The 72,089-nt window shown below is 38.0% G+C and overlaps 1 long non-coding RNA gene across 1 annotated transcript; it reads left to right on the top strand.

Annotated features, from left to right (window-relative positions):
- The first annotated feature begins 25,113 nt into the window (after nt 1-25,113).
- On the top strand, nt 25,114-58,479 carry LOC121671746. Its single transcript, XR_006018590.1, has 3 exons — nt 25,114-25,295; nt 57,326-57,592; nt 58,200-58,479. It is a non-coding gene; the product is annotated as an uncharacterized LOC121671746 (long non-coding RNA).
- Nucleotides 58,480-72,089: the final 13,610 nt, after the last annotated feature.

Genomic DNA, 72,089 nt, shown 5'->3' with positions numbered 1-72,089 from the left:
TGTGATTTCTGTGGTGGGGGTGTATGATAGAGGGCTGAGCAGTGATAAACAGCCTGTGAATGCAGCCTGTAGGGGATGTTCAGACTTAAGCCAACAAGAGCTCCCTGGTGAAGAAAAGCATAGCTGGAAAGCAAGTGAGAAACACAAAGCATTTGCAACCTCTCACTCTTTTGGGAATGGTGTTTGTGTATCTGAAACTACAGCTTGGTCTGCTGTTTTAAAAGGTTGCTCGGGGTTAAGTTCTGCCATATGATTTTGGCATCTGGCTGTGATTGGAGTCAATGGGGGTCCTCTGTATGCATCTGAGGGCACAGTATGACCCTTCCTGCTTGCTTTCACTTCCTATATTTTTGTGCTATGGCACCTCTGAGCAGGGACAATCTCAACTGCTCATTCGCTTTGAATGCCCTCTGTAAGGAAAGTTATTCTTGTTTCCTTTCATTCTCTGAGCAGTCCTTAGCCTTCTTTCCTGTCTTCCTTTCTTGTTGATTTATTAAGCTACTAATGTTCAGATCCCAGTCTATAAAAATTAAAACTTTGATCTGAAAGAAAAAAATAACCAAGTAGATAATGTAAGTACAAGATAATAGCACAAACAGCTACGAGTAGACATAGCATATTTCATTTTCAGACATCTTCTAAAAGATAAAGAGCAGTTCAATCAAATTAAAAATGTGGAGAGATTTTCCTTCAAGCCACATTGAGCAATCAAGTCAAAAAACAAGCCATACTGTGCTCCTGAAGCAGGTAATAGTATCAGTGATGAGGTATTACTATTAGGAGTAAATGGCTCCTGTAAAATAATAAACTGATTTAATGAGCCAAATAATGATAAGGTACTTTTCATGGATATACCAGAGGCAGAAATTTTTTCATCAGGATTGGTGTCCTAACTTGATATTCTGACTTCAAAGCTCTAGCAGGCTTGAGACTTATGGTACTGTTGCCATTACCATGATGAAAACTGAAGGGGGACACCAGAATTTGTTGCCTGTAGAGGAAGCATTAGGCACCTTGGAAAAGTTATCTATAGGAAGCATGTTTTTGCCTGCAGATAGCCTACAGGGAATCATAAACAGAAAAGGAGTATCTGTCCACCTCTGTCATTGGAGCATGCATGAAGAGTTAAGGAGCCAGGGAAGGACCTCCATATAAGAGGACAGAGAGAAAGAATGAAGACCCTTGAATGGAGAAAGGCTTTCTCTATTCAAGAGTCTCTGCTGCCTTGTGGACAAATGAGGCTGGTCTTGGTGAGCTGTGTACTCTTCCTTAACCTTATACTGCTTGTTCCTATATACAGTGGAGTGGATTCCTGATTTCCAGGAGGCAGGAGGCTATCTGCTCTGAAGAATCAGAACCCCTTGTTGTCTCCAAAATTCTGTTATTTCGCCATAGTTAGAACTGCCACAGGAGTTTGTTGTCCTTTTTCCCAAATGGAAAATGCTCTAAATGAAGTTACCTTCACACTTTGATGATCTGCTGGAGTGAGACACAGGAGGAAGTCACAGTTTGTAGAGGGAATTGCTGAACAGCCTGGTCGGACCTTGTAGCTGATCCTGTTCTGAAGAGGAGCTTGGACTAGAGACCTTCAGACATCCCTTCCAGCTTGAACTATTCCATGATTTTAGGAGAATAGGATTCCAAGTACCTTTTCACCTAACTAAGCTCTCAGGCAGATTCAGGAAAAGTCATCCTGTGACTGTTAAGGCAGCCATTTTTTTTTTCCAAAGAGAGCTCAAATTATCTTATAATTGATTTTTTTTTTTTGTTAAATTTTAGTAAATAGATAAAAAGATGCCATGTTTACAGTGAGCCTTTATATTATTGTATTATACTATTATCTGTATCACACTACTGAACAAAATTGAGTTCTATTTCCTCTGTCTCCTTGAAAACGTTCATGTCTGACAGGTAGAAGTTCATATCAAGAACATGAAAGAAATTTAGGAGTTTTCTAATTATCTGGGGCCACTTTATGTTGGCTTTGGTTTGTTGTTTTTTTTTTTCTCAATACAAGTTAAAGAAGGAAATAGTCCCAGTAGAAAACTTCCCTAGTAATATTTCAAAGGAAACTTGCCTCTCAGGATACAATGCTCAGATTCTAGATGACACCGATAGCAGTTTCTATTTGTTGAGCCCCCAGTGTACATGAAACATGAAGCAGACTTTGGTTCAAAAATTAAATGGTCCTTGTGAGTTTTTACTTTGCCTGGAATTCTCCAGTAGCTGATGATTTGAATGTAACATTGATTTTAAGTAAAAATGTCATGTCAAAACAACTCTGATCCTAGTGTAAGGAAAAGAAATAAAGCACTAAATAAGTGTAAATACAGATTTTTCCTGTAGAGCCTATTCTGCAAACGAGTTTTGGACCTTTTTTTGTTTTGTTTTTATTACTTTTCAGCTGTAGGAACACTTTAGAACAGTTTCTAGAGCCTTGATGAATAGAGCAGAAGAGTTATGAATATTTTTCTTCTGGGGAAATGCAAATATTTTAGTTGCAAAGTGTTTATGCAGAGATATCCCTGAGTTCAGCAATAATTCAAATAAAATGTTTTAATGTCCTAGGAATTTTTACTGAAGATTCTTCTGAAACTTTTAAAAATGTCCTTATATGTCTTACTATAAGAGTAATGAATTTGTGGAAGAAAAGGAAGAGGTGAAAAAATACTGTTGAAGGGATTTGGAGAGTTCAAAATAGGTATAAAGGACAAATATGCCTTCCATGTATTAATGAGAGAGAGAAAGAAAAAATAATTTACTCCCAGTTTCCAAAATATTAGATCAAAAGCATAAAACTACAAAGAACTTAAAGAAATATCACCTCACCTTTTATTCTTCAACTTTATTTTCTCAGTATGCATTTTTCAAAGAAAAAATTGCCCATAAGATAGGTAAGAAGCAGTTCCTGACACCCTAGCAATTTAGTCTCATGGGGGATGTACTCTGCATTTGTTATTAAGTTCTCTTTATAAGGTGTCGTGGTTTTATTTGTTGTTGTTTAGGTCTATATATTTGAACTGATTTCCTTGGTTTTCTGTTTAATACTAAAAAAATTGGTCTGTTGTTTCTGGCTTTTTGTTTAGAGAAATGTGTAACAAAGATATGTATTCTCCCACAAGAATATGAAAAGTGTTGGCTGGAAAAAAGCTTCATTATCGATAAAATTCAGAGTGTTATGTCATCTGAGAATACCTGATCTTTGCCTTTTTGGGTTCACATTTCTGGTATGTTTCTGTTAACAATTTCCTGAATGTTTATGCAGGGTTGTGCATTTTCTCTGAAACTGGCCATGCATAATGTATTTTCCTTGCAAGTCACCTTCGAAAAACTTATCACTGCTTAGGGGTTTTGTGATGGGCTCAATTATATCTCACTGTCAGTGTTAAGTGTGTGTATAACATAATGTTATCAGTAAAAGCTATCTCTTTAGGCAAAGGCACAAGGGAACCATCAAATGCTGTACTCTGACAAACAGATGTCAGTCAAAACAGCTCATATCCCAACAGCTGTTGGGAGTATTACATGTAGGACTAAGGTGCAGGAGAAAGATACACCCTTTGCTTGGTTAATTATTGCTTGGAGAGACTCCTTTTCTTTGGAGATTGCAGTGTCTGAAGGTTATGTTAACTGTTTAATCTGTTTTGACAAAAACCTTATTCAATAATGGAACAAGAGAGAAAACGTACGTTTGGTGAATATTTATTAAGCTGAGTATACGGTCTAGTGGATCTCTAGTTTAGTAAAACCTCTCCGTCTGCTTTTCTCTGCATAGCTCTAATTCTTGATCAATGATTGTGATGAACTTTCAGTTCAGAGGTCTAGAGGGCTTCTAGGAGAGAGTAGAAATATAGCATGTCTCCTTGGTACAGAGAAATATATTCTACCTTCGAAGTTAATACTACAGAAGCATCCTTGGATTCAGTGTGTTCAAGTGTGGTAGTTGGTCATTTTTTTCTCCCTATATGTCTGAGGTCTTCTGGATGGCTGATGAACACAGATGATCTGTTATGTGCTTTTGCCAGGTAATTTTTGGATATCTATATCTGGTTCCCCTGCCCAGATTATCTGAAAAAAGCCCTCAACAAAACAACATCCTAGTAACCTTTTTTTTGTAGACCCATTGCCAACATTGCCAAAAGAGCAAGTGTATCTTTTAATGCTATAAATGCTTTTCCAGTGATCGCTACGTCTGACAGCATAGCAATATGATTTCCTTTTCATGCTTGCAATTTTTGTTGTTCCATTAGCACTGATAATAGTTATCTCTGCATAGATAAATGGAATTCCCTGCCCCTAATTAACATATTATTCTAGCAAATGATATGTATGTTTCTACCTTTTAAAATTACTTGAATTAAAAGAAGACATTTATTGCTCAAATATCTAGTCAGACATCTTTCTGTCTTTTTTTCCCCCATTGATTCATCTCCACTATGTATCTTGAATGATACAACTTGGAAGTTTGTATTTGAAAGGCATATGTTAAGGAAACTTCCCAGTCTGACCATTCACAAGACTCTCTGGCAGTATTGTGATGTCTGTAGCAAACTGCTACAATTCATGAATGGAAATAACATTATTTTTAGATGATGATGCAATGCAGTCAGTTTGGATTCTTGACACAGTCAGTGGGTTTGTTTTTACACTTCCCCACCATGATTCTACAGTTAGAAATTGCAATTAGAACGTGTAATTGAAATTGCAGTTAGAAATTGCAATTATTCCATTAAGAAATGCAGAAAATAAAACATCTGGTTTTTCTGAACACTAGTTCTTCAGTCTTAGTATCTATTTGTTGATTTGAATAAGAAAGTTTGCAGTCTTTTACAAGAGTTTCATCCCAGCACATTTAATGGGAACTCTTTCATGAAAAGAAGTGGTAGAAGCAGCAAGGTTGTGCAACACTCCTTGCATACAACTTGCCTAAAATATTTTTGAAAAAGATGAGGACAAGAAATTTTTAGAATCAAAAGTGGCACTAAGGAACAAAAATTTTACTATTAATAGAAATTCTTTCCATTTTCCTGCCTTGGATTTGGCTGTGGGGATGAAAGTTTCCTTGCACTCTGATGTATTTATGGCAGAGATGGGAGTTCTGCTTTAACTGACATGGTCCAATTCTGTTTTATGAGACAGTTAACAAGTGCTTAGAAATTTTGCCAAAACATTACTCAATTAGGTTGCTATATTCCATGTCAGATATCTGCAAGAGCCAGAACACCTCTGTGTCAAGCAGGGGGGCTGAGAAAGTACATTGTTTTGCCACATTGCCTGTGAAGTGCTCTAGCTGGATATTCAAAAATGAACAGGAATTTAAATATATTCCTTGTCATTACCTCCATACCTTCATAAGGAGAAGAGGACTAAATTTCTGTTACAGCTTGCCCACTTTCCCTCCACACCCCCAATATAATGCAGAGTAGATTGATTTTGATTTTATTGATATAAATACTAGATTTCTGTACTTCAGTCAGTAACCTGATAATATGGTCCTGCACTTTGCAGAAATATGAATTCCTTTAGAACAGGAAGAAGATTTTTCTTTCCTAAGCTTTTCTTTATTCTCCTCAATAATTTGTCATTTCTTAAACGTAAAGAAATTAAAATAAACCACAAAGTTTAGTGAAAAGCAATCCTGGGCCTATAAAAATTACTGCAGTAGCTTTAGGAAAATATTAAATGGACCACCTATTGAAGGGATCCTGCATTTGAAAGGTGGATATGTTTTTTGTCCAGTGATTGAAACTGATTTTGTCACCAAGTTATCTTCGTGAGGCTGGCTGTGCAGGGAGGTTTCATCTCTGGGGCTGACAATAGAAAGAAGGGGCAGAATGTCAGGACCACCATTTCCACAGTTCAGGGACTTTGGCTCAGTGGGCCTTCAGCGAGCTAAGATTGTGGGCTGGTAGGAAGTTAAACATGTTTACAACAACCCTATGAAAAATCTGTCCAAACTGATTTTTTTCCCCCAAATGGTATTCTGTTTTCGACAAATTCTAAAGCAGAATATTTTGTTGGATTTTTTTCCCCAACTAGAATACGAAATTACCATATGAAGGCTGGATAGAAGATAATGTAGTCATGAGGAGTACCAATTTAGTTTTTAGGGGATAGAATTAACCTTAAATATTGAAAATTATTTAAGATGCTGTGAGTGCTCTTCTGGTATGCAGAACCTAGTTAGCACTGACCAGAAAGTTATTTACTGGTTCAGACCCTTTAGATCCACAAACATGAATGAATTGGTGCTGCTTTTGCTGAATGGGTTTCGCAAAATTAATATTAAGAAAATGTATTGCCTTCAGTATGATCGATGTTGTGGCACTAAGAAAGGATGAGAAATATATGGAGTAATTTGCTTTCACTTGCGGAAAAAACAGCTGCATTGAAAATCTATCAGGAGAAAATTAAAGTAAGGCTGAAATAAGCAGCCACGTTAGCCTTCAGTAACAATGCTGAAACAGAAAAAGTGAAGGCTTTGAAAATTTGAAATGCTAATGAGCACTAGAAAAGAATAGCCAATTTAATTCAATTTTGATACCGTATACAAAATGATGTTCTATCTTAATAGAATAGACCATGTGACAAAATTTCTCTTTCTATTTGTATCACAAGATTGCTTCCTTTCACTTTACAGAAGAGTGCTGTTTTGTTACACCTTAGTAACCATCCTTACTGAGATGCAAACATTGATCTCTGTGCTGTTTCATGTATATTTGAATGAATTTCGTAGGTTTTGTATTCGGATCTTAATTACTTTCATATAGAATATTCTGTATGCAAGAAGGGGTGAAATCTGAGTGCACTGCCTCAGTAATTCTACTGCATAAATCTGCTACACTGGAAGATCTAAATAGATTGCATTTTTAATTTGCCATGAAGCAAAGATGAAAACTAAATAAGAAAATGATTTTTATTTATTTGGAGACTAATATTAAAAAAATTAGAGGCTTTAATTTCTCATGAAAAGGCAGTGATGGCTGTTTTTGATATGAAAATGAGTAGCAAATTCTTCATCTCTAAGTTTAATTATTTTTATTTAAAATTATATATAAATTAACAGGCTTTATCAAGCACATGGAAGTCTGCCTGCTTCCATGCTAAAGAAAATGGATATTTAAATATAAGAGCACAGTGCTGAATTTCTGAAAGAAACAGGGACTAGATCCAGTAAAGCTGATGAACTGGATCTGCAGAGACTGGGGTGTGAGAAGACTGAGGCTGCTTAATCCCCTCTTTAGGCAACAGCTCTGCAAATGAAAACTGCATACTGTTCCAAGGTTCCCTGCTACAACACTTAGGAGAGCACATGTACCTCAGAAGAAGATGCAAACTCATCATCCTATTTGGATGGGAAGCTGCTGGAATCTGTGCAGAGGTGCTTCAAGCTGCACAAAATGGAAACGCTGCTCTTAGGCATGTTTCTGCAATGCTGTCATCTTCCGCAATATGGATGCCTCTGGTCCCTTCAAATCCAAATGCCAGATGTCCACTTGAAGACAGGTATCTGTAATCTCTCTTTCCAAAGGAGGAAATTCTCCTTACAGGACGGTAAGTTAGTTATTTCTACAGCTGCATATTTCTTCTGGCCATGCATCTTAGTTAGAGCAGTCGCTCCATTGGTGCTTCAGGCCATGGAGATTCAAACTTACATCTCTTCTAGACTCTTTTGGCAGGTGAGGACACTTCAAGATGCCTTAGGAGAGGGAAAGAGAGAAGGAGAAAGTAACTGCAGACCTGTGTACTAATGTGTATCATTCTCATCTCAGACAACAATGTTCTTAGGCTGTTTTCTGACATGAATCCCTCATTGTAAAGTTCTGGGCACAAGTGCTGTCAATTGTGAGGATACTTGCAGGAGAGAATCTTCATAGCCAAACCAAGGAACCATCCAGTTCCTCCATGAGTGCCATAATGACTGATTAGCTGCACAAAAGAAGCTTGTAAGCTGTAGGGAACTGCCTCCAATGGAATAGCAAACATGGGTAGTTTGAGTTCAGAAGATAACATTTTGTTAATTTTTTATTAAAAAAATTTTGTCAAAATAATTTTTTTTTAAAAAGTTCCTGTTTTTCATACTTTTTTTTCATTACAGAAAGACCGGTAAGCTTTGGGATTGAGTCATGGGGGTTCTGATATAAATTCTAGATAACACTATAGCAATTTCATCAATAAAATGTTGTTACACAAAATGTGATTACAAAAAAAATTTGGAAAAGGCAGGAAAAATTCTTAGAAAAAAGTTAAATAATATGATTCTTGGTAACCGAATAATAGAAATTATTGTCCTCTGCAAATCATATTAAGGTATCTGCATAAAACAGATCAGACTTTACAGCAAAACTTGCCTGGACCTGAGAGGACACTACGAAGCTTTATTGGGGAGGTTTAGGTTGGATATTAGGAAAATGTTCTTCACCCAGAGGGTGATTGGGCACTGGAAAAGGCTCCCCATGGAGGTGGTCACAGCCCCAAGCCTTTGAGAATACACAAACTGTAAAATGCTTGCAGGCACATGGTGTGATGCTTTGGGCTGTCCTGTGCAGGGCCAGGAGTTGGACTTTGATGATCCTTGTACGTCTCTTCCAGTTCAAGATATTCTATGATTCTATGAATGAGCTCTTTTTTCTAATTTTCCTGTGGGCATTGACTGCTCAGTCTTTGAAGTTGCTGATCTAAACCTCTAGTGCCAATTGGCAAAGACCTCAGCTGTACCAATTTGTAATTAGACAGAAAAGAAACCATCCTACCACTTGCAGGGGACTTGAAAAACTTTCTCAAAGATACCATATTTCAGAATAAATTTAAGTGTGTCTTGAACTTGAGGCATCTGGTGGAGAGGTGAGATGATTTTCAATACTTCTTGTATCCGTAGTATTTGGTGAGTTGAGTCAGGGAGATTTCATCAGTGATTTAGTGTGAATCAAATGATATTTGGGCAGTCATCAACATGACAGAGACTATTAAAATGCCCTAAGGTATATTAACGTGTCCCGCAGCCGTAGGGAGGAGGAGAGAAGATCCAGCAGGCAGGAATTGTGCAGCAAGACTGACTTATTTAATTATTTTACAAGCTCTTTTATAGACTTTTTTCTCCATAGTCTAATTGGACAAAGGATCAGCCACCCCTTGGGGGTGATTGGCTAGAATTCTAAAACATCCATTGTCAAAATATTTTTCTACTGTACTATAAACAAGACTTTTCAAGGTTACAGGTGTTTCATTGTTTGCAGAACTCTGCTACTATCTATGAAAGAGAACAGTCTCTCATGGACTTAGAAAATAGCAAGAAAATCCTTTCTAGCAGCATTTTTGTATCCACAGAGACCATTTGATCCCAAAGGCTAACTGATATGGTGCAGCTCACAGCAATAGAGTTAGATTATTTTACCCTTAACTTGCCTATTTTTGGTATTAACTTGTAGTTTTTGTCTAGGAGCTTTTTTGAGACAGTGCTAATTGGTAGGAGTTGAAAGTACAACAGGGACTCTGGTGAGGATGATGATAAGATAGTGGTTATATGTTTCCTTTGGTACAGTTTTTTTACTACAGAACACAAAAGGTATTGAAGAGAAACCCAAAACTTCAGTTGAACACTACTGCACAGGCAAGTTTTTTTGTTCTCTTGTCTAAGTTCTAATCTGATCCATGCTACACAACAGAACAGGAGGTAGACATTCTGTGAGTCAGGCTGATTTATATAATTCTTAACCGCTCCTTTTCTGCTCAGCAAGACAGTTTCTAAACAGCTCATGTAGTGAATTCTCTTGTAGTTGAGCAGATCCTGTGTCAGTGTAGTTGACTGGCATTTAATGGTTTGGAGGAGTGCCCCTAAATGCTGAATTCCTGAAATAGCTGTTCTTTAATGCCTGGAGCTCTGAATTTTCACCCTCACTCAAACTCAAATACTATATCTACCTCTGACCATTTCCAGTCTCATCCTCCAATAAACATGATACATTTGCTGCAAACACAATCCTATTAACTCTCTGCATGTTGCAGAATTTAGCAATATACTGAAATCCACAGCCACTTCTGTCCATAGCATTACCCTAATCCTAGCCATATATTTTCTCTGATTAGTATTCTTACTGTTGTGTAAATTTCCCAATTTGAATCAGTTAATCTACCTCTCTGAGAACTCATTATGAAGCCCTGTAGACCTTGCTGTCTGAAGTAGTATAAACAGATTTCTATCCAGATTCTAGGAGCATGTTACGCCAGAGGTGAAATTCATATATTAAGTTATGCAGAGGTCATAGTGATGGTGTAATGCTTAAGTTTAGCGTTAGCTTAATCTTGCAGTGTGGGGAAAAGTAACTACAACTTGGCTTGATAGTGTGTCTTTAATGCTTGTTTAATCTAGGAAGACTGGTGATCAGTCAGGATAGCTGTGTAAAAGATGAGAGGTAGAGGAGGGATTTGGAGGAGAAGGACTGTAGAACTTCATTAGTTCCTAAATTCTTCAACTCTGATGACCTCAGGAAAAGGGCTTCTGCAGCCAGAAGCTTAAGAACTCATTGTACTGATGAGATTGGAAAATCCTACTAAACTGCAATGCTTACAGAAATTCATGATCAGAAATATTCTGTTTAACTTCCGATAATGGCGTTTTTTTAATGATTAAGACCAGCTTTAGCGTTAGCAATAGAGTCAAGATTCAGAAAAAACAGCATCTGAAAAACTGGCTTGTTGCTCTTTTCTGCCGAGGTCCCAAAGCTGAGGTAAGTGTGGTAGAGACAGAGGCCAGTGTTGTCCAATGAAGAAGGTGGTGTTTTGTCATCATACTCAAACTGCAGGCTGATCATGAAAATATAAGAATGGAGAATCTTTTCTTTACAGTTCAAGGACTTCACCCCTTCTGAAGTTGACTGGCTTTGTCCTGATTGCATTTTAGCAGAGGAGTTCTATCATTTCAAGAGGGAATACTTCCGCGCAAAGATTTGCTGTTTCAAAGTTAGCTGTACCTTAACATGCATTAATTTATCACAAAATTTATGCCTAAGGTGGAAAGAGGCAAATAATGGCAGTGTAAGTTGTTCTGCTGTAAGGTTGTATTCCATTTCAGTGGGAACTGAAGTGCGCCGGTTTGAACAAATTTGGAGGAAAAGATCCTCTGATAGAAGGCAGGTTACCACCATCCCTCCCCCACCAGGTTCAGGAAAAGGAAATTTTCCTTGGAGGAAAGTGAAAGAGGTAAAAACTATTTATTTAACAAACACTCAGGAAAAGGATAATAATGCTAAATAATAAAACCTCTCACTGTGGAGAGAAACCTGGGAAAATTCCAGAGTCCTTCTGTAGGTGTGGTCTCTCTCCTCCTCCTCGGAGCTGGGTCGGTGCGGGCCCACCTCCGGGGCCTTGGTGGAAAATTCTCCCGATGTGTTCTGATGTTGAAACAGTCCAGAAGAGAAGAAGGGAAAAAACCAAAGTCCCAGGAAAACAAAGTTCAACTCTCCATCTCCCTCTGGAGAAAAGGAGCCGAAAGCTGGCTGGAAAGCAAGCAGGGCGCTTCCTCCACTCTTGCTGCTGCAGAAACAGAGGAGTCTGTGTATATCTGTGTCCTTAAACAACTGCTTTGAAAAGTTTGCTCGGTTTTTTCCTCTCCCCCCTCTCAGGCTCAGTTTAAAGGCACAGAAAGGCACAAAATTAATTTCTGGGCATAGAGCAGCTATAGGGGATACATCATAAAGTCACCCAAAGACATGGAGGCACTGAATATCTTGCAGGATCAGTAGTTTAATATCTGCAAATGGGTTAGAAGTGAGCCAAGTAAAGTGCATTCTGTTTGTCAGGGGAATTTCAGCCACACTGAGTGATCCTAGGATGAGAACTGTGTTTTTACAGAAGGAGGTCAGTCCCATTGTTGGACCATTTTACACAAGGCTGAGCAAGACCTTCCTGAGAGCAAGAATCCTGCAACAAAGGAAATGGAAAATGTTTCTTACCTTTTACCTGCCTCCCAAGGAATGAAATATTCTGCTGGGTAAATGACATCTCAGTTACATTAGTGTATGAAAACTGTATAAGTAGGAAAATAACAGAAAAGAAACTTCATGAAGTTCTTTGGCCTGATCCTGCTGTTTGCATAAAAGAAAGATTCCAAGAGTAGTATGAGCTCATGTCTTTTGACTGAAAGCTACAGAGATCCATAAATTGCTCGCACAGATTTATTATTAAACTGCTTATTTATATGGTTTTATTTATAAGCAAATAGTTGATAATGCATTCATAAAGAGATTAATCGTTTAATTTTTTATACATGGTTTGGTATGTTTTTATTTTTGTGAGAACCTGTTTCACATGAGGTACTGAATGTATGAAATGGGAGTTACACTGTCACTAAGTTTGTGCTCTTCCAAACTCCATAATTCTGAAGTGTGAAAAGGCTAATCTGATATGCACTCCAGTTATTTTTAATGTGAGCATTACAAATCTCTCAGAGGGAAGCCATTATACAATATTTATGCAAAGTGATGTGAATACTCTGTTATCCCCCTGCAAGCTTTGCTTCCTCTTGCTGGCCATTATGTGGTGACAATAACCAGGCAGCACTCACTTGAGGAATTTACAGAGAGATTATGTAGTCCCTAAATTGAGTGGACCACAGGCAAGGCTTGGATGCTGCTAGGGAAATAAAGCGAAAAAATGCTTTCTCTTTTGTTCCCTCAGTAGTTGTTTAATATAAAATGCATTACTTTTGGTATTTAAATAAATTAACTGACAGCTGTAAGAGATCAGTTGTGTAACATTCAGCAAGGTATTTGATATTTGCAAACATAAAGGTCTTAGTAAAATATCCATTAAAAACCTGAAAAAAATGAATGTGGTACTTTGCAATCTGGGTTAAACAAGGTTCATGGGGAGATGTAAAACCTTTTACTAGACCTGCTGATATAATTAGTAAAAACCAGGCAACTTTAAAGTCATGAAAACCTTTCAGCCTTTGAAATAAGAGGCATCAACCTTCAAAACTCAGCACTAGTTAAGAATAATTGCTCGGAACTCAACCAGAGACTGAGACAAAAGCTGATTAGTATCAACAGAGTAAGATGCTCCAAGGGAATATAACAAGGGAAGAGTGCAGGTGGAGACAAGAGGGGAAGAAGAAGGAAATAATTTTTGATGATAAATTTGATTAGTTAGAAGTTTAAAGGGCAGAGGGAGGGGGGAAAGTAAATCACAGACTGACAGAAAAGCAGAATCTTTTTGGTGTTTTTTATTTTTAATGTTCAGGGCAGGTACAAATCTGAGTTTCTGTAGGGTACAACTGCACTGTAATACAGTTACCCTTTTTCTGTACAACAATATATGTGATGCATGTATAGCTAAAGAGGCGTTTTTAAAGATCAGAAAAAGATGTCGTCCTTGATATAATTAAGGAAACAAGCTAAACACGTCACATTATGTACTCCTGGAGGCTATGGCCTTTTGGCATAGGCATTTCTACAGCCTAGGGCAATCAATGACACAGAGGGATCACCAGGTTAGAAAAGTATTTGTCCATCAATTTTATTAAAAAGCTGTGTATGGGATCCATGTCAGATAGAGTGCAGCTTTCCCTACAGTCACTGCAGAAAAGTTTTTGCAAAGTGTGGATACTGTCTAAAGGAGTTAGGGGCTCATGAAAAGATCTTTTTTTTCCTCTGGGTAACTCATCAATGACCATCAGTGCATGAGAAAAATAATTATCCTATAAGTATTAAATTCGAAAGTGGCCTCTTTATCCACCCAGAAGAATTTTGACCTGAACTGAACTTTTGAACTGTTCTTTGTGACATGAGGTAAAGAAACCAATAGCTCAGAACGCTAGGTCAAAAACCTACAATGACTAGATGGGGGTTATTTTTTATTTTGTGTATTGACATTTGTGTAGACAGTAAAAGAGAGTTTTGTTGCCCACCCCCTCCCCAGTTTATTTTTCCAAGTCTACAAATAAAAGAAATGTTAGCTTGTGTGTATACGTCATTGTCTATTGTACTACCACAACATTGTTTGGTATTTTTATGTGTATGCAAGAAAACAGTGCAGATGTTATTTCATGTGGGCATGGAAGAGGGTTCAGCAGAAAGCTGTGTGTTGAAAGGAAGAAAGGATCAGTCCTGAGGGACTGGCTCAGGAAGAAAGGGTTTAAGCCTTAATCATGTCCACATTCTCCTCCTACAGAGCTAATATTTATTTCTGATGTATTGAAGTTAGAGTTTTCAGGGGAAAGGAGCAATAGCTGAGAACTGTCTGGATTTTAAGCTCAGCTGAATAATTCCCTCTAACTCTCTAGCAATGGAATTCTAAGCACAGATGGAGTGGTGATGTACTGGGCTGGGGGAGTTGCCCAGACTGTTTGTTGTTCCAAGTATTTGATTTTGTGAATAGCAATAATGCCTTTTTCATTGACCTCTGAAGGATTAATTTCTTAATTTAGGACTCAGAGGCAAAGAAGCCTAGAGAAAAAAAAATATTGGACATGCATATAATGAATTGCAGTGTTTATAGTTTGTACAAGGCACAAACTCCATAATCTCCTGATTGCAGTTGAATTTGAGAAGTGCTAATTCATGAGCTTTGACATTCCAATTATTTTGTTATTAATGCATTCTGCATCCACCCTGTGCTGCTGTTTTAGCATCACTTCAATAGCTCTGCTAAACAACACTAAAGACAGACAATGGGAAAAACCATATAACTGCATTTTCCTAAAGGAGTGTGGGAAATTTAATGAGACTTTTATTTGATTTAAGGTGGCTTCTTTTCGAAGCAGAAATACAGAGTGTTGTTAAATTATGCTGACAAAGGAAGGTAGAAAGTGAGCAAAAATTCAATTCATTTGAAACTTTAGACTTGTTAAAAAAATAATTTTTGTGCTTGGCGTGTTTATCGGTGGTCTGATGCAAACAGCTTATTATTTCTTATAAGCGTTGCATTCATTTTTAGTTATAAATTGTTCTTTTACTTATTCTCTCTGTTGGATGGATTAAGCTGCAATGATAATTATCCAAGTCACATTGCCCTATAATTAAAGCATGTAAGAAAGGAAACAAATATAAAGGAATACAGGAGATGGCTTGAAAGTGCTTTGCAAGGAGTAAATTATTCCTGGTTACAATGGAATTAGTACAGAAATAAAACAGTGATACAACTTTAATGTTGTGACATACAGACTGTGTAATATGATAATTCCAGACCCCCTTTCTTAGAGACACTAAAAAAGCCAAGGCATTTAAAACCAGATAGGAGTTAAGACCACACAATTGCCCCACACAATTGCCTGGATTTGCATATGGTAGGGCAGTCAAAGAGAATACCTAATTCTCTTATGTGACACTAAAAGGCCTTCTAGTGATGTGATTCAGCCAATCTGCCTGTGTCATGCTGGAGACCTGATGCTCCCAGGCCCTGGAATGCTGCTCTGTGGCATTGGAGTGTACCAGGAGCAGGACTGCAACACATGACCCTCCTCTAATAGGTCTGCAACTGCCCTTGGCAAGATTTTTTCAATCCTGACTATGACCTTATTGAATCTAGGTATTGTTTTCTTGGCTAGACAAACCTAGGAAGAGATGATTTTTAAACCACCCCTAGCTTGCCCTATATCACTGTCTGTCACATGAAGGATGGGGAAAGCCACTTTACACACCTAAGGGCAACATTGGAGGCCCTGGAGATCCAAATTTTCCCCTCTGACCAAAATAATGGAAGATATGAAACTTCAACCACAAATGATATAATTTTTACTATTGCTGATAATTCCCCTTGGTAGCATTAAAGATGCACTATTTGTGGAAATTTCTATTCTGAACACCTTGGAGTTCAAGCTATATACATGAACTAGCCAAGTGGTAATAAGCCAGAGTCCCTACTTTTGTTCCCTTAATAACATTCTTAAGCAATTTAGTGGCATATTTTAAGTTGTTATAAGTAATGAGTTAGGTGATTTATTCCAAAGATGTTTTCTTAGTGCATATAATGGTTACACAATTTTTCTGGGGTTAGTTCTCAAGCAAGTGATTTGATTTTTCTTCCGTATTTAATGCAACATTAAAATAGGTTATTTTTAGTGGTGAAAGAATGTTCATATGGCCAAATATTTTCATTAACAGGGGCTAAACCCCAGACTTTTTAAAAAGACCACTGTAATGCGTTTAGTGAACACCTCAATGATTGCTTGGGTTTTACTTTTGTTTTCCCAAATATAAAACCTCCTTCTTGGAGAACTTTGCTAAGTTTTTATTGCAAAGACAGATGATCCCCTTTAGTTGAAGGAAAGAGCTTTTTGTCTCTGGACATAATGTAGTAGGAATCGAATCATTAATATCAACATTCATGCATTTGTTACTGGCCTATTCTGCCTGTGAGTGACTGCAATAACCTCTTTTATGGCATTTATGTGCATATTATATCAGAAGCACATTTTAGAATTCATTTGACTTCTTCAGGAGCTGGAGATGGGGAAAGTCATTTTCACAGCTTTGTGAAAAACAGCCTTTTTCTGCAGCTGCTCAGCCCAGGAATACCTCTCAAGTTGACAGCAATTTTAGCCCTAGTCTGAAAAAACCCTGGAGCCTTACAATTAGCCATAATTAATGCTAAATAGAAAACAGAGTGAAAGAGTGCCAATTACGGATATTTTCTAGTCACCAAATCATACAATTCTCTTGAAATACTTGTAATTATTAGTTGTGAGCTTCTGTGGCATTTTAAAATAAGTAGAATGATGAATACTTTCTGAGTGTATGGAAATTAGCTATTATTAAATGCAAGAAATTAATATTTTTCTGATCTCAATTTTGAAAACTAGAGGACAAGGTATTATAAGTTGTACCAATTTTGATAAGTACCATACAAACTGAAAAAAAAAAAAAAAATATGGAACCACTCATGTAGCACAGAACTTCCAATCAATAGCAGAAGATAATGGGTCAATAGTTAAATGCTTCTGTACAAATGATACAGTTTAAAAAATTATTGACCACCTTGTGGTTTACCCAGTTCAGTGAGAGCACACTCTCTCTTAGCCAACTGAAGTATCCCATGTTCCCCATCAACTGCAAAGCCCTCAGGAGGAGACTTCTTGCTGCGCAGCCCAGGCAGCCCATGCTGCGCCGGGGGCTGGTGCGCTCACAGGTGGGAGAGGACAGGTGTGAATTGGCACCAGTGCTTCCCCAACACATGGAACTGGAGGGCTTAACATTGCCTGCTGTTTCTTGGTGGGGATGTGGCTTCCTCCCTGCTCTTCTTCTCCCCTTCCCTCAGCACTTGAGAAAGGTAAACCTTTTCTAACATGGCAGGTTTTCTTTCAGGGTTCCGGTGAACTGCATCCTGGTTAAGTTTAGCATATTTTTGACATAGGAGTGCAATCATTTTGAACTCTTGCTATAGATAATTACAAGAAATAACTATGTCTCTGACGGCAATTTTCCCCTGTGGGTACTGAATTGTCTTCTCCACTGAATAGAAGAGCTTGACTTTAGAAAGTCAAGATAAATTGAGTTGGGTTTTATTCTGACTTTCCAGCTCTCTTAAGAGGTATACCTGGAGATAGAGTAGGTGAGTTTCAAACCTCCACTTACGGTTGAATAAGAAACTTAGTTAAAGAAAAGCACTGGAGGAAAAATGCTTTAACTGAGGAGAAATTAAGGAAAAACTTTTAATTAGTTTTATTAGTTATCAAGCCTGTTAAATGCAGTTTAGAAGATGAAATAAAATACTGTCTATGTTCAAATGAAAGCATGGAATCTGTTAGAAGGAAGACTTGCAAAGCATTAGTCACAGTGGAAACGATAATGTTTTGTACATTTAAAAAAAAAAAAAAATGCTACACAGACTCCTTTCAAACTAATTCTTAGCCAGACCAAGATGTACTTTTTCCTCATTAAAATGAAGGAATATAGTTTTATGGAAATGAATTTTTAAAAGAAATTGAATATACATTTGTACAAAATAAATTTCCTCTGTGGATTATGTTGTTAATTATGAGTTTCAAAGCAGCTAGATAGAAAAGCTCCTTTACAAACTAAGGATTAACTATACACTTGGTAAATAGCAGGCCTGTAATCATCCAAAGAAAAAGACATTTTCTGGGAAAAAATTGCATTTTTTGGGTAGCTAGAGCTCATGAGCTTGCCTGATGTTCCCTGGATCCCAGTTCTTCAAACAGGTTTGTACTGTAGGAAATTTCCCTGAAGTCTCATATAAAAGCTGTACTTCAGTCTAGAAATATTGAGGATAAAGTGCTAGTTTTCTGAAAGTCAGTGGCAAAGCTTCTACTGGCTGTCAAGTGGCCTGGATTTTAACTAAGTTTCATAAATAATTCCCATTTTCTTCATAAAGAATCACCACAAAATATGTATGAAGAGTGGGAATTTCAGTAGGAAACTAAGAATGCAAAGTTGTTGTGTCTCCAGGAGAAAGACAAAGTCACTTAAAACTTTAATATGATTAGTCAGAAAACCACAATATACTTGAAGCCACAGTAAAACTGCAATTATCTATGTATCTTCTTCTTAGGGAATGGGGTGGAGTGGTTGGTGGATGGGCAGTTGCATTTTTACTTCTTGTTTAATGGAATTAAAGTCTTCAGAACGTTTGTGCATATTCTGTTCTTTGCTAGAGAGCCAATTAGAGTAACACAGCCAGACTCCTGTTGAGCTATGTACAGTAGAAAAACCACCTCCTCATTTGTTAACTTATTGAAAAAGAAGGTCTCTAGTATGTAAAGCGTAGGCAGAAACAAGCCCTGAAGCACAAAGAAATTAAGAAACGACTAACAGCATGCCAGTTGCACCTAGTTCCCTGAACTGACAGGTTTTTGTCCAGTAAGCTGCAGTTATCTTCAAATGGGAATTTTTTCATTTTGGAAAAATAGTTCAGCAATGGCTACTGCGAATATGCTGGTAACAATGGGAGTTTGAGGTACTGAGTTTTTCCATGTCTTGAGATCTATCTGGGGAGAACTCTTGCACAAAAAGCCTTTCATTGTGTACCATGCTTTCATTTACCGAGACTCACTGACTGAGATAAATAAGGAAATCGAGATTGACAGCATTTGCTACCAGCAGACTTGAGACAACTTCTAGTGTCTGGAATACAAAATCAATCTCAGGATTGGGAAGAGAAAATGAAGCAATTAATGGGTAAATTGATTCCAACTGATCTACTTGGAAAAGTAGCTATCTCTTCTCAGACTTGGGAAGAGCTATGTTGTTGCAGTTCACAATTTACATTGTCTGAAGTATTTATTTACTATATTAATAGGCAAAGAAAGTATGTAAATCTGATATGAAAGAAGAAGAAAGTAATTCTATTTTATTTTTCTTATTTGTTATTTTTTGCACTTTTTTACATGGTAAGTGAAAGAAATTTCAACTGTCAGTGGTGCAAAAATATCTATGTACTTGCCCTAAAAAGAAGGTTGCTGTGATCTCATTCTGCATTGATATGGAAACTCACAGAAACACCATATAATCAGCTGGATAAGGGACAATTCAAATTCCAATTATTTTTAGAAATACATATTTTTGACAATTTGGGATCTAATCTGATGTATTTAATTTTGGTGCCCCTCTAATACTAAGTGTTTATTTTCTGTATTAAACTGTTGTCTCACTAAAATAAATGAGCCTGAGGATTTCCTGTGGCTTCTCTTCTGTAGAATTAAAAATGCTTTTATGGTAACTCACAATGGGTCCCAACTAAAAATTCCTCTGGGAAAAAAAAGGGAATTTCTTGATGAGTTATGTTGATTTGTGAATGTAAATCTTGAGATCCAAATCAAGTCCAAACTGTCTAGAGTCTGTAATTAAGTCTATCAGAATCTGATGAAGATTCAATAATGCTAATTGTCCCGAATGGCTCGTATGAGTTATGGCACTGCTGAATCTACATGTTCACAAAAAGATGCCACTTCATCTGTAGAAAAAGGTTAATAAGAACACTTTATGGTTGAAGGTCAATTCTTTAATCTTCCCTGCCATAATCTTCCCTGCTATGTATAAAAATCTGCTGCATTTGGCAGTGATAGTTTTGGAAGGGAACGGGTAGAAATGATGGCTATAATAATCATATATATATGCCATATCATGGTTAGTTATGAGTTTGCAGTGAGGGAAAGGGATATCTCCACTGAGCCTGCTTACAGCAGAAAAGCCTGTCAAATATGTGGCAAAGGGTGTGTTGATTTTGTATTTTTAAAAAAAAATGGTGATGTGGAAGATCATCGTCATTACATCTTTAATGCTCTGAGAATGACTGCTCTTTATGTTTTATAACAATCCTGCAGTAACTGCTGGACCCATTGAGAAAGGTTTTTATGTAAATACATACATCTTTTTTTCCTCGCTTTTTATTTTCTTATGGATCAGGAATTGTGGTGGTCATTCCAGCTGTTGTTTTCCTTGTTATTATAGGACTGCATTCACCATGAGGGCATAGGAATACTGTTCTCACCATTCCAGCGAGATTATGGGTTTAGTTTGGTGCAGATAAGAAGTGTAAATTACAGGAGTGCTCAATTATGAGAAGGAAAGAGCACGTCATGCCCATGGGTGTCCTGTTCATGTGAGAAATTGATGTCCATAGTTGGCTGTGCAGCATCCTAAGCATGTGCAGTATGGGTAGAGATGGTGCTCCAGGCTGGGGTGTCCACACTGGCACCCAAGAAAGCAATGCATATGTGTGGACCTTTTGAGTAAATGCCCTAGATGAAAATAAAAGGATCTGGGACACGAAACAGCCTGGAGATGGGAGAAATCACATTGTATACATTGAAGATATATCTGATGAGAAAATTGTTCTTTTGTGAAGGGTTGTGTTTTTATGTGCCTTTTCAAGCCTGGAAAAGAGGAAATGAGAACTTGTAAGTGATGCCTTTTTTTTTTTTTTTTTTCCCCTCTGGATTATTTTTAACCCAGATCATTTAGTGAGCTTCTTTACTGTGTGCTCTCTGCAAACCATTCTGTTTGTCCATCTGTGGCGGTGTGATAAATGTCATCAGAGAAGCAAAGTAAGTGAAGAAAAGCAGGAAAGCGAAAATCCCTTAGAGGTTCCTTAAGCCAGATTTCCTACCAAAGTCAATACATTATGAAAATAGTCTTGTATTTGGTAAATTTCTGCAAGTTAAAAACTAAAAGAGTTCTGATGACATATAAATTCTGTTTGTAAACTGGAACCGATCAATGAATGGAATTATTTTCTTCTATTGTTGATGAGTCCAGAGTAGAGTGTTCCTTGCTGAAACAAGTCAAATATGTGCATGAAAGTTTATTATACGCAGAGATGCATAACGTCATCCTAGTGTGCACCTTTGCTGAGAGACGGCTATCAGAAGTTGTTTTAATGAATTTTCTCATTTGCATTCCCACATTGTCTTTCATCCAGCAAAAGGGACCTGTTCCAGTTTCAAGCAGGTGGTGGAGAGTGCAGGATCGGAATGTCTCAATTCAGTTAACATGCTTTTCACCTGGTTTAGGGAATATCTAAGGCTGATAGTTGTCTGAAGTTCAAATTGTAACAAAGACATTTTCATAAGGGAAAATATATCCAGATTTAATTTTGAAAGGGCAACAGTTGTGGCAGAGCAAGAAAATGAGCTGACACTACATGTGCTGATGACTACTCTTTTCAAAACCTGTCTGTCAGAACAGGCCAGGTAATTTGTGATGGTGAACTCAAGCCCATCTGCCTTGAGGATTAAGATGGGAAGAAGTGAAACAAACCTGTAGCGATCCACACACCCACCATTTTGTGGATGACAAATGGGTTTAGATGCCTGGCTCCCATCAGCCCTGTTTCATACACTCTGCAGAGGGTGATGATGACCTTTGCTTCAGCATGTGCATGGCAAGTCTGAGACATCACACAATAATGAACTCACTGTCTAGCCACTGTACAGCTCTTGTGCATATATTTCAGTCTCAGAAATCCCAGACAGAAATATGAGCCCCCAGGGATGTAAATCACCATTTTCTCATTGAATCCTAGGGCTGATGAAGCTCACGTTGGCTTCAAGCCTGTACAATATCTTCAGGTTGTGGAGATTTCAGGTGTGGAAAAAGGCATGACCAAAAGAGATGAACAGATAATAGATTTTTATATTTATAATTATTTTTTGTATTCCTATTTCTTGAAGCCATTTGCCAGATCTTAGCATGGAGTTCATCTTAAATGTTGAACTACTAGTATTTCTAGGTAGGCAATCCTTTTCCTATCTCATTTTAGCTTGGTAAATCAGGACATATCTTTTTATTTCATCTCCAAATCACAAGTCTTCTTGATTAAGTTCTTTCTCAAGCAGAAAAATACCCATCTCCACACTTTCATGTTTCCAAATGCAATGCCTTTCAGCCTACAAAAAAGAATAAGCCAACAGTTCCTTTCCATCTCAGAGCACTTTACTCAACATGCTCAATGCATTCTTATACTGACTAAAGATGGATTAAAGTGAGGCAGCTGTACTGCCAGCAACTTGTTGTTCTAAACATCATCTTTCTTTTTTTCCCCTGTGACTGTGTATTTTTCATTTTAAGGAAATATTTTTTGCTCACTATTCAGAAGAACTGAATATAAAACTATGGTCTACTTCCAAGAAAGTCATGAAAATATATGCTGTAATAAATTTTATCTTTCATGCTTGTCAAAGAAATAGTTCAAACGGTTTAAGGGAGACCAAAGGAAAGAACCGTTAGTGGAATTTCACTAGGAGCTTTGTTCCACATAGAAGCGATGTGGGAAAAAAATGAAGTTCAATACCCAGGATGCTCTCCCTTCCACCACAGCATCACTCACCACCTCTGCCTGTGGGTGATGTTTGCCTAATGATTATTACTATCATATGAGTTCTGCTTCAAAACTGCTGTGCATGAGCTAGAGCTGAGTGCTATCATAGAAATGAATTATAGTGAGAAAAGTATTAACAAGCTTCAAAGTTATGGATCCAAAAACTGTGCTTCAGTGCAGTCTTCTGCTCTACCCAAGTAGGGACTACTGCTCTGCAGCTGAGGAAACCTGCATGGGAATTCTCTCCACCCGAAAATTGTCATTAGGAAAAAGTAAGAAAATATAAAGTTTTTCATCTCAGTGCATTTGAGTGTTACCCATGATGATTGTATCCAGCTACTATAGCTCTTTGCCTTCTTTCTGCTATCAGCTTTAGAAACGTACATGAAACACCTTAGCAGTTGCAAATCAAAGATGAATTTTTCTTGCAATACTTTTTTTTTCTCATGAAAGTTGTCATGTACTCTCTTTAAGAGGGGATTTTTCCTGGTGCTGGGGAAACTCAGGTTGATGCAGATAAGCTACATGCTTAACTGCCTGTGGTCAGGACTTGGATGCTTTCCCACAGAACATATATTGTAGAGTCCAGTTTGCATTATAGCTTGAAAAATTAATCAAAACCAACCCAATCATTTTAGAAAACAAACAAAAAAAGATGGGCAGAAAATACCATTTGTTTACAGTAAAGGTGTTTAAATGAGAGGCATTTATTTGTGTCCAAGGTAGAAACTGGAGGAGTGGTTCGTGATTTTCTTTTGTTGCCAGGTGAAACTGCTTAAATGGGCAAAATCTAAGTATTTACATTTAAAAGCTTCAGTAGAAACGTTTGCAGCATGTGAGAAAAGAAGATCAGCGTCTCTCAACCAGAAAGCTAGTCAGGAAGTGACTGCAACTCTTCTTTAACAATGTGAATTCATTCACCCAGATGGATTAAAAGAGGCCAAAAAATTCTAAAAAAAATTGAAACAATGTCCAGTGTTAGTAAGGTGCCTTCTCCCACCCCCCAAAAAACCCCATCAAAAAAACCAGTGGGTCAGACTTGGTTTTGTCTCAGAATGGTTGCGTGGTTCTGGTTATTAAAAAAAAAAAAAAAAAAAAAAAAAAGTAAGCAAGCAAACATGCAAGCTTGAAAGACTCTGCTATGGATAATACTCATATTCACAGCATTTATTCTTAGGGTTCTCCTCATCCTGTGCACAGAAAAAGACAGACACCCCTTAGAAGAAGAAGGTGGAAGCTTGTATTTAAATACAGAATTGCATCTGAGGACTGAATCACAGCATGCAAACACAAATGTGCCATGAAAAGCCATATATTTCAATTCTTGATTTCTCCATTATAAGCCACTTGAAGAGTTAGTAAATACAAGTATGCTTCTACATATTGTCTGTCTTTCTAGTTGATATCCATTTTTGGGGTGTATGTTAAACTTCCCTAGAAAATACAGAGTAAGTCACAGTGCCATTTCCCCCCATCATTTTACATATAGAATTTTCCATTAGTGCATTAACAGTGCCTACACAGATGACTCTGCTCCACTCATCCTCCTCTCTTATTTTTTTTCTCAGCTTGAAATTAGTAAAGTTTTAAATATTCTACCTGTCAGATTAGATTGATTATATATTCATAAGACACATTAAAGCAGTTAAGCTTTTTTTATTGTTCCTTACAAATATCACAGCATAACAGTGAATTTAATAACATTAGGTTTGGGCAGGAAGGACTAAGTAACAGGAAATAATCTATATTTCATGGCTCCAAGTATGAGGCAAATAATACATATTACTCAATTTCCCTGTTGCAGATATGGGTTTTTTTGTAGGAATATGAAATTAGAAAATTAAAAATTTCATCTACTCTCATTTTAATAAGTTTTGCTTGTATGAAATTTGATCATGTTGTATCAGTGTTTAGGAAAGGAGAAAAGAAGGATAAAAAGCTACAGTTTACAGACAAGCAAGAAAAGCAAGCAAGCTATTCAGCATAGGAATACTTTGTCTCCTTAATGGATTTCTGCTGATTGTACAACTTCATTTGAAGAAAAGTAATGAAAGAACAATGTGATACATATGCCTGGTGAGACTCAGGCAATGTAACAAATTACTTTATAGGTGACATTTTGTGCCTTTTAAAGAATATTTTTTGTTTGTTATTGCCTTAAGCTTGTTCAATGTGCTCTATTTACATTTGATTTTTTTTCTCATGTGTCTTCTATAATGGGGGTTCTTTCAAATAGAAAAGAGTGAGGATGCCAAAGCTTACAATAAAAGAGGGTTTGGAAACAAAGTTTTAATCCAAGGCAGACAGGTCCTCACTTTTTCCAGCACTGAATACCAAATGCCTCCTGCTTATTTCAGGGTATAAGAATCACAGTTAGTTTTTCCTCTGCCACGGGGTAATTACGATTTTGTCCTAACCTGGTGCACTGGGAGGACAGCTGGACTGCAAGCACTGGAAACCACTTAACTGGAGGGTGGCATCACTATGACAGGACTGGACAACTGGCCATGACTAAATACAAGGTATTTGCAAGCAGCTTTACTTTTGAATTTATTTGTTTTTCCTGTTACCCCTTAAAAACAGGTCTTTCCATCCAATTTCCATTGCTTTTCAGCCCTTTTTCTGTCCTTGTGTACCTTGCCAGATGAGGCAAAGTTCAGTCAGACGTGCAGGGCTGGTGCCTGCCAAGTCTTCATCACGCTCAGCACAGGGCTCCTGCCTTGCTCTGTGGGGAGTCGAAGCGTGACAGAACGGGGATGAATTCCTTGCAGCACTTCTCCCCAGCAAAACCATGCCAGAAACTTATATGTAATCCCTGATGTGAGAGAAGGGGTCTTCTCAATCATAAAACTTTTCCCAGCTTTATTCCAGGAAGCATTATGTAGTACAGCACTAGACAGAGCTCAATTTAGCAGCCTGTAATATATTTGCACTTAAGCATCTTTGCCTGGGCCCTTACACCTCTGTTCCACTGAGTGCATTTCCTTCTGCAGGAAGTCCCGTAGAATTTTGTTTGTGGTTTGTCAGTGGGGAAATTGCATGAGAGTAAAAGATTTCTCAATTCTAGGTTTGAATTACACTGTTATCCTGCTGTCTGCTGTGAAGAGTTTTTAAGTGGAGTGTTTACCATTATAGCCTCTCCATGTAAATTATTTACTATTGACAGTGGTAGCTAGTAGGGAACATTTTTGTGGGATATGGATTTATAATTACACTGTTAGTTTAAGGATTACAGCTTTTTTTTTGATGGCTTACAGAGAGTGTTTTTTGGTTTTGAAACTGTAGGAGATGTACGAGAAATCTGACCTATCATGTTATCTCTGGCTCAGGAGAGGCAATGTGGAATGAATAATAATAAAAAAAAGGCAAAGAATTATTTTCTCTAAAAGCACTTTAATCTGAATCCATGGACAGATGGCCAAAGCAAAAATCGTTGTGTTATTTTGAAAGGTTTTTGTGGCTGCCTGGAAGCTATTGTCCCTGCAGCAGGGCAGGCAGAGGAAGCTGAACAAATTCTCCTGGTGAGCTTCTCTGAGAAGTCAGCCAGATTCAATGAGGAGCCAAAGCATAATAACTTAAAAGCACAGCAGAAATACCTTCAACACATGCATTTCCCTGCCACCCTGGATTTACTGTGTATGTAGTGTATGCAATGTTCACCCAGACTCTGGGCCAGGAGTGGATAAACAGCTGCCATTCCAAAGGCACAGCTCCATGGGGTCCATGTGCAGGGTGTCTGTGGGACCTGAGCCACAGTGAAAGTTACTGAGTGAAAGGCCAGAATAAGGGGTGCTGCTGGGGTGGAGGTTTGGCACTTGGCTGAGCAGCTCTAATGCCAGGACGCCCTGCTCAGGTCCTTCACCAGAGTGTTTGTTTTGTGTTTAGCTGGCCCTGGCTGTGATCAGAGAGATGTTTGCCTGGAGTGCATATCAATATGTGTAAAACCCAAATTACTCTTTTATAAAAAGTTTTGACTCTAGCCTTGTGTCTCAGTATCCAAATGAAGGCTGTGAATAAGGAAGGTCTTAGTGACAGTGGAAGAAAGATTTAAAATATACAACTCTATTAGGTCCTCCTAAATTTATTCTCTCTATTAAGTGTAATACTTCTAAATTATGGTTTTTTAATATTAATTCAGTACATTATGACAAGATGACAAAGTTCAAAATAACCTTAGAAGGACAGCTTAATACTGTCCAGCACAGGGTGGATATGCATCTTGAAACAACCACTCTGAAAGTGATTGCCTTCTAAAAGTGAAAAAAATCAGCTGTTCTCTGAATCAAAGTGCAAATCTTAATTTCTATTTTACTCCCTAACTAAAATAGCAAAGGATAATGAGTGCAAACACATTTTTTGAATTAAACAATCGCAATTTTGCTTGCTTTTGGAAACCAGTGCAACTATGAAAAGATGAATTTCAGAGCACCACAATGAAGAAAATATGAAATTGCCTCCAGGAGGAAGTCACTGTGCCAGAAATGTATTACATTAACTTACAAACAATTTGTTGTTGATTATAATGAAAATGACTGACTGTCTCTAGCCATGTTACAAGCAGGTGTAATGCAGCCACCAATGGGCAGTGACGGGCTCTGGTGCAAGAGGCACCACTCGTGGCTCAGGTGAAGCTCCTGCTGGCACACCTGCCACATGCTGATTGCTAACCTATAGCTAACCTGACTGTTAACTTTTACAGTAATTAATAATTTTCCCAGGTATGGTAAAATGGTTCTGATATATCAGAGAATCACAGAATATGCTGAGTTGGAAGGGACCCACAAGGATCACTGAGTCCAACTCAGCCCTGCACAGCACCATCCCCAAGAATCACACCATGTGCCTGAACTCTGGAGAATTCATCAGGTTTGATGCTGTGACCAGTTGCCTGGGGAGCTGTTCCAGTGTTCAACCACCTCCCGGGAAAAAAACCTTTTTCTAATATCCAACCTAAACCTCCCCTGACTTCAGGCCATTTCCACCAGTCCTATCACTGGTCACCACAGAGAAGAGATCAGTGCCTGACCCTCTTCTTCCCCTCATGAGGAAGTTGTAGATTGCCATGATGTCTCCCCTCAGTCTCCTCTTCTCCAGGTTGAACAGACCGAGTGACCTCAGTCACTCCTCACACAGCTTCCCCTCAAGGCCCTTCACCATCGTCATGCCCCTCCTTTGGACACTTTTTAATAGCTTAATATCTTTCTTATATTGCAGTGACAATGCCAGACCAAAATCTCTGAAAAATTATATTTTTATGCAAATCTTACTTTTCAAGGGGACATAAAATAATGGACTTCCTCTATTTTTGTATAAATGACTAAAGTATCTGTCATCAAACTGTTGAGTAGATTTTAAGTACATCAATTTTTAATATTGTTTTTATTTTACAATGGCTTTCACAGTGAGCTGAGCAGAAAACACATATGAAATGTGTGGTTTTGTTTAAGAATTCAGATAAATTGAAAAGCCACTTTCCTAGGATACTGTCTCAGGGCAGAAAGAAATGTCGTGACTGAATTACAAACCCTTGACTGTCATTTACTGTAAAAATGTTGATACAGCAGGAACTGTAATGCTGTGAACAATTTTGTTGTAATATGAAGATTCTACTTTCCCTTTTTACATTTCTTTTTCTCCTTAAGAGCTTGTTATAAGCTTTAACTAATGCATTTGAAATAAGCCACAGTCACTTGTTCTTGCCCTCCCAGAAAGAGAATTCCACAGGCACAATGAAAACTTGCTAATCAAATCAAGATTGTGAACTGGGAAAATAGTCTTGTCACAAACATTGCCTAACTCAGTTCTGGTAAGTTTGCATCTGATTTACTGGGTTTTTACAGCATGTACTGCACTTACGGAGAGATTACTTAGTAAAAAAATGTCCCAAAAGATACCAGAGCCAAGAGGATGATAAGCAAGTTTGTGTTTATGATATGCCATGAAGCAGAAAGACAGAGTGGGTGCTGTTTTCTGGGTGAACACACAGCAATATACTCTACAGATATTATATCTACGTAGTATATTGACAACAGCAGATTAGAGTGATTCCGGATCCTGGGTTGCTTTTTACATGTAACGAGATCTGCTAAGGAACTGAGAAGATTTTCTGTGGTTCAGTGGAAAATCTCATTTGATTATTGGTGATCTAGTTTTGAGATCTCTGTTACTGCCTTGACAGGAAATTTACAAAGAATTAATTCTGTAGGGTCCTTATGCCAATAAAGCAGTTTAGTACCATTATGCACAGTGCCTTTTCCTGTTGCAAGCACTATCACAGGAAAAATACTACAAGGGACAACTGTCTCTGTTGTGGAAAAAAATTCAGATTGCCTTGATGTAGAAAGTCTTTGAAGTTCTTACAGCTGATCTCAAAACCCCTGTTATGTAATACTACAGCTTGAAAACCACTGCACACAGGGTGGACAGTAATTTCTTGAAGGATGAGATAATGTTGATACTGGGATGAAACGATGGAGAAAATTGTGGCTGTGCTGATGAAATCTGGAAAACCACAGTTCATACAAACTATCTCTGCAGAGAACTGGGGATCTGCTGAGCCACTCACCAGGCTGCTGGGCAGCCTGCCTATTCTGCAGCTACTGTGGAAGTAAAGAGAGTTGAAAGTGCTCAGGGCTTTAAGACCAGAGTATTAATCAGTGAAAATGGGTGATGCAGAGAAACTTCATCTTTGCATATAATTAGCTGGCATTCAAGTTGCTGTCTCTATGGGATTAGACTCCACTGAGGCAGCTGAGCTGGGCACAGTAATTCAGCGCAGTTGCATGTGCAGATAGCAGCTCTCAGATGCTGGCTTGAGTCCTGAAAGCAGTACAACAGTGTTGGCTATAAATAATACAGCAGGGAATATGCAGGCAATGCTGTTTTCAATACTCATGTTAATCTATTACAAGTTTGCTTTGGTATCTCTCCCTGACACAGCTTTATGCTGCTTAGACTCGCCCTTCATGCGCGAGCAGTGAAGCTCATTGGTTTTTCTGTGCTCAAGCAACATGTGGCTCCAGAATCACAGCTGTGTCTGGGAGGGGAAAGAACAGATGGGCTCAAAGTGAGCATGCCATGTTCAAAATTACAATTAAAATTTTATATTGCTTCTTAAGGAATACAAATCCAAAGGAAAAAAATCCTCAGTTTATTTTTGTTCAGATGATCATATAAAAATGAAGACTGGGGTATGGTCTCACTGAAAGACCCTGAAAGAAGAGTGCTGAAAATGAACAGTAGAGATGCACAGAGAACTCTGAAATACTGCAAACACTTTTTGTCATGATAGAGACATGTTGGACAGAGAATATCCAGTCTTGGGGTTACAGTCCCACCTTGTTCATTCAGACATTGTCTGTGGACTTGCCTGTGCTTGGAGACCTGAACCCTTGAAGCAACAATCTTCTAACTCCCACAGCAGGTGATATGTGGGTGACTGAACACAGGGCTAATGAACACTTACTTTGTGCCCCTATAGTTGTGATAGTAATAAACCCTTGTTACTGTTCTCAGATTTCCGATAAATTACAAACAAGAAAGTCACAGTGATGCCAAGAGGGAGCATTTCTGCATATCTTAATTTTGTTGCCTGTTTTATGTTATGTTGTGCCTGATTTGTGGAACTCAAAGTGGGATAAGTCACAGGTGAATGCATGCATACCTGTGTGTCCATGTGTATTAAAGTAATTCCTTGCAGTTGGTCAAAAATCCTCTGATTTCTGTAAAAAGAACATGCAGTTGCATGTACTACTGTACATTGTGGCAGTGGCATTATGTTAAAATATAACAATACTAAAAAGAAACCATGCCTTTACCTGATTTTGTGTGCAGTGCAAGAAGAGATAATGGTGACAACACATGTATGAGGTAGGCTGAAACTTGAAAGAATAAGAGTAATGCAAGTTTGTTTGATCAGGCTCATCTATTTCACTAAAATTTTCAAATTATGTTTTTTCCTTTCTCAGCCAAGTGTTGCAAATCACTTATTTCTACTCAAAAGCCTTCTTGTAGTTAATAACATCTTGTGGGAACATGTTGTCAGGGAAGTTTGACACTTGAAGAAAAGGAAGGGTGGAAGTAGGTAGGTCTCTGGGTTTTCAGTCTTTCTACAAACTTGCTGGTAGCAGGGGAATGCTCCACAGATTGGAGGAAACCACTGGGTTGTACCCTGAGGCTTACAGGGTCAGTGACTCTGTGTAGGCCTCTTAATACATCTGCATAATAAGCTTTTCCTTTTTCATATTAATGTTTTGGAAAGTGTTTCTGATCTGTATTTGCATATGGACGCCAGAAGATGATGCATTAAGTCTGCAAGCTGAACTGAGCACAAACACATGCTCAAATGAAGCAGGGAAATATTGCTGTGTCAAAGCCACAGATAATATTACATATGCAAAATTTACCTAGCAAGTTGCTGGAAAGGAGCCATCTCTTGAGTATTGCGGCAATGGGCTTAGCATTTAAGTAAACCAGGAAAATGTATGATTGACGAAGAATACATAAGAAAGTAACAGGACAGATCTTTAAAAGGACCTAAAAGCTATCTAGCACTGGGAAACAGTTATGTAATGGATTTTGTCTAAAACTAAGTTATTATTATAGTCTCATAGATCTATTTAGGAAAAAAAAAAGCAGCTTGAACGTGTAACTCCCATTGTTTCTGAGATCACCTGAAACTTAAAGATCAGGAGTATGTTATGCTGGCCTTCTGATGATATAATACATGTGAGTGCCACATTTGATTCTGCTGTATCTGGCCATTCTTAAAGAGCTATTTCTAAAGTGTGTTTTATCAGTTCCAGTACACAGCATTGCTCTAAACAGTAGTGTGGGATGACTAGACACTATGGTGTGCTGGAAATGGGATTTCCGTTATTACAGACACCAAATAAGACTTATCTGAAAAGTCTGTTTCCTGATTCTGCAAGGTTTTCATTAATAATTGCAATAAGAGATACACAGTTTTTTGTCTTCTTCACAGAGAGAAAAGAGAGTACAATGAGCATTTCTATTTTCAAAGAAAAGTTTGAAATTATCTTTAATGTTTCATTTTGGGAACTCTGCTTCAACAAGGTCTAGCTTGAGTATCTTCACAACTTTAATACCAGAGAGAGCAAGCATGTTTTGCCTTATGAGGGACCAAACCTCTCCTTTAAGTATTAGTAAAATTGCAGGATGTCAGAAAAATGTGTGGATTTGGTCTGCATCACAGATCTTGGCTGTGTAAAAACACTCTTGCTTTCAATGCCTCTTGGTTCCAAATTCAAAGCAGAAGACATCAGGATGTGGAAAAAGTCAGGCAGGTGTTATTTTCATATGTCCTTCCACTCATGACTCAGTACATTTTCTCGCACCATAAAGTTTGTGTTGTACATTATTCTTTCTTTGAGCCTGAATCTCTCCCTTTTCTGTGTGAGATATTTCACTTGGTAAAAGTGAAACTTACTTTCCAGTAAGCTTCCTGGAACTAAAACTGATTTAAATTGCTGCAAAGTTCTAAGGGAAAGACACTTTCTACTGAATAACTTTTTCAGCCTTACATAACAACCATCTGAAAGTCAAAGTTGTGTCTTTTCCCAAGGACATAGTTTCAAAGCTGTTGCCTGTAATTGTTATGCAAGGAAAGGAACTAATCAGATAGATAGTGTTCATCGCTTGATTTCATACTTGTTCTACAAGCTTTAAGCACAGGAAACCTATGAGAGATTTATTTCATTGCTCACTCATATCTTTACTGCACAGCATAAAGATGAATGTCTACAAAGAGATCTTTGAATTCTTTCTTTCAATTTCCTGCAAGGAAGGATACCAGAAAGGTTTGTAGCACTCCAGGGACTTAATTTCTATATATACCTGAGGGTGACTTCTGATCAAAGATGTCTTTAAAAAATAAGGCTTGTGAAGATCCTTTGAATAAATGCAGATTTCCTCCCCCAAGGGCTGGAGAGGGGCAGGAGCAAGTCTATAGAGAGGGAACTGGACAGTATTATTGGTAGAAGTACACTGAAAAAAAAAAATCCCAAATAACCTGTTTCCTCAATGGAAAAGGGCTTTGTTTTAATAATCCAGTACAAAATTTAATAAAGCTTTGGGGAATGTCTCCATTTATAGATATTGCTGTGACAAACATCCCCAGCTAGCATGGTAATAGCTGAAGTTCGTTCTGTTTTTTAGCGTAGTGGTGTTTGCAAAGTTTCCATTGTGTTGCTTTTTAAGGGAACATCAGTCTGGGAACTGGAAGCTCCTTCTGAGCTAAGCTTCCTGGGACCATGAATTCACCCATATGCTGAGCAGTTGTCTGATTTCATAATTTGTATGTGTATATAATGCTGTCACAATAACATTCTTTTGAAATTCAGTGTGAGTACTATCCCCTTTCCTTCATGAGAAGCCAATCCATTGTCACTTGGCAGGAAGTGGCCCACTAAGAGATAATAACGCACACCTTGGTGTGTAACACACCTTGGAACAATGGTATCTTCCCCTCACTAACCTAGTTAAAGTTTCTCCTTGATAATTACTGTCCCTCCTTTATTTCCTTGTAGTGTGAATAGTATAGACACATATCTTAAACTATTTATTGTCAGAAAATATTTGTGAATGGGTTTAATTTAAATACTTTTAAATAGTCTTGATTCATAGGAGTAGTGTCATTCAGCCCTTTAGAAATACTGTAAAATTTAAGATATACCAGAATTCCATATATTGGGCACAGCTGGATTCCACTTCAAAACAAAAACACTGCATCAGCACTTCCTTCAAATACTATTTTCATTGAACCTTTGTGTGAAGAAGGCCTTTGGCATGGACATTTCATTGTTTAAATGAGTATTGAAACGAAGTGTATTAGAAGTTGCAGGTAAGTCCTGAGTCTTGAGTTTTGCTCCCATTTGCTTTGTATACAACCCAATTTTCTTCTATTTAGGATTACTCAGAAATCACCAAGTGATCTCCTTGGTGTGACATGAGGCATTGCCAGATAAGATGGTGAACCTAGAAACAGATTTCTTGATCATCTCTATAAACATGATGTGACTCCTGGGGCCTATTCTGGAGTCAGCCAGCCAGCTTGTTCCAGATCCAAGGCTAGGATGGCTGCAGGGACCCTTTCCTCTGTTCAGGATGAGTGACACAGCACAAAGCTGGGCTAACAGGCACCCTGTGCAGCTGCCCAGTGCTAGAACAGATAATTTTCCACCTTTGCCTAGATGTCTTCATGTGTCAGAACCCAAAAAGGTCTTTAATATTTTGCTACAGAACCATCATTTCTCCCTTGTAACATCATCCTGTAAATGCCAGTGGCTACATCTCAGCAGAGTTCCCTCATCAGGGGATCTTCCCGCTGGTTGGAAGGAACAAGAACATTGGTCTCTATATGCACTAAAATGTCCCAAAGACAGAAATGTTTTGCCTCTCTCTGGACTACATTTCAACCAGTGGTTCTCCCCCCTCCCCATTTTTCAGCATTCTTTATGACAAGGGGTGTAAAGCAGAATGGTCTTGGAGTTCTGTGTTGGTGCTAGTCCTAAAGGACTAAAAATTTAACCTTACCTGAATATCTTTTTAAAATTAAGTTTCTTGTAACACATTGAAATGTTCCAGCTGTTTCACTGTTTTGGGATGTGTATCTGGTGAAAACCCTTGGGTTACAGAGGGCTGCAGAGACATGCAGAGGCTCCAATTTAGAAGAGAATTTAATGCATTTAGGAAGTCAATAGAGAAAGACTTCTGATTCCACTGGAGTTAGGGAGCCTGAAATATATCCTTAAATGTACTCCAGCTTTTGAAATAAGGAATACTTCAAATTACAGAGGAGAGCTGTTAAATTGTCTTGACATATCTTCCATCTCAGGAGATTATCCCAAAGAATTATTCAAACTATTTAACAGCAGCAAGGTGCCTATGAACAGCTCTCTTTAATTTTGCTGCTTTTAAACTACTTTCCCTGATTCTCCAAATTTGCAAAATACATTTTAAGTGTCTTCCAAAGTTTTTTAAAAAGATGCCCATTACTTTAAGTGAGAAAACTGAAATTCTCCCTGTTTGAATGACACAGAACAAACACTTGTGTTTTCCACTAGAGAAACTGTTGGGAATAATAGTGTTAACCTTCATGCCACTTGATCTTTAGAAGGAAGGTAAAGAAATATTTTACTATTGGATTTTACTAGAAAGACCTGGGTGTGAGGAATTGAAGGGTGGATGACCACAGAGCTAGAGAAGATCAGTTTGTGGAGCAGGTTCAATGGTGGTGTGATCTCCAGAAAACTTAGTGGGAGCCAATGTCGCCTTTTCGATTTACCATACATGTATTTTTAGTGAGGTTTGGTTACAAAGTCATCCCTGACATGAGGATAGGTTTCCTTTATCCAAAACCTCTGATCAAAGTGATTTCAAGGATTCTATAAATTCCTCCAAATATACACAAATGCTGATGTTTTTCAATCTATAGTAAATTTTTCTTTGCCAGTTCCATAGCAAATAATGTACCCCTGTGGGTTTCATATCAACTTTTTAGTGATGTGAAAATGGAATCCACAGCCTATTTCTTTGCTTGTTGCTGAATCACCCCCACTACTTCATGTTTTCCGGAATGTCTGAAATATTTTATATTTTTAGCTTTCCTATGAATATTCTGTGTTCGTGTGCAGTGTTTAGCAATAGAGGAATTGCTCAATATATGTAATAGACATATAGTCCCAGATATACTAAAATGATTGAGCACCTTTTGTATAGGCTGGAAAGATATTTTCCTTTTTTTTTTTTTGAAGTGGAAGTGTGATTTGCAGTATATTTCTAATCCTTTCCTGATGTATTTTTTAACTTTTTACTCCATATTTTGTAGTTATACATTTGGTGTTTTCCCTGCTCATGTGATTTACATCATAAGTTACACAGTAGATATCAGCTTCTTTCTCTCAGATGATTTGTCAAAGTTGTTAAGATAATTTTTTATGTTTCTTATCCAGAGAGCTATCTATTTGGGGTTATCTGTTTTTTTCCCCAATATATTCTCTGTATAATATTTCACCTTAATAGAAATATTGAAGACTTTAAGATGTAGGACATATCTCTCTAAGAATCTGTTCATCTCTTTTTGGTAGAAAACAGACTTTGAACTATTCTTTATTCAACCTTCTCTACAGCAATTTTATCTAGAATATATTTCTCTTCTTTGATTATGAGGGTATCTTGTTGGTCACTGTCAAAAGCCATAATAAAGACAAGATATTTTCATGCTTCCCACTCATCCACTTAGCCAATAATTTTATCAAAGAAGGAAGTTGTGTTGAGCACATTTTTTTCAAAAATACATGTTAAATGATTCTTATTACCCTCTTGTGTTAACAAACTGATAGATTACTTTATAATTTATTCCACTATTCTTTGGGGTACTGAAGTTAGGTTGAACAGTCTCCAATTTCTTAGATAGACCTTTTTCCTCTTTGAGAAGGATTTTCTCTTTGTCCTCTTCCAGTCCTTTGGGATCTCATTGTCTTCTAAGCATATTTGGATATCAGTGCTAATACTTCTGAGACTGCTCTGGCTACTGCTGTGAGTACTCACAGGGGGACATTTTGTCAGGCCCTGCTGAGTTCATTATCTCTAACACTTAAATAATTTTCCATGTTTCTAGTTAATCTCCTTTCTCCATGTTACTGATTCCACAATGATTTTTGTATGATTTACTGAGTGCTTGCACCAGTAGGTACTTTGGTTTGAAAGAGCTGCAGTTCTCTGAGTGACTCCCCCAAAGCCCAAATGCCCATCAGAGATCCACATCTATGTCAATGACTGGAAGCTCTAGGTTAGATCCATGCCCTACTCTCCTTTGCTGTCCTGGGAAGAGAAGTGCCAAGCTCCTCTCTGACATCCACAGGTGTCTGAGGCTTCAAGAGCACTGGGCTCAGCACAGTATCTCCTTCAAATCTAATCTGTTTAATCTCTCAGAAGAGTGATGGAAGCTTTGGTTTTCCTTTAAAGCAAAATTAATCCAGTAGCCGAGCTGGCACCCAGAGGGAGAAGTCCCAGTGCCCATGCTCTCCACAGCTCTGCAGTCCCTGTCATTCTTTTATGAGGGCCAGTGTCATGCCAGGGACACTCTGGGAGTGCACAGGAGGGAGGCAGAAAGGAATGGCCAGGACAAGAAGGAGCGAGCTTGTGCTGCTCTAGTGGTGTGCAGGAAAAGGAAAGGTTAAGTCTGCTCCATTTGAAGATAGAGCTCTTAAAATTTAAGAAAGTTCCTTGTGGTAGAAAACATTGGCAAATTTTGTGAAAAACTCGTTTTGCAAAGAAGTGTTACAGTGTAAAATAATGTTTTAAATAAAATAATTTTGTTATCTGGTAGCATGTAAGTACTCATTGTGTCATATTTTTCATGCCTTCTGGCATAACAAATTTAGCATTTGCTGCAAGACACATTGGCTGCTGTCACAGGAGGTAGCAAAATTGATATAAAAGAGGGACAGCATATGGCAAAAATATCACTTTGGGAAAGGACATAATGCTACAATTAATAATAAAAGAAGAAAATAATCTTTTTGTAGAGAGAAATCTAATATGTTTAAAGTGCATCCCTGGAGCAGTTTGCTGTGGTTCCACACCTGGGTGAATTCTCCTAGGTGCTGTAATCTCTCAGTGTAATTTATTTTGTCAGGACTATGCCAAGCAGGAACACATAGTAGACATAACATAGAATATATAATAAGCTATATCCTTCCCCTCCCTCCAAAATCTTTTTTTTTAAATGAACTTTTGTACCAAATACTTTATTCCTTGAAAAAGAAAGCAGTATATATGCTTAGGTTGGAATGTCAGACTTCTTTCTTGATGCTGCATCACAGTGAAATATTTTTTTATTTCTAGATTGGACTGGGTCTAATGGCATGTGTCAACCTCTCTGAACTTTGGCTTGCCTATAAGTAGAGCGGAAATGGGGAGGTCTCTGAAAAATTACTTCTTTTTGACCAGGGAAGGGGAAAAAATCCCAATGTACATGAGTTCAATAAAAAAGTGTCTAAAACTTCTCCCTTTAGAAGACCAGGTGGCTGTATGTCCACATAGAAAGTTATTCTAGAAGTTATAGCAAATGAAAATACAAAGCAAAGTCCTCTGAAGAGGTGTGTATTTCCTATTTCTCCAGAGGATAAGAAGAGGTTATTTCAGCTCAGGACGAGAAGGAAGTTGACCTGCTAAGTCCTTGCAACTGTTTTCAAGGACTTTAATTGTTAGAGCACAAAGAAAGTGGGATAGGATAGGAGTGGGTGTTTCGCATCTTAAAGCTCTGAAAAGTGTGCTTGACAGATTGCAAACATGTGAAAAGTACATTTCTGAAGAACTTTGGTGGGAGGCAAGAGAATTCTCTCAGGCAGTAAATAGAATTTGTTAAAGTGAGTGGCTCCAGTAGCTAATCTGTGCTGATTTCCGTGGACAAACTGCAGTGAATCCTTCAGAAACCTTCACAGAGTCAAGAGTCACGCAGAATATGCTGAGGTGGAAGGGACCCACAAGGATCACTGAGCCCAGCTCCTGGCCCTGCACAGCACCATCCCCAGGAGCTACACCGTGTGCCTGAGAACATTGTCCAAATGCTTCATGAACTCTGTCAGGCTTGGTGCTGTGACCTCTTCCCTGGGGAGCTGTTCCAGTGCCCAACCACCCTCTGGGGGAAGAACCTTTTTTGTAATATCCAACCTAAACCTCCCCTGACACACTTTCAGGGCATTCCCTTGGGTTCTGTCAGTGGTCATCAGAGAGAAGAGATCAGTGTCTGCCCCTCCTCTTCCCTGCTTGACTTCTGACATTTGGGAATTGCCTGCTCCTGTTCCCTTATGAGGTGATGTTTAAAAAGTGACCAACACTGATGGATGCCAGCATCTGTAAAAAGTTTTTTCCAGGGGACCTTGCTTACTAGTTCCCTGAGCAGCCTGAAGTCTGCTCTCCTCAGATGCAGAGTTCAGATTTTGGCACTTTTCCTCCTCTTAACAAGATTTTAAACTTGATCTCTTTGTGGTCACTGTGGCCCAGACTGCCACCAATCTCCACTTCACTCATGAGATCCAAACTTTTGACAAGCAGAAGATCAAGGAGGGCATTTTTCTGAGCTGGCTCCCTTAGGACCTGTTCCGTAAAGGTGCCATCCAGGTTTTTTAGGAATCTTCTGGCCCGGGTTGTACAGCTGTGTTGTGTTCCCAGTTAATTTCTGGCAAGCCGAAGTCTCCCATAAGGACAAGGTCAGTTGACTTGGAAGTGCCCCTTAGTTCCTCAAAGATTAATTCATCATTGTCCTGGCCAGGAGGTCTATAGACTCCCATGATGGCATCTGCATTATTTGTTTGTTCCTTGATTCTTATCCAGAGGCTCTCAACTGCACCATTGCCAGCTGTGAGCTCCATACATTCTACCCCTTCTGTTACATACAGTGCCACCCCTGCACCTCTCCTGCCGTGCCTGTCCCTCCTGAAGAGCCTGTAAACATCCAACAAGGCACTCCAGGCACAGGACTCATCCCACCAGGTTTCACTTATGCCTTATGCCAGCAATGTCAAATCTCTGGGACTGGGCCAAAGCCTGGAGTTCCCCTTGTTTGTCCCTCATGCTGGGGGCATTGGTGTGGAAACATTTCAGGTGTGGTACATTGTAGCCAACACCTCCTGAGGCACTTTGGGAGATCCCATTAGTGCCCCTTTCCTCAAGTTTTGACACAGCATCCCATCACTCATCACTGGCCAGCCTGGCTTTGTAAGGGGCCTTACTAAACTGGAGAGTTTTCCAGTAATGTCCTTTATCCAAGCCCCTAGAGACAGCAGGCTTTCTTGTGAGTTGGGTCTGGTCTGCAAATCAGGCCCTCCATGCCCCTTAGACAGCAGTCTCCTATTACAACTACCCTTCTTTTCCTCTTAACAAAGGAGGGCGTGGTGCAGGATACAGATGGTGCTGTTTCAGGAGGCCCCACTATCCCAGAAGGATTCACCCACCTCATCAGTTGTCTGGCCTTCTAGTTCCAGAACCTCACACCTGTTGTAGAAGGTTCCAGTCCTACTTGTGAAATTCTGAGAAGGAGGAGGAATCTTCTCAGGCCTGCTTCCAGTCTTCATCTTTAACAGACCCTTGGCTCACAGTCATTTGACTGATTACCCTGCAGGGTTCTGAGTCCACCTGCTTCTCCACTACAGTGGAGATTTGAGACTCCCGAGAGTCTTGAGACCATAGTATCTCTGAGAATAATGCACCTATTTCTTGTTCATTCAGTCAAATACTATGTAGGGAGGTGGCATCAGCTACAGGTGCACAGAACAGAATGCCCCTACAAACTTGTACAGACTGAGGAGCCCATGATAGGTCATATGTAAAGACTATGCAAGTCCTCCATATCTAGATCCTCAGCTTCACACCAGACACCCCTCTTGAGATCGTTCATAGGGCAGGGAAATCGAAGGCGATTTGAAAAAGACCACACTAAATCAAAAAGAACAAACCTCCCCACTTTTGGGAAGTTAACAACGTGGTAAACTTCTTTAAAAGGATGGTTCTGTCTAAGGGATATGGCAGTTCACCGATATGGTCAGACTACCCGTGGGTTTTCTAAAAACCTGTGGAAATTAGGTGCATATACCTGGGGGCAACTTATCTTTTCCTGGAATAAATCTCCTCTTAGATTTCCAAGGACTGAAATACTAATAAGCTTTTTAAGAAGAGATTGGGAGAGTGAAGAATGAGAACTGTATGAAAATGGCTTTTCTTTCTGCTTCCTAGAAAATTGCATGAATGAGGGTAGGAAAGAATTCTTGTTTATTAGATTTTAATAATATGAATCCAGTCTTTCAGGTTATGATTAACCATGTTTAGTTCACCCTGATAAATTGATTTACAACATTTGCACTTTATACTAAGCACTCAGCCAAAAGAAAGTTCAATTTACGCTCCTTTATAATATTTATATGAAAGATTATTTTTTGAGATTTGAAACCTGACAGAATTTATGTCTTATAAATTGAAAAAAAAAATTAAAGTTATAAGAATGAAAAAGTTTTTTTATTTAAAGAGTGGTGCTTGTTTTCTACTTTGTAATAACAAAAAGAATAGTGACTTCCTCCTCCAAACATATTTTTTTTAACCTAATCCTTTTTAGGAGCAAAGATGTCACAGAACTTCTTGAAGTAACATATAAACCATCAGGAGCTCAAGAGAACCTAGTTGTTTCTGGCTGCCCAGAACAACACCTTCAAAACACATCCCCAGAGAGAGCTCTGCTCTGAATAGCAAACAGTCAGACTGGCAGGAAAAAACACTACCTAATGCAAAAGAGCACAGAGAAGGATCCAGTAGAATGGGAATGAAGGGATTTTCATACATTTCTGCTAAACATCCATATCAGTTTGTACCAATCATATTATTGACCCATAAAAGCACAAATTGGCAACTTCGAATGGAATCAAGTTTGTACAGACTTGGTATTCACACTTTCTTTTTTTTTCAAGAGAGTGGCACAACACAGAACTGAACACAGAACAAAGAATTATTGACCTCTTTTGTATATATTCTCCTTAAATTTCTGCTAGTGGACTAATACAAATATGGATGAACTCACACCCTAATGAAGATGTCAAATTAAGGCAGAGAGCCTTAATAATAATGTATTTTTCTCATTACTAATAATTAATAATATATTTCCCTCTCCAGAGAATCAAAAATGCAGAATGAGAGACCACAGATGTTTTTTAAGCAATTCCTAGAGGACCATTTCCATGCTGTCAGATGATGGAGTCTGTTCTGGGGTGCTGTACCTAGAGGGATGACAATGTTACACTGAAAGTTGCTGGGACCATGTATGTTTTGTTCCACGACTTCCCACTGCTACAAACTGCCGGGGCATCCAGGGCAAGGAGAAGATTGCTGAAGAGTTACCCTGGCTGTGTAGGAATGTGGCAGAACAGAGCAGATTGAGGGAACATTCTTTGGTTTGATTCACAAACACTGCCCTTTCAGGAGGTGATTTGTGGAGGGTGGTAAATACTGCAAAAGCATGTTTCATGGAGGAACTCATTCACATGGCCACAGCTAACTTGCAAGCTTGAAGGTGATGGAAAAGCACCCATTACTAGGAAAGATGAAAATAATGCATTTATTTTCTTCCTTTTGGCAGAGAATTAGATTAATTTCTGTATCTGGGTTTGGATGAAATGTTCCTGCCCTTTGCTCAGCCCAGCAATAACTTCAAAGATTTCTGAATATTTGGCTAGGTGCAACAGTATTTTGTGTCATAAATCATGGATCACATTAGCTGGGCCATTCATGAGCTCAGTAAGTAATGACAAATGGAAAGCTAAATTTGGCTTTCAGTTGCACAGATGTAAATCTATTGTAGCTTTGAAATCTACAGAACATTCATTATCAAAAGAAACTTTATTTTCAATATTCCCAGAAGACATGAAAATCAAAGGGCTTCTTTCAGAGCACTAAAAACAGCATATCATTTCAGATAAAAGTTTAAGAAATCCAGAGATTTAGTGGAAAAGAAACATGCTTTCTAAATATTTGTGTTCCAAAAAATGTTGTCATAGTTAAATGGTGGCAAATGTTTTGATTAGCAAATCTTAAACCTGAAGAGGCCAGAAAAGGGAATAAACATTGCTTTGGAAATGTTCCGAAATCAATTTTTGTGGATGAACTGCTACCTCCTAGTTCTCCTCTCAGGTCTGGCAGGAAGGTTTTGGTCCAGTTTCTAGCTGTGTTGCATCCTTTTGGAAGAACAAAATCCTGACCTCGTCTGAGAGGATGCCGTAGCTGATGTTCCAGACTCTATTTGAAGATCCAGTTCTGGGTGAGCATTTTTCCTTGTTTTCCTATAGCAATAAGTCTGGCTGCTGCTCTTTAATGGGGACCTGATTATACTGAGAGTTAGCAGCTGTAGAAGGGGAGACTAAGGATAACTAAAATGAGATGGACAAGAAGGTGGTATTGTTCTATGTAAACAGGAAAGAAAATAAAGACAAGACCTCCCTCATCCCTTGGTCCTGGGGTGCCAGAATTATGGCAGTTTTTTGCCCTCACAGAGCAGGGCAGGAGTGCTGAACTATGTCTGGTCTTTCTCCAGGCACAAGTGTAGAGCTGACAGAATCTGGCATTTTAAGAATTAAGTCTTAGGCTTGACAGAAGTTTCCTCATGAGCATCTGTACACGCGAGTCTTGAAGGACTTAAACACACTGGCTCAGAGGAGCAGTCTGGAGCATCTCCTCATTTGAATGCACCAAACACACAACTGATAAAACACCAGTGGCACAGAAAAGGAGCAGTATCTGGGTGCCAAATGTGTCCGATGTTACCTTGGTATAAAATAACTGTGTGCAGAGATATGTATCAAGGATTTGTAAAGCTTTTGGGATGAATGTGGAACATGGATGCTTAGGCACCTTCAGTTGTGGATTAGTGTGCCTGTTGCCTAATTCATAAGGACTGGCAGTGCAAAGCTGCAGGTGCCTAGAAGTAGCTCTTTACTAAGGGATCTGCAAGATCTGCTCTAGTACTGAGCAGTTCTGAGTGAAGAGGGGACATTGGACTTTTCTGATTCAATACATCTTCTAAGCTAATGCACATTCTTCCTCTGGGATGCGAATATGAGAGGTGGTGCCTCCCCATTGCTGAGTGCATAGATAGGGATGAAGCTGTCAAAATCCATGTGTAGCAGCAAAGCTGCTCCATTTCAGTGATACTTGGCTCCAGAGCAGAGGAGAAGTGGAGAGGCATTTGAGTTATGCCTACTGCTAATCTGTATTAACAAAAAAGCACTGGAAGCTATTCTCATTATCCTTTGCTTTCTTTTTGCTAATCCTTCACTAGTCAGAAAAAAAGCAGAACTATTTTGGAGGCTTAAATTTATTTGCATCTGTTCTGCAGATTTGCAAGTAGTGAGGAGCATGTGCTTGGAATATTCTCTGTCCAGGCGTTGTGTAGAATATCTATGGAACACCATATTGACCAAATGAATTCCTATTTACTAGGGTTGGTTGAACTGTTACCTCTTTTTCCTCTTCTGCCACTAGATTAGATGTAAAGAGAACAATTTCTCAGACAGTCAGTCAGAACATTTGTACTGGAATTGAACAACAATGCAGACTCTGTTGCCAAATTCCTTATGTCAACTGGTAGCAATAATAAAAAGAGAGATTTAACATTTACATCCTCCTGGCACTTTTCTTCTACAGAGCCCAAATCACCAATCAGCTCCAGTTTCCTCAACTGCAAATAGAAGATTAATAATTTGCTCAAAACAACATGAATAATCATATCATTTTCCCCCTGCATTTTCAGCATGACCATTAATCATCTGACATACTTCCTTTTATAGATAGTTTCAGAAGTCTATTCAACCTGATTCTAGTGTAGTGATACAAAGTAACATTGGGCCAAAATTTCAAGTTCAACACAAAATCCACCAACTTTCAGACATATCTGCGTTTCAGACATACCTCCACTGTTTATCCTGGCTGTAAATAACTAGAACATCCCAGATGTTTTTGATAATGTGTGAGGAACAAACTTAATGGGCACATCCAAAAGATAAGCTGAAAGACTTTACAAAGCTAAAAGAGTACATGAGATTTAGAAAACTTGTATCTCTACATTTCGTCAAAATGTTTTGATCCTGCAGAATTTGAATTCTGCTGGCAGTATTCTCAGAGCTTCATAAAAAAATCCATGTTGTCATATCAGTAAAATATCTGACACAAATATCTGAATTTATAGGTGTTTATTTAATCAGTACCAGAAAAACCTTCTAACTGAATCACATAGTGACAGTTATTTGCAGCAGAAAAGGAAAATGAGTTGAAATACACAGAAAAAGGGAAAGCTGAGCCAAAAAGGGGAATGGAGGAATGAAATAATAGAATAACAGTTGACTGTGACATAGATGGGTTATGAGCTCAGCTTTGACTGGTCTTAGAAGTTTTTAAAAAAAAGTCCTTTCCCGCAGCTTTCTCCTGTTCAAACTGATTCATCATGCTATTTCTATTTTTCTGGCCTGAGATAAATTTCATCTAAAGACTCCTTCAAAATGTGTGAAGAAATCCCCTCTGGTGAGGTCTTGAATCATGTGTGCCTTTTTTTTTTTCTGGAAAAGGCTATTCTGCCCAGCTGGCAGGCCTGCCTTCTTTCCTTGGGCTTTCTTTCTCTGATACAAGAACTTGTTTGTTAGAAATTATCTAGATTCTGCAATGACTGGCATAGTCTGACCTGCTTTTAAGTGCCAAGAAAGCCTTTTTCTCCATGAGCTAATGCAAGTCCATTCCCAAGGGATAGGCAATATGTTATGACATTCTTGTATTTTGTACACTCTCTAAGAACATCAAACCCTCATGGGAGACTGTTCTAGTGTAACATATTTTCTATCTTTCTAATTAACTGAACCCTTCTGCCACTGTATAATAATTATCTCAGCTTCTCATATATGTATTTTGAATTGAGGGTAGGATTTTGTTAAGCTGTTGGCTGATGTTTGGTGATTCTGTTCTTTTCCTGGTGCTTTCCAATTAAGTAATTTTCTCAATCTTCTTTGAACTTCCTCTTCCATGATCTGCACTTCACTTTGATTAATCACATCACTCCATTCACATTGTTTTTTTTAAAATCTCCTTTGCCAAAGGGTTACATGATGTCTTCCATTCCCATTTTTGTTTCCAGAAGTCACCATGCTTAGTTCATTTGTCACCATACTCTTCTCATTTTTCTGCCTGACAGCTTGAAAGATTTCCTCTGGTCACCTCCGCTTCACAGGTAATGGTGTTATTTGTATGTGTATTCCTTTAGTTCTCTTGTCTGTATCAATAAGTTCTCCTTCAATTCTGGCAATGTTATGATATGAGATTAAGGTTTTCTTTTTTTTCCTGTGATTGCATTAGTATTGATCTACTTTTCAATTTCCCCTTATTCATGTCACCCCAAGTAAAGCTGCTGTCATTACAATGTTCCTGTAGACACAGTGGGACGAGTGCAGGGTGGATATGAAATGGAGCCAGACCTAAGACGTGTAATTTCATACACTGAGAAGCTTTGCAAATGTAACCTGTGCAGTATCATGCCTATTTAGATCTGTGTCTTCTTATGGTTATACCTTTTAAAGTAATGCTGTACTACAGGTATTCTTCATGATTCTTTAGCAATTTGCTCAGGAATTGTCACCCCCTCAAACAGGTGAAATGCTTATTGCATAAATGCCTATAGATTACTATATTTCACACTAAAGTGAGCAATTAAGACACAAAATTATACAGTAGGTTCTGTTTTTCTCTCTCCTGCTGTTCAAATGGATGACACAGGAAAGAAATATGGCAAAATTCTTATGGTTTTCTGTTCACAACTTTGGTGTCACCTGGAAGATGAGGATTTTCAGAGTGAATATTATCATCCTGTCTGAAGAAAGCTTTTGAATTCAATGAATAAATGATGTAGTTCTTGGGTTTCCCTCTTTGGACATCAGATTTTTTTTTTCTTTTAATTTGAAAAACCCCAGTATTTTTATTGTGCTTCGTTTACGAATTAGGTAATATAACTTAGAATCTGTTAGAACAAGTGACTGACTATGTGGTTTAGGTCAGGATTGTCAACACATGCCAGGGAACCAGTTACTAAATGTATTAAGTTCTGGTAAATTAGCCAGAGAGAAATCTGTGTGTGTTCTTTTAACACTGTGAGTTTCTATGCTTTTTGATAAGTATTACCCCTATTTGCATGATGGTAAAGGATGTATTTCACTTTTAAGTGGTCACTAACAACTCATTGCAAGTAAAATATATTTTCTGAGACCTGTACCTTGATAAAAAACCTGTTCTTTCTGTGAAAATAAAGTAGCTGACTTGCATACAATGTACGGATACTAATTTAAATTTTAAATCTTCTTAGTGGAGAGAAGAATGTGTTTTGAAGCTACAGTTTCATAATTTGGAACTAGCTAGAGCATCTGTTCTTTTGCAGATAAAAGGGCAAGTGAAGTTTGAATCAAAATTACATCAACCATTATTTTATCTCTGTGTTGTTGTTACCCTTGCATGTATCCTCATCACTTCCGTCTAAACTTTTGAATATTGGAACTGACTTGGTGGGAAATATTTTTTTCCCACTTTAGGATTTAATATTTCACTTGCCATTTTTTTTGCTTTCTTTCTTCTTCCCACTGACCTTAGTCAGCTCTTTTGAAAATGTGTATTGTGAAACACATAATTAGTTAGAAGTCATACTACAAAGTGGAACTTCTACAAAGTGCCAGTACTTTGGAAAAAAACCCTGTTAACGCAATTATTTTCCCTTCTTCTGCACTGCTTCCTTCCTCTCTGCATTAACTCTGTGAATGGAGGTATACAAAAGCCATAGCAAGTACTATGTTTGAAAACTCCTGCTTTATGCAACACAAGAAGCACAGCACAAGAAAGCAGCACATCCCCATCACAATAATTTTTTTTGATCTTGTAGGGTCAGTACAAGCCTCTCCTATGAATTCTTGTCAATTACAATTAAGGAGTGCCTAAACATTTATTCTTGTGTGCTCTCTAAACATTCTTGCTAGGGATCTTTGCTGCATAAATGAAGTTTGGTTAGTGATATCTAGACTAGATTTAATACTGCACAGCTGCTAGCAATGAAGAAAACTTTGGCAGTACCTTTGTCATTCCTCTTAATAAACTCCCAGTGTTTTTAATCACCTTACTGCTGATTCCTGGGTAGATAAAGTGATAGAAATTAGCTAAATCTTTCATGGTCCCTGTATACACACACTGATTTCAAAGCCTGGGCACCAATAATTGCACACCTAAAATATCAAGCTGAATTATTATAACTAGTCTTGGCTGTGAAATCAGTTGTTAAATCCTCTGTGAGATGCCATAAACTCTCTCTGTCTCAGTTCCTCCAGTGTAAAATGAAATGTCTAGTGCTTTCTGATCGTGTGTATATGTGTATGTATACACACATACACACAGACACACACACACACACACAAGGTCCATCATGATCTGATCCCTAATGTTGTAAAGAGGATAGTAAAGCTCTCAAATATTTAACACTCATGAATAAACATGGCATTAATCTCACTCAGGAATTGTCTTCCAAAACTTTAAGCATCTAGGATCTCCCAGTAATTAAGAGACAGTGAAAGCCTATGTCTTGCCTGCCCTGGACACCTGTCAGCAGATGAAATGAACTTCTCTAAGGTGCACATGTCTCCCCAGGGATGACAGACCTTACCAGATTAAACTATAATTCCTACTTTTAGAGGCTATACTTGATTCATGTTCATAATTTAGATGGAAATCTCTATCATGGCTGTAAGCAGAAAGTACTGATTTTTACTTTTGCATGAACCTGGCATCATCAGAGATGATGATATACCAGGATACAGCCCTATAAGTGATTTCTAAATGCGCAGATTTTATAAACTTGGAGAGAAAAACCCCTATTTTTACAAACTAAGTTTAAAGGAAATAAATGCACCCAATGAAGTTCATTTTTCTTTCTGTTCTTTGTCTTTCTGTTTTGATGCTTTCTGGGGTGTGATAGCATACCAGAGAAATCTTGCTAAATATTTTATTTTTAATAACATTTAAATTCATGATGATGAAATCCCTAAGTATCCTGCCAAATCTAGGAGAGGAGGCAAGGCTTTTCTCCACACCGTTTTACCATCTTTCCCCAATAAAGACAGGGTCTTACATGGTTTCCAGTCTCAAAAATTCCCAAGAGGTCTGTAGCAGCTGTGTTCAGCAACTGCTGATGATATCTGGGTGGTGGAAAATGCTCACATAGAGGAGATTTAAACATAAAAGAAACTCCTATCCAGATTGGGTGTTGCCTTCTCTTTACTACATGAGACTCTTAGCTTTGCTCTGCATTGTGTTTTATTTCCATCTTTACACAGAATCAGTAGGAAATCCTGACTGGGGCACTCTGAGACTGAGGTAGCCTCTAGTGATCAGCAGTGGGTGTAAAATGAGTCCGTCACCTTATACCACCTCTGTGCCACAGAGAATATGGAGGAGCTATGGCTCTCCATTGGATTACCACTTGAATCTTCAAGCATTCTTTTATTCAGAAAAAGCATGGATAAAATTTGGCAAACCAAGTGTGGCATGTAGGCATTCACCTTCCACTGAGATTAGAACAGATCCACTGCATTACTAAGCAAGTGCCGGATTTTGACTTCTTTATGTGTCACTGGAGAATGAAGAGCTATTAGACTAATGATTAGGAGTGTGTTTTGACCAAGTTGTGCAAGAAAAAACTTCCTTTTTTTCCCCCAAATATTATGCTGTGCTCAGCACAGGCTCTGAACATAGACATTTGAATACAATGCAAATACTATAGGTAATGAGAAAGAAAAAGACTGTGACCAACTGAAATGATCCCAAGCTGTGTCTGCAACTGTGGCACTATATGCTAGTTTGAATAATGATGGTTTTGTCACTTCACTTAAAAATGAATGTATAACCACTTGGTTCAGCCCTGTGTATTCTAAAATCTTTGCAATAAAATAATTGAAAAATATTGTGCCCACATGTGCTGAAGTGTATTCTCTTTGGATGTTTGCTTTCTTAAAGGTCATTCACTGCTGCCTGCACTAGATAAATAGTTGGATTTGAGGATCTATTTATCATAAGAAAAGGCACTGTATGAGAGAACAGGACCATAGCATTCCCTGTTCTGCAACACTGCATACATTTCTGATCACCATGCTTCTGTATATGTTATTTGGTGGGCGATCTGAGAAAAGAAATTACCATGATGAGAGCCAAAGAGCCAGAGAGATTGGCTTCCTAGGGAAGCTGAAGAGGCACATGTACATACCATAGCTTGGAGAAGTGTTAATGGCTACTAGGATTGACAGAGGTCTTCTGATATTTAATGGGGATTAACACAGAAGTGACAGAACACTTCAGGATAAGGAAAGTGAAGAAAAGTGTAAGTCTTTTGGGATGGGAAAATATTGTGTAAGAGATAGTATATTAGGTCTATTGAAGTAATCACTGTCAGTGTACCATTTTCCTAGGTTTTATTTTTATTTTTTACATGGCTGATAGAAATTTGCTTTAATAACAATAAGAAGAAATGCAGTCAAAGTAACAAGAAAAAAAACCTCTCAATTTTGAGAGAAAAACTTTCCTAACTGGAAATTTTGATGAACTCTCTGAAAAGTAGTAAATCCCTGTCTCTTGGGACTATAGTCGGAAAATGGAAAGATGTAAGCAAATGCAGAAGACCACTTTTAGACTGACAAAGAACAGAAATAAATTTGATCAGGTTTATTTACTTTAAATTGCAACAATAATCAAAGCCTTTAACTTTTAAAAAACACCTCACACAGGTCATTAGACAACAGGATATGTGCATGTATAATGCAAAAAACACTAGAAAAGCCAAGCAAAAGAAATAAGCAAAAAGTTCTACTGTGTTGAGGCACCCCTTTTTCTCTTTGTTTTTCTTCTGAGAACTGTGCCCCAGAGGAAGCAATGGCATGAAATATCATTCAAGTTCATTCTGGAACGTAAGCACCTTCACCAGGACTGGCATGCACTTGCCTTGCTTTACCTACCAGCACAGGATGACACACTTTTATCACCCACATAAACATTTGCAGCATGACTGTAAACAGCCAGCCATAAGATGCAGCATCTCAGAAGCTCATTCCTAAAAAGTGTGGGGCAGTGGCTGATGCTACCAGACTTGGGATGGGCACCCACAGGGTGATGCCAGGGTGCTTGGACCATGCATACTGGTACTCTCCTTTTTGCCCAGGGAACAAATTTTCCTTCCCAACCTGTCCTTCTGACTGCAGAGACATGTTTGAATCCTGCCAGTTGTTCAGAATAGTGGGTTTGAAGTATTTTTCTGCTCTGGCTGTAGTGATGAAGTACAGGGCTGCTTGACAGATACTCCTGCACAGCAGTGGCTGTAATTTGTACACATTATTGCCATATTTTTTGGTCCGTCCTTCCTTTTTTCACTCCTGCACCTACATTTCTCTGCCCCAATCTTTTCCTAAATAAACAATCAATCCCTAACTACTTTCTCCCAATTTGTGCCAGTTTTGGGATATTGATACCCATAATTGTTATCTCTGTTACCATTCCTTAGGTAATAATCTTATGTGTTCTTACTGCTCTGGTCATGCAGTCACTGTTGACCTTGCAAGACTTGACTACCCAGAGGTCCCCAGCACTCCTCTCTAGTTATCTGTGAAGTTTGGCACATGCCTTCCCCTTAACCACCTGTGAAATTCAGACTTGTTCTACAGCGCTTTCTGTAGCTTTTGATAGCATCTCACACTGTTATCTATCACATCCAAGGACTTCTCCGGTTGGGTTCATCCAGTGGGTTTTCATGCCCTGTCCAGCTTAGCCTCACTGGAGTTCAGTCCAATAGCCCTGGCACCTGCCTACAGCCCACTGTACTTCTTCTGCCTTTCTCTTATTTTGCTTCACTTGGCATATTTTACTCTTTCTGAGGTTTGTTTCTGTACTAGTTTGAAGTAGTACCAAGCCAGAATAACAATTTAATAGGGAAATAAAAGGGGAAAAAAATAAAGGCAGAAAACACTGGGTTAAACTGAGAATCAGGATACAACCTGACACCCTGTTAGGGTGGTGGTGGCAGTCCGATAAAATGGTGGCTGCAGTCCTCCTGAAGTGGTGGCTGTGGTTCTGTTGAAGCTGTGATCCTGCAGAAAAGGCCTGCTCTTCCTCGGAAGGTCCAGTGGTGGAGCTCCTGTCCTCTGGAAATCCAGTGGAAAGGGTGTCTGTGCTGTTCAGAATCTCAGATTATATCCAGGATGGGATGCTTGGTTCCTCCCTCTGGGTGGAGCATCTCACAATGGGATGATGAGTCATGAGGCCAGGCCTTGATGGACTCATTAACAGAAGATAGTCCGGAGGGAGTTATCTCTGAGTCATGCGGCAGGACAATGATGGGCCATTAACAGAAAGATAGTCTGGTGGGACGAGGCAAGGAAACACTGCCCCACCTGATTTCAACAGCTCATGAGGATGGTAATAGATACACTGCAACCCAGGACAGTTTCTTTTCCCACTTTTCAGCCTTCTTGCACTTTAAAAAAATCTTTCAATAAATAGCCATAACCAAAACTTTAAAAGAGCAACATATTGTGGTCTAAATCTACATCTGGCTGTAATTGCTGAAAGAAATAATGAGTCAGAGTCTGGAGTGCCCTGCATGAGCTCTGATGTCATGTGTGATTTCAAATTACAGTATGATAAGGGAAAATGGATAACAGGCTAAATTTCCTTGGCTTAGTGAAGAAATCTATGACCTCCCGCACTAATGCACTGTTATTCTGATTCATCCAGTAGAATGGTCCAGCTCCAAAAGACAAAACACAGAACCAGATCCCTGATGTATGCAAGGACAGAAAGATTGAGGGTTTGATATATTTGAATGAATAAAATTGCTGGTATGAATATACCTTAGATCAGCATGCTTAATATGTTACTGGTGTCCTTATCAGAGCTGATTTCTGGAGGACTCTGTACAGATCAACCTAGTCCCAGATTGCCCCAAAGGCCTGTAGCTCCTTAGGTCTCCCCAAATCAAAATTTCTAACTCTTAAAACCTCAGCTCAGTGCCTCTGAAAAATCTGGGTCTGCCCCCAGTCACAAATTGCTGTTTCACAGAGCATCACATACATTAAAAGTAGTCCAGCTTTTGTCAAAAGAATCTCTAAGCCTTTTTATGTTCATAAGAAAATAACAGACAGAGATTTAAGTGCTTATACATACCATTCCTTTTCTCTTCCCTAGAGAGAAGGAATGTCCCAGTCAGTGAGAGTTAATGCTTGCAAAATTGTACTATTTCATATAACTTCTATTAGTGTTGCCAAGTGTACTTTAGATTTTAAAGGTTTCTTCTTTAAAATAACACAGACCCTTTGCTTTCTTCTATTAAAGCTCAAGACCTAATGTGTGTGTGTATGTTTATATGTATGTGCCCTCTTTTAATCAACAACAAAAACCTGCCCTCAGGGCAACATAGGCATTTATGAAGCAGATGAGACATGGATTGTGCCCTTAATACTAGATATCTTTTGCCAGTTGGGTGAGCTTTAACACACACTGTGAGCTGAGGACAAATTTGGCACTTTTTTTGGCCTCAACTGCAAAAGTGTTTCTACAGTATACCTGACTTCCAATTTACACAGTGCTGATGTGTTTTCCTTACGATAAAATCCCAGTGCACTAGAAATGACTGGTGTTTCATTTCTGCTTTCTATTCCCCATGTTTTCTCCAATTCTTATCAGTGCTGATGGATGCTATTCAATATTTTTCATACTTTCAATGTGATAAAGATCTCTGCCTTTCTTTCCTATTATCATGTCTGGTCGTCTCACATATATTCCAATTCCATTAATAGTAACATTTGAAAAATTCGGTAATGCTTTTTTATTTATTTTCTCTTTGTGTCTTATGAAGATAACGCTTCTCTCTTACTTGCTGCACATTACTGCCAACTTTCTAATGTAGTAATTTATAATCCTCTCCAGACAGTTAGATGCATCAACTGAAACTTGATTTACAGTTAATGAGGCCAGGCCACACATTTTACTGTCTGAATTCACATTTTCTCTGTCATCTGTCTTCTGTCGTTACATTGGGGTACCTTATGCAAATCACCTACTTAGAGCAGTCATAGTTAAAACTTCAGGCTCTTCTGTCCTTCCTCCTTTTGTCAAGTCACTTGTAATTTTCCAGTGTATTCAATGAGATTTCATAAGAGATACTCCATGTGGGATTTTTTATCTTTTTTGCTTGGGTATCTCTTCCTGTTGTCTAATGACCTATCGACAGAAGTAGTATATTCTTCAGATAGTTTTGGTTTTGGTCCAGTAAGTCCTTCTCTCAGAGTTTCCTGTCATTACTCATTGTATTCCCTGACATCCTCCACTGATCTCATATTTTCTTCTGTACATTTCATGCCAACATAAAGTCACTTCAGGTCAGAGTTCATACAGTGCTAACCTGCTGCTCCTGTCAGATTCCCTTAAATCTACTTTTCATCAAATCACTAATCCCAGGCACATGATCTAATTGGGTGGTATATTACAGAGTCTTAAATATGCCTAAACATTACTGAATTTAGCTTGAAAATGTTCTTTATTTTCTTTGTTTGCTTGTAATAATTCTCTTCTCTTAAGCTCCTATATAAAGCTGCCTACATCTGCACTCTTGTACAGCCCATGCCATTTCCTGTGGTGTTTGTGCAATTCCTTTCAGTATCACAAGGCAATGTTAAATATAAATACTAACTCTCAAATCTCAGAAAACTGAGGAATTAATATAAAGGAAAACCTGAATATTTTCTGTCCCTATAAAGCATGTGGAATTTTTCTTTTAATTTTCCAGTGACTTTTCTGAAACATTTCAGTATTTGCAACTTAAAAAAAAAACAACAAAAAAAGAGAAAACAAGAGAAAAAGAAGCCTTTCCTAAATGCTTGTCTTTCTATTGTATCAATCCATTCTTCTCTCCATACAGCCTATTTCAAATTCTAATAACAGATGCCCTTAAAAGATTCAAATATACTGCATATTTCTTTCAGTGTGATACTGTTGTGTTCTGCTGTGTAATTTACCCAACTAAACTGCAGGCTACTTGGCAAAGATTTCCTCTCCATGTCATCATTGTCTGCTATCTGATGGCTCTTTACAACCTGAAACTTTGGCATCCTTCTTGTTCTTGAGGAATCCTACAAATACTTTAAACATGCTTTAAACATGATTTTTTTCGCTATTCATGCAGTTAGTGCAGTTCAGTTACACCCAAATCATGGGGAAACAGAATATACACTTGCAATTATAGCTGAGCATTTTACTTTGTAAAAACATTTTCATTAACAAATCTTTCTTGATGCCATTCAGGTGATTGAATATTTTTGCCGATTTTTGCATACATTTTCTAAATGGATTTATGTTTGCAAAACTCTTAACTGATGACTCTAGATTCTCTTCATTTCCATTTGCTTTCCAGTTAAGCAATTTTCTCTTCCTCCTCATCTGTGATTTGCCTTTATTTTGATTAACCTCACCATGTTATTCATACTTTTTTAAAAATATCCACTTCTCAAAGAAGTCTTTGTTTCCCTTCAATCAAGAAACCAAGCATTCTTTTCCTTCAGTAGTTTTATTCTTCTTACCTTTGTTTCAGCCACCTGTCCAATTTCCTCTTTTCATTTACAAACATTTATTTTAGTGGAAGCATCATCATTATAGACAAAGACAATAGCAATATGGAGAATTTTAGCAGCGATAAAAATAGTATTACTGAGTTAGCATGTGCCCTTCTTCAAAATAACTTCCATTCTTTAAATTTAATTTTTACATGGGAATTCTGTGGCAAGAAAACCACATAATGATTTTTAATTTGGAATGATAGTGACTCCTCAAATTCGTTAAAATGTCATGATTTGTTCAGGTTTATATGGAACATGTCTTCTGTCATGTTTTTTGTGAATACAGCAAATCCACATCAAAGGTGATTTTGTCTGCTGGTGCTGCTTAAAATTCAAGGATTTCTTTCTCTAAGTAAAGGTATTTGAAAATCTTTCAGGCCTGAGTGTTGGAAAAATTTGTTTCTCTGCCAATCTCACAACCGCCAAAGAAAATGGTGGGTTGGCATCCTACTGTGTTAGTACACAAAAAGCCCACATGACCTGCTCACATGCATGACTGCCTTTGCTTGCTGCAGAAAGTCTGGCAAGGAGCCCTAGATAAAGTTACCATCTGCAGGGCCTTTGCATTTTCTCAACAAGGCTCCTACGCCCCCCCAACCAAGTCTCTATAGAGAAATCAGCATTGGACAGCACCATGCTTTGGCTTTCCATGTCAGTGTCGTGAAATGAGACCACCAATGACACAGAAAGGAATTAGGATTTTGGCAACTGAGTGAGAGTTCATGATGTTTGGCACCAAAACATGTGATGAGGGTCACATAATTCAACGTAAGACCTCCTAGTAATGTAGCAAGTGGGTCAGAATTTGCTGAGTGGTTGTTAGTTATTGAACAATCCCAAAATGTCTGACCAAAACTCTACCATATGGGTCCTCAGCTGTTTGTCCCAGATGACTAATGGCAACTGTTTTTGAAAGGGGTCCAGGAATGTCTTTGTAGTGCCTTTACTTTTCCACAGCTCTAGCCAAGTGACTACGCACCAAAAAACCCTGAAACTCTAAGCCAAAACCTCTCCCTCCTGGTACATCTTCCATAAACAAGTTCTCAGTTGGATTTCAAATACAGCTGACACTGAAATATGCCAGAAAAAGAAGCTTGAACAGAAGAATTCATTGATTAGAATTTCTCTTAACATCTTTAAAAAATATAGCTTCTTCATTGTTACCACTAGTACAAATAAATAGGGAGGAAGGGAAAAATGCAAACTCCTTATACAAACAGCAAGAGGTAATAGTCTCTAAAGTCACCTATGAATAAAAAAATTAAAAAATAAATAAAGCACTCCTGGTGTCTCTTCCTCTATTTCTCTAAGTTTCCAGAGGAATATGAGGAACAGAGACTAGACATTATATTCTGACATAAATTTTGAGAGGTGGCACCTCTAAAAATTTATTTTTCAAATGCTTTTGTTTGGGAACTTGCATTTAATTTTAGCAAATAAGAAAAAAGTCAGTAATTCTACAAAATCAGCTACTACTGAAAAGGAAACCACAGCAAAGGTTCATTTTCCGAACAGAGATCTGTCTTATTTCTGTTATACATTGCAAATGTTACTATTGTGAGGTTTGTAACAAGAGAGCAATATTATTCTTTTTTCAGCAGTGCCCTGAGCACTACTGTCTGAAGAACATGTCAAATAAGATCCTTGACTAATTTAATCAGAATTTTAGTCCTCAAATATTTTTTGAACACAAGCTTTATTAATTTTCTGAATTTTAATGATAATCCTTGCAGCACAATTCAGAGACTTCACTTTAAGAAAAACTTTCTTCCTTCTGTGATATGGTCACTTCTACTACTTAAGCCAAAGGAAAAAGAAATACTTAAAATCTCTTCTTCAGCATAACAGAAATCAATATATCTTGACCCTTGACCCTGAAGTCCCAAGAAGGTGTCCATAGAAGTGACTAAAAAGCCCTGCAACAGACTTTCTTGCTATTTCCAACACACTTAATGTGTCTATCAAGCTAGTAAAGCAATTTCATTTTCTTTTCCTCTCTCTCTCAATGGAAATGTTGCCATTTCCTCTTTAACTCTGTTGATTTACTCTTTGCTTGGGAATTTGACCTGTAAGTAACTTTGACTTTTAACAAGCACTTTTACAGGACTATATATCCTTTCTCTCTCCAGATGAAAAGTTAAAATCTTGGCCATTTCAGGTGGAACATTGGAATATGTGGAAACAAGCAATTTTCTTCTATTTTATAGTTAGTGGTATGCCTTTCTCATAATTCCTCTCTTTGGTTTGGTTACCTGCCATTCAAACATGTATTTCTGTTCTATCCACTAAAATATGTACGTTACTCTAATCTTTTTTCTCCTCAGGCTTCATTTTCATACTAAAACAAATAGCAAGAGTTAGCAGCAACCAAACAGTTATGGTCCTCTCCACGCCTCACTCTCATCTCTTCTCTTAAATCTTCTACCTGGCTACATCAGAGAGCATTTCTTCAACTCATTTCCTGGGGAAGAATCCAGAACTGTGAGCTAAGTGGGAAGCTGTCTCCTACAGTTTAGGAGAAAAGGTAGAGACACCAGAATGGGACTGAAAATGATCCATCCAGTGCAAGTCAATGGGAAATACTGAGAATGGTGAGTTTTCTGATTTCTTTCTAATTATTTTTAGGCCTGTGACTTTAGATAGGGACTTAGCAGCATAGCCTTGTAATGTCTTCTGGTAACAAACCCAAATAATGGTTCTTCCCATGAACTGAGCAGTGTTTATTAAATTTTTTTACAGGAAGAGGATGATGCATTACTTATTTTCTGTAGTAAAGTGTAGTTAGTATGAACATTCTGAAAAACAGAAGAAGATTCAGTACAGTCAGGCTGCTGTAAATTCCTTGTATTGCATTTTGAATAGTATTCTTAATCCTCTGTCTGGATCTGCCCTTAAGACAGGTCACTATTATAAGACTATATGTTTTAAATTCTCATTTTATTAGTGAGAAAGCTGGAATCAAGTTAGATATCTAAAACATTTGACTGCCCAAGTCTTTCTTTTGGAGAAGAACATGCCTCTGATGATAAAGCATATGTTGCTTCTCCAGTGTTTTACAGTTTAAGCACACAAGACACATTAAACTTTATCAGTCTCATCTAATCATGATATAGGCAGAGATCTGATGCATTAGAGATTTAAATTCAAGATTTCCAGTGCATGTGTGGTTGTACATATTTTTTTTGCTTATCTTTCTAGCATTTAGTGGGTTGGAGAGAAATTCTAAACCTCTGCTATTCTTTCAAGATAATTGAGAAAAAAATGAATGAGAGAAATGTAAGTAAGTGCCACTGACCTTTCCCTCTTTGGTGGTTTTTTTTGTTTGTTTTTGTTTGTTTCTTTGTTCGTTTGGTTGGTTTGTTTGTTTTGTTTTGTTTTGCTTGGTTTTGTTTTGTTTCAATCATTCCATGAATCTACTCACACAAATTCTTTTGGTTCAGAAGTTTCAGCTGTTGACTGCTATGAAAACGAACACTTCATAGGTAGGCAAGGAATCACTTAAATTTTCAAATTGAGAGTGACTCTCCAAATAGGTACTGATGAGCAATCTGAGCAGCACAGGTTCTGAAATCATCACTCCTGCTCAGTTGTACCTCACCTTGCAAACAAGCATTTGAAAGAGTGAGGCTGCTTATGGAGTAAGGCTCAATTTTGCAGCAATGAGTTTATCATCATTTAATTCCATCTTGGGTTTTAGAGAGTGCTTTATGTCTTCCAAGTAACGCTATTTTCAATCCCACAGAACAGACAAAAAAATGTAGCCTCTGTCAATATTTGCAAGAAACTCTCAGTACTTACTGACTTCAGAAGAAGATACATGTTATTTTATGTTGACGTTTGGTTTTCACCAAGAAGTAGGAAATATTTTCAAAAACTTTGGTCATGAAGCAAAAAGCAAGTTTTTCCCATTCATTCACTTTAATGTTATTTTCTTCTTCGCCACATCTAGTACTGTCCCAGAAGCACATCCTTAGCAAACTTTCAAAGCAGCGTGGCAGTTTCTGAATCCTCATTCATATTATCACAACTCACTCTAAGAGAAAGAATTGTGACTTTCATGCAAAATAGCTGGTTGTGTCTTTTATGTCAACAGAAACACGACAGCAATAATAAATAGGATGCAATGCAGATAAAATTAACTAAATTACTTAAAAAGTCACATGTTGGCTACACAATACCTGATTGTATTTCCCAGAGAGCTTCACATGTGAAGAGGAATTTTAGCTCCTATCTGTTGTTCAGTAGGTGCTAAGATCTCAGATCCAAGCGCAGCAATGTCACTGATAAACGGTATGAAGGAATCCATGTGTATGTCATACCCATCTAAATAGGTGTTATGCCAAAGTTAATAAGTTATTCATAAGTGTACAAACCTTTTGAAAATATCTTTCTTTTCCCAAGGAAATTGTCATTTATGTTTATTTCCCTTGTAAATACCCAATTCCTTCAAGCAGACTGGACTACCTGTTCACCATAAGCATAATGGCATCTGGACTGCTGGAGAGAGTGTATTTACTCAACCCTTTTTCTTATTAAAGTATATATATATCACATTCTGATAAAGGTGATGTGTGAACTGAAACAGATATACAAGTTTCAAAAAATTAAAAGCTCAGTCATTATAAAAAAAAAAATATGGTTATTAGAAGTTACTTTGATATTTGACCCATGATTATCATAAATCGCAAGAGGGAAATTGAAAAGCTTTGCCTGCTGTTTAGTGAATAAAATTTCCTTTCTCTGAAAGTGAAAATTTATACACCAGTGCCTACTTGATCATGAATAAAAGCAACTGAAATCTGAAATATGATCTCAAACTTAGAATATTATACAGTAGCTTTTATGTTTATTTCAGAGCACAGAACAACGTAACTGAAAGAACGCAGCTTTAAAATAATGCAATTTTCCTGTTCAATTGATAATTTTCAAGTTATTTGTACATAAACCTCTGTGTCTAAATGAAAGATCCAACGTTTGTGTCATCTTCTCAAATGATAAGCTATATAATGGAATTATACATTTGTCCTTGATGATAAAAATAATCTTCAATTTGGGCATGTAACTATGTGCTCAATTAATTCAGGACATGGAACTGTCCCAGCAGGGCTGCAGGCTGGCTTAAACCCATTTATTTTAAACAAACAACAATGTTTCTGCTAATAATCTTTGTTGCTTTGGTTGAAGAACATCTCATCTCTCCTCAGCAAACAGAAGTGACAAAAGTTTGAAAAAGCCCTTCCTCTTCCACTATCTAGAGAGCTCTACCTGCAAGGAGAGGGCAGAGTAGTGCCTCAGGGCAGAGCACTGCTTTAGCAACCGATTTTAAGCCATGGTTGACTTCAAATCTAAAATTTAGCTTTGTGGTGAAAGAAAGAAAACCAAATAGGAGTAGGTGGTGAGGAAAGAGCCTCACAGGCTATTCTAATTGAGAATCTCAAGGGTTTTTACCTTTGCTCAAACTTAGATGTGATCCTGGTATAAACCAGCAGAATCACGTAGTTAAAAAGGGTAATACTGACTTCTCCTGCTGAAAATCTGATCTGTAGTGTATTTCCTGTCTTGTCTCTCTTGAAGTTTATTGAACTCATTGACACTCAGAGAACTAGAGAAAAATAACTTAATAATAGAAACCTTTCTGCCTCCACCTTTAATTTAACAGAAAAAAGCTAGAAGTTTTCTTTTTCGTGGTGTTATGGTCTGATATGTGTCCTGCTGGGAATCTGCCCTGCAGCTTGATAGTACAAACTTTGGCTTTTTAAAACCAGCTGGTGCATCTGGCCTTGCTACTGACCTATCTGTTTGAAGTGTGTGCATATTAGTTGAGGCTAAGCTTTCGTTCGCAGCAAATTAACACAGCTCAGAGAGAAATCTCATGCTGTCTTACTGACCCAGGACAGCATTCTGATGGGAAAGCTACCTTTATCTGGAAGCTAATGGCTGTCTTTCAGCTTATTCCTGTCATATTTCATATTGTTATTCTTGCAAATTAACTGATTCTTTTTCTTGTGTAGATCTTTTACACAAACCTATGAATTCAATTGCATCTTATTTATATTTATAACAGATTTTATTGAAAAATGTTTTGGTTTGTGACATTGGTTCATATTAAACGTATAACTTGAAGTGATTCTTGTTTTCATGAATGACTATTGTCCATATAATTGATGTCAGCCTTAAATATAATGGACCCTAACACTGGATCAGGAAATAACAACAGTGCAAGGGACAAAAGATGCAAAATGTTCTTGTGCATCTCTCCAGCAATGTGGTGAAATGAATGATTAGAGTCAAAAGTGCCTCATGGACTGTGGGTCTCCTAAGAACTTTGGTTATGCAGCCTTGACTGGCATCTTTCTCTACTCTCTCCCTGTCTTGAAGAAAACCTTGCTTTGCTGATGGAAAGCAACAGTTTGCATCTTGGTGGGGTGTATAGTCTGCTGACATGGGGTTGCTGTCTCATGCATCCCCTAGTTCCTAGAAAGCTGATCTCTCCAGGGCTTGACTAGGACTGGAAAATCACTGCCTCTCTCCAAGAGTTTCTGTGTAGTTTATCTGCCCAGCAAAGCAACAGATCTGCTTTTGATGTACCCTCATAATGCATCAGCTGCCATGGGTTTGGTCATGAGCAATTCTGTCCTGCTCCGCCAGGGAGAGGCTGTAAACCAAGCTACCAGTACACAGCCTCTGCCAAGGCTGAGAGCCAGTGGACAGCTAATGCCTGTTGTGATGTCTTTGCCTTGTGACACCTGTACATAGAAAGAAGCCAGCAAGCATCACTTAATTGCTCTCATCCTCAGTTACAACACCCCAGTCACCTATATTCTAAAGCAGACCATATAAACTGGGAACAGCCACATCTTCTGGAGAAGCAGTTATGGGAAAAAAGGATTTTGCAGTAGGTATTAACAATTTTATTTGAGAAATACAATGTGGTAATGATAAATGTTGTTGTGTGTAAACAAATTGTTCAATTGAACTAATGGTTTAAATTATTTTTATAGCATTAAGTTTGGTAAGTACTGAAATTACAAAAGTAATCTGGCAAGTCAGTAGAATGTTCCTTTTATTTACAGTGATCTAAAACAAAAACATCTGCTGCTACTGTTCTTGTTCTTTATATGTTCCCTTCTGTGCTGCATGGTTTTTTTTTTGCTTTTTATGGAAACACAGCCTGTGCTGAAGACCATAAAACAACAACTTAATTGCTGTGTTGATATTTTTTTGGATCCCACTGACTTTCTTGGGCAGTTTATGAGCCCAATCAGAACACAGAAATTTGGCACACCATGCTTGTGTGAAATGCTTGGGGACAGGAGAAGGACGGGAAGAAAATGTGGAGCTGATGAAAGAGAGAAGAATCGATTCACCAGCAAAATAAATGTACTAACTGACAAAAAGTGCTTTCTAAATAGTTTGAACCAATTCAAATGACAGCCAAATAGACAAACCTTAGTGTTGATAAATGCTGAGAAAGGAATAATTTTTGTGTAGGAAACCTCTACAAAGTGGGGTAAGTGTACTGAGAGGGGGAAACCTCCATTCCTCCACCCTTGTCGTCTTGGATTTTTAGTTGATTTTTTTCTACAGCCAATAGACAGTACCTCAGGTGAGAGAAACAGGAAACAGGGGAAATTAATTTCTATTTTAATAGCAAGAAATTCAAGACCGAGCTTCCAGGGAGATTACTGCTTTTCACAGGTGGTTGAAGCTGCTTGGCTTGCAGCCCTCATGCCTTATACAACCCAGGGAGCTGCAATTGCCTAAAACATCAAAACACAGTGCCAGTCTTTTGGTTTCATTACAGCTTGGGTTTGATGGCTACTTCACTCTTTTTTTTTTTTTTTTGGTTGGTTTTTTGTTTTGTTTAATTTTATTTAGTATTTTCTATATTTGGAATGATGGATAATGACAAGTAGGATATCAATGTGTTAAATCTGTTTGTTAAATTATTACAAATATTTTTTGAACTGCACTATTTACCAGTATTCTTTAGATGATATGTACAGATACTGATATGGGCAATGTAGTTTGTTCTCTCTTTGTGTTACTTTTTGTGAAAACTGAAAGCATTAAAAAGATGTTAGGAATTACATTATTTGATTAATGTAGGGTTAGTACATTTTCAGATTCACTGCTTTCATGTATTGCTAAATAATAAAAGCAAAAGATGTACTTTAAATAAACTGCTAGTATTGTACTTGCAGTTATCACTGGTTTACTTGAGAGTATAAAATTTATCAGATATGTAAACATCCTGATAAGAAAGTACTCTAAGAGAGCTAAAATTCTGAAGAATTTAATTTAGAGAAAACAATTCAAGCCTTGTGTTGACACTTGCTTTTCTAAATGGATGTTTTTCTTAGAATAACAAGGGAAAAAACATTTAAGTTCACAAAATCCTAGTCATATAAGCACAATGAAGGAAAGGAAAATACATGCTAATACATGCTTATCATGAAATTATAAGCTTAAGGATTTATTTTTTGTGAAAGGTTTTGAAAATCTACAGGAATAAATTCTTAAATTATTAGGAATTTATATGAAATTAAGCAGTTTTTACAATTAACATAATTCTAATGCTACCCAGTCAAGACAGAAAGGTCACTGTTACTCCATCCAAAGGAACAGATGTGTTTCCATATCCTTGATGAATTGTTTCTCAGTATTGCATTAATTTGGGCATATGTGTTCCTGAAGGAAATCCACCATAGAATATAACATATCCTAACATATATATTGCTGGCAGTGTTTGTCAATTTTCTTTCTCCATGAAATATATCAGTTTTTGTTGAGAAAAATAGCTCTCCTAAGAACAATAAAACTCTCCATGCTCCATAAATGTTATGGTGAGATTCTTATCTTTTTTTGCAGCTCAGCCTTTGAATCACAACTTGGTACATGGCCTGGAAAATTTACAGGTTGAGATTAAAAAATGTAAAAACACTGTCCTTCTAGGATGGAGTTGGATTAGTGTTAGCACCTCTCCAAAGGGTGTCTTCTGTCTGTTAAGTAGCATAGGCAGTTCTCTGATTTTTGTATCTCAAGAGGGCACAGGAGTTTGTGGTTTGCGTGGTGGGATCAATGTGGACACTGAAACTGACTTCAAAGCACATGATGAATTTTTGACAGCTCCAGCATTAAATATCAGTTTAAGATAGTTGAATCTTCTAACTCTTGAGCAGGCAGGTAGTTTTTCACTCACAAATGAGCTTTTTCTTCTGTTTTAAAATAATCTGATGTAGTACCTTAGGGTGTACAGGTCCTAACCTTTCTTCACTAGCAGGGAAAGGAAATTAATTTAAGGCACATTCATGTTTTTGCAATATCATGAAATGCTAAAGTTCAGTCTTTAGTCATTTGAAAAATCAAGCAAAAGGATTAAACTTTTATGTGATTACATCTGCAGCACCAGAAGGAACAGTACTTTATCTCACTGAAGCATACGACCTCGAGGACCTCTTTCACTTGTGAGCTTGCTGCTGAGACCTGTGTGTTATACTGCCTGTAAAAATCCTGGGAGGAACTTTTCATTTTCTTTGCTGTCAAACCTTTAAGTTATCTAATCGTCCACTTCAAATTTGTCATGTACACAGAGAATTCAAATGTGTTGGAGAAAACATGCAGCCCACAATTTTAGTTGTGTTTAGTGCTATTATGAAGCACTCAGTTTAGAGAGATTTATCTGCATAGGCTACTCCCTCTTTATCTATATGGCTGTGATTTCTACATTGCCAGCAGAAGACAAATCATTAAGATTAAAAAAAAAACCCTTGTCTGTTAGGATGACTGATTTATTTAATGCTAAATCTCATATTTGAATATTCTTATTTACTAAGAACACACTGACATCAAAAACATGTTCATGATTTTTCAATCTGTTTATGGATATTTATTTTCAAGAGAGTTGCACTAGTGCGTTTGCCAGCATTGTGATTTTCACCCAGGGGTACATGTTTTGAAATCAGCAGAGGAGAGAGTGTCTGAATCCCATTAACAGCAAGAAAATAATAGCTAATCGTTATTTAGGTTTGATTACTGTACCCAAGACACAAGAAAAAAGAATGTCTTTCTGAACATTGAAGAATTTGGGCAGAGCTGACAACAGTGACTCAAAAGCAGCTCCTGGGCTCATTCCAGTAAAGCTTCATTCAGTCACCTGGAGCTTTCACAAGCAGGATTTAAATGGGGGTCCAGCACTTTCTCTGTAACTTTAAGAAATTGAATCTCTTTTACCCATGTGGTAGGTCTGGGTTCTTATCAAATTCTGCCTGAAAGGAATCATAGTTGGTACTACTAACTAAAGAACTGATGCATTGAAATAAAGGCATGTCCCTGGGTGAGCTAGCCAGCCAATAAACAGTGGGGCTGTGAAGCTTTTATTTGGCTTCACAAGATGCCAAGGTTTACTGCAGCCCAGAGAACAAAATGAGGATCTAGCATTTCTAACCCAAAAGGAAAACAATGGATAAAAAACCAGTCTTATTACTTTGAAAAATAAAGTCTTGAATGCTCTTTATTCAGCAGCATTAAAGAATGGAAAATGGATCTTTTGCTTTGTAGGTCACCTTTAAGACCTCTGTCTGCTAAAGAGAATTTTGCCTTAAGAAATTACAGATCTACTGCATTTTAATGGCTTGTTTTCAAACAAAAGAATTTTTCACTTTGATATCAGTTGGAATGCATTGGCAAAATTGTTACTGGACAAAGACAGCAAGAAGAAACAGAATTAAGCAAAGTTATGGGCTGGAGAAAGCATATAAATGTTAAAGGTTGTTATGTACGTGAGGAAGATGAGAGGATTGAACTAAGTTTCTTTTTGCCATTTGATGTCTGCCCAGAACTGCATTAGGAGTACTGCCAAAATGGAGTCTTTCAGACAGGCTCCTCTTCTCAGCTTCATGAGTGGGAGGTTTAAGCCTTACTTCCACGACTACTATGGATCAAGGTGTTGAGCCCCAACATATATGCAGGAAGGCACTATGGACAAGTTGGATATTTCACATGGGCTGCTTAACCCCCTTTCCTAAAGCAAGCTCCAAGTTAAGATGCTGCTACATTCATAGCATTTCTTTGTCCTAAAACCCCCTTGGGGGTCAGGGCATAGTGATTTTCTCAGGATCATAGATGAGGAAACAGGTGGATAATCAGGGAATTGCATGGAAATCTCCCAGATCAGTAATGGCCCCTAAATGTAGTTTTTCCTGTCATCTGACTGTATTTATCAGCTATATGTGGCTCTCCAGGGTAGAAACCACCATGTTCCTTGTGCTATCAGCAGTGACAAAAGGAAAGGATAACCTTTGAGAAAATCCTTATTCTTCTTAAAACAAAGACAACTCCCTCTTTGCCTTCTGCAAAAAGAAGCTGATAAATATGCCTTTTTGTCCTCTTTCACTCTGCTTATTCAGAAACATGTAGATACTGAATTGATATCTATCTGCAGTCTTTTAATATAACTGTTGAGGGCAAGGAGTAAAAAAGAACAAGGACAAAAAAAGCTTTTTCTTCAGTTGTTCATAACAGTGCCAAAGGCAAGTTCTGCTTTAATAACAAAAGGAACACTTCTGCTGCCTGTTGAAGCAGAAAGAATATATTGCTGAAGAAAATAAATCAATGTAAATTATTTTAAATGTCCTGCATTATATTACTCTAAGTCAGACAAAAAAGGTGAAAATGATGCTGTATGAGGTGGAGAAAGGATGTAGCTAAATGCAGAAAGGCATGAATTATTTAAAAGCTTATGGATGACAGAAGCAATTCAACACAGTTGCAGATGACTTAAGATCTGAGAATTTGCCTTACAAGCTTATATAACATAAAGAGAAGTAGTTGGATACTAACGCAGTAAGGTGATGTGAAATGATAACGAATTAGAAGGAAAAGAATAGCGAGAAACCAGCATCTGTGCACTGTAGTGAACTCCATGCTTCTAGCAAGTCACCACTTTTGCCACAACCTTTTAAGCAGAAGACACTGATGGATCCCAAACTCCAGGCCTCATGAGGCTCTACTAACCTCTGAGTGATATATCTGTAGGACTCCATAGTCCAAGGAAATCCTTCTTGATAGAGGATTTTCAGCTGTAGTGTAGCACTGGACTTTCCCCACTGTGTGTGACCTGCAGTCTTTCCTCATCCCCTCTCTGGCCATTGAAGATGCCATAGACAAGTGGACAAAAGGGGGCTTTGTAATTGGCTGTGGTTTTGCTCCCTCTCAGAGGATAAGGACAAGAACCGCTCTGCTCCATAGCACACCGAATTGTTACTGCTGTTGAATCACTTAGATGCCTTAAGCTACCTGGGATTGTTTCTGCCAGGATGATGCAGTCAGCACGTACAGCAGGTTGAGTGAAGTGAAAAAATTGCTGTGGTAATAAAGTGCCCATAAGGCTGCTGCAAAATCACTCACACAGCAGTTTATAGAGTTAGGGAGCTCTATCCCATGAGGAGGTATGGGAGCTTCCTCATTGCCCCCAAAACACACCTTCAAAGCTACATAATCCAAAATTTTCTTATGTTTATCAAGTTTCAAGTGACTGCAGTACAGCTGCTTAAACAACATGCAGCCTAACTAAAGATGCCAGCTTTGTTATATCTCAGTGTGTAAATAATAAATTGTTAATAAATAGAAGTTTAAACAGTCATGTGTAAGTTAACATGAGTGATGTTACACCATAGCAATTTTAAAGAAAGCCGTTGACTGAAACAAATATCATCAGGCAGATCAGAGAAGACTAATTAGAAAGGAGCTCTTGTGTCATACGCCTAACTGATGATAGCAGCAGAAATTATAAAATATAAAAAGGACCATAAGATGGCTCAAGGATACTCTACCCAGCAAGCCTATCCCCTGTGCAAAGGCTGTAAGTAAGAATGAAACTCTACTAATAACATGCACTTGTGTGCATATATAAGTTTGATTTTGGTGGGTCTGTTTATCAAGTGAAATAGCGTGAGGAAAGCAGCTGCCCTTAAGTGTAACTAAAACTGAAAAGTTTTGTGGTTTATTTATATCTAAATCACCAGCCTTAATCAGAGGTCATAGGTAATATGCAATCCATAGCTCAATGAGATTTGACCCCGTGACTCAGCTGTAAGGAGTTGCCCTTTGAGAGACCATTTTGTTAGGGAGAATATGATATGATGTTGCCTACATTTCTCTGTCTGCTTTAGATTGTTGCTCAGGGGATACTAAAGATGAGGAATGGCTAGCTTGAACATCACACTGATTTGATTTGTTTTGTTTTCTTCTTCTGAGATGAGCACACTTCTTAACTTCATGTTAAATCATCAAGCATTTGGCTGCAACAGACATTTTTACCAAGCTGTACCTGTGCTATCAGCAATCACGTTAATTGGAGTGCAATAGCAGCATATAATCTGGCAGGCTATAAGCAAGGCTCCCTGAGAGAAGTGTGTGCACATTTCAGATTGTTATCTGCACATTCTGGTTTTGCTTTCTGTACAATAGGGGACTGACTGCGCCTCCTGGACTTCCCAGCCTACATCAAGATGTATGAATGTGTGGAGCACCTGAGGGAGAAGAAAGGAACAACAGTATAGTGTGAAGAAAATTCCCTGACGTTCTGGAAGAGTTATAAATATATGTGAGAAGGAGATTCAGAAGTAAAATAACCTTGGCTACCATTTTCACACTTGTGTAGGTATTTCCAGAAGAAGAATAGTGATGAGTATGGGAACAATGATGAGCTGAAATGACAAAGTGTCGATAAGCTCCTCAAATTTGGCTTTTTAAAGGTCAGAAAGTTTTTAACATTAGAACGTTGAAGGACTGGAAAATAGTATAGCACACGCTATAAATCTTCTAGCAGATGCCTGAAGAAAGCTATAAAAAAAAATCAGTATTACAACATGCATATGATTGAATTTCAATGAATCATCATTTTATAGTGGCCATGACATGAAATCTCCATCTTTCTCTGAAATTGAAGGTTAAGAATGATACGCTGTTTTACATTGCCCTGATGTTTATATAGAATTCTGAAAACAGCATGAAGGAAAGCATAAAAATAAAGCAGACATATTAAAAACCTTGTAAGATAACAGGGAAACCACTGCTCTTTACAGAGAATATTATTTTGTTATTGTTATTTAGTGAACTGGGAAAAATTCTCACGTTAAATTACTGTTATCCTGCATTCCATTACTGTAACAATCAAGACTGCCTTTCTTTGGGTGCTGTAGCTTTATATATAACATACCTAAGCCATATGTCCGAAGATTTTTAGACTTTAGCCACCTGAGAACTGCAATGTAGAATCACCATGAAATGCTCAGCCTGAACGGTTCACTTACAATAAAAGTGAACAGATAAAAAAGGAGAAGTTATAGTTCTACACATTTGTTAGACTTTATAGACTTAAATGGTCAATTTCATGAATCAGATCATCAAGACATACCAGCTACTTCTGCTTGTCTGAAAATCTTAATAACAGTGTATAATGCTTTTCCTGTCACTTCTATTGTTTTAAGTAAGGCTAGGTCATAATAAGGCCTTGTATGAAAATGACCCCTTCTTATTCAGTGGGTTTGGTTCCATGTTTAGCTCATCTATGTAATATATGTGGTTAAGTAGGATGGGTTTGTAATTATCGCTTAGCTCCAGGCAGCACAATTTATCAAGGCAGTAAAAGTGAGTAATCTGGAATGTAGCCCTGCTCACACCTCATCAGCAGATTGTTTCCTGCAGCCCAGCTCCTGGAGGAGTGCTAGATGTGAGCAAATCCATCGAGGGCAATCAAAATGCACAGGTATTACTCAAGGCTGAAAAGGAAAACAACACGCCTGCCCAGACATCTGACATCAGCATTCAGCCTTATGTGACCTGCATTACTGGAGCTGATGTATAGGGAGGAAAACTGCCACACAGAGCTTCAAGGTACAGCAATGATTTTTCTGGGATGATACTTGGTCAAAAATGCAATTAGGCTGATATCCTATAAACAAAATAATCTTTTTTGGAATTACCATACGAAATAGATGGGTACTAGCACTCTTACCAGAAAGTTTGTATTATGACTCTATATTAGTTCAGGGTTAAAATTTCTAAAGAAAATTTTATTTTCGTTTTTTTGTCAAGCTACTGGTTCAGAGCCTTGGCTGTGTGGATCATCTCATTTAAGTTGGCAACATAACCAATTTAACATAACCATATTAATCCATGGTGTGAGCCAGTTACCAACATGAATTTGGCCTGTTATGCTCTGCACTTTTTGGGAAACAAAGCAGACATATATTTTTTTTTTAAATGTATTTTAAACTAGTAGCTTTAGAAGTTAGTTTCAACTATTTTTTTCCAGAAGCTTTTACTGAGTTCAAGAGCTTACACTGAATTTCCTCCCAGATAAATTTCTTCCCTTGTGTTCCGTTTCACTAAAGTGAGAGATTCCATTTTGTGGTAAACTAACTAATTTAGAAATTTATTTAGCTATCTGTAAGTCCCAAAATGAATTCAGCATTTTCGTTGCCCTATTTCTCATTAATCTACAGGCCAGATGCATTATCTCACTTCCAGTTCCAATGAAATGAGAAAGAGGATTACTTTTTTAATTCCCATTTGCCATCAGTGCAGCAGTCCTGGAGCATTAGAAGTCCATCTCTCCATTTATTTTTAGTACTCTGATTATTGCCCACAGTTTGGAAACAACTTCTGCAATACCCAGTGCTGCAATATGGATCTCCATTGAAGTATTAAACAGCCTATCTTGGGCTCAATTACCATTTTGACAAAATTAAATTGACAATGTTGAGTTTGAGTTTTATTTGAGAGCAGTAGAAATAAAGTGACTTTTTGATGCTCAAAACTAGGGAGATCTTATAAGGAAAGACTAGCTCTTTTTTTTTTTTTATGTTGAGATAAAAGAATAGCCCTTTGATTACAATGCTGGGAAGCAGCATCGCTTGAGTTACTAACAATAGAATGCATTGCCAATGCGTCTTGAAAGCCTGGCTCTGTCTGTAGCCAGTACTTCAGGATTCCTCCAAGGGTTGTCCTGTATAGACACCTTGTTACCTTCTGGCACATCTGCAAGAATGAGAATGAAGAATGCCTGGTTTTGCTGTTGTTCAAATTACACTTGGATTTTGAGCCTGGTAGGGAATCAGACACTTCTCTTTCCTGGTGTTTCCCCCCATATTTTTCCTGTGTTCATTTTACCCTCCCATACTCCCACTTCGACTTGATCACCTAGTTAATCTTGTTCACTCTTCTAGAATCTGGAAGCTCTTGTTAGCAATCCAGAAATAAGGTTGTGTTTTGCAGTTTGTGGTATTGTCCCCATAAAAGAACAGAATAAGAACTTAAGTGTTGGAAATCTCAGGCTTTGCAGTAGAAGCTGTAAAGGACTTGGTTACAGCAGCTCCATGGTAACAGGTGAGCAGATAGGAGCTTCCTTTGCCCATGCTTCAAATCAAATAGATATGATCTAGCTGGGTACATGATGCAGGGCATCTGTGACATTACCAGGGTGAGGTTGTCCTGACTTGTTTTAGAAGCTCACTTAAAAATAAAGATTTAAAAATAAATTACTGTGGTTTCTTTTATGTGTGCATTTTAATTGTTTCCCTGAGATTTTAAGGCACATCAGGTACAAGAACAACTTACAATTTTTTCTTCACTTGTGTTAATGTCCACTCAGCCCTATTAAGAATCCTAAGGGTGTGTGCATTTTCATGTTGGAAATTTTATCAAACTGAACATTTCTGTCCTAGTTAGCACTGAGAAAAAGAGAAAAGAAACTGGAAATAGGTGGGAAATTCACCTCAATCTCTTTCAACTGCATTTTGTTGTGCTTGCTTTATGCATGGTTGCTCTGCTTCCTGTTGTTCTCTTTTTCCACTGCTATGCCAATAAGGTTGATAATGAAAACGCACCAAGGATCCAAATCTTCCCAAGGTAAATCCTGACTGATGTGAAAGGGAACTGGATTTTGCAGTGCCATTTATCAAGGGGTTTCTGAGGCCAGTGATGAAGTCAGGAGTGCTTCATTGCCAGCAGTCAAACCATCACCACCACCACTAGAAATGGTGTTGTGTGAGAAGAGGACATTTTATGCCTGCTGGCTTGCCA

Source organism: Corvus kubaryi, unplaced genomic scaffold (assembly GCF_017639235.1).
Source record: "Corvus kubaryi isolate FWS band 111438036 unplaced genomic scaffold, C.kubaryi_AGA036_p1.0 37398, whole genome shotgun sequence".
Taxonomy (NCBI): Eukaryota; Metazoa; Chordata; class Aves; order Passeriformes; family Corvidae; genus Corvus; species Corvus kubaryi.
The sequence above is the reverse complement of the archived record's forward strand: the minus strand, read 5'-3'. Positions and strand labels throughout refer to the sequence as shown.